This window comes from Microcebus murinus, chromosome 1 (genome assembly GCF_040939455.1).
Source record: "Microcebus murinus isolate Inina chromosome 1, M.murinus_Inina_mat1.0, whole genome shotgun sequence".
In the NCBI taxonomy this organism is placed as follows: Eukaryota; Metazoa; Chordata; class Mammalia; order Primates; family Cheirogaleidae; genus Microcebus; species Microcebus murinus.
In genome coordinates this window covers 106,754,946-106,827,034 of record NC_134104.1, presented here as the reverse complement: position 1 = coordinate 106,827,034, position 72,089 = coordinate 106,754,946, and the positions used below count along the sequence as shown (strand labels likewise).

Genomic DNA, 72,089 nt, shown 5'->3' with positions numbered 1-72,089 from the left:
TTCCATAATTTAAAAAATTTACTAATTTCTCTTCATTTTCACTTCCAACTCTCTAACCAAGTGCTTGTTAGCTTATTACTCTGACCTATTGTGGTAGACTTCTAACCCACCTCACTGCCTTCTCCTTTCTCCCATCCTTCCCCCACCTCTCCACTCCTTTCAATCTACTGTCTATACTGTGCATCTCTGTGCATGTCATCCCCTTCCTTACATTTTTCACTGGATTCCCATTTCACTTATACCACAGTCCATATCCTTACCAGGGTGGAAATATTCTGTCCAGCCTGCCTGCCTTGCCAATGGCATTTTTGGCTTTCACCAAAAATGAAGTGTGCTCCCATGATGCTTCCCTGATTCAGGCTCTTAGAAGAAATCAAACTCCTTTCCATCTAAGGTCTTGGAGTTGCTAAGCCTGAATTTTCTTCCCTTGGCTCTTTGGATATTTTGATCTTTTTCATTCTTCAAGTATCAGCTTAGGTATCACCTCTTACAGAGCTTTTTCTGACCACCCTGTCAGAGTTAATTCCATCCCTTCCAGCCTCATTATTTTCCATCATATCTCCCAATATATTCCCTTCAGGAATTGTTTTGTCTATTTATTTCATTTTCATATGTGTTATCTCTTGTCCTAGAATGAGTAACATAAGAGGACAGGAGCCATGTCAGTATCGTTCGTCATTATATTCCTAGTATCTAGCAATGTGCCTGGCAAGCAATACCTCTTTAATAAGTAGTATTAGAGTGAATGAATGAAGAAGTGAGCAATCTTGAGCAATCCTCAAAATGCTACTAAGCTTCTGGATCTCATCAAAATGAATCTCTTTTGAACTGAAAAATAGACATTTATCCCAGGGGGAAAGGATACTGAGGCAAACATAGTAAACTAAAGTGTGTGTGTGTGTGTGTGTGTGTGTGTGTGTGTGTGTGAAGATGGGGTGGATTGCCTACTAGATGTAACTAATCAATATGTAGATATGGGTGGGTGGGAGTAGAAAGTTGAAAAACTGATCTGGTGGTGGATCAAAGAGACAGGACCCTTGTATTTCTAATTACAGAAATCCAAGAAAGATGGTGGGATGAGGTGCATGTGTCCTTCATGGCTGCAGATGAGAAAGAGGCTATCACTGGAGTGAGCAAACAAGCTCACTTTGGGAGCCGTGATATTCCTGCTTACAGCAGTCAAGGAGCCCAGAACATTGGAAATAATTTCAGCCAGGAGAGGTGAAAGAGGGCTAGGCCGCAATGGAGCCAGGCAGGCATAGTAGCTGAGTGTGTATAACCCAAGATCACTGTTTTAACAAGCCAATTAGGCACTTCCTGCACAGCTCTGCCTTGGGTGTTGACCCTCCGTGTCTTAAAAGAACTGTGTCTGAAAAACAAACTGGTAAACCCTCAGGCAGGAGGTAGGGCATTAATATTGAGAATTCTGACTCATTTTTAAAAACTGAATAAATGTCATAAAAATAAAAACATCAAAAACCATATTCAATAAAAAGTAAATCTTCCTCTCACTCTTTCTCTGTAGACACCATGTCTTTTTCCCAAGAGGAATGACTTGTACTGGATTCATGTTCACTTTAGAGGAGATAATCTATTTTATACACAAATAAGTATATATTCCATAAATAAATATATTACAAGAATAAACGCAATGTTCTGCACCTTTAATTTAATTATTATACTTTCGTAATATGTTTTGGCTTCCGATAAGCTAAATCTTTCAGTACGTTTCTTTTCAACATTTTCCTAGTGAGTTTTCTTTGTTATTTTTGTGTAGGAACTTTAGACTCAGTTTGTTTCTTTTTAAAACATCCTGCTGGGCATTTTTATGGTGTTGAATCTTTCCTCCTGAAGACATAAACTTTCCATTTGTTCTCATTTTCTCTCATGTCCCACAGGAGCAGTTTTAAAAAGTTCCTTCCAGAGAGACCACGCATGCTTCTATTTAATTTTACTACTTCGTGTTTTATATTTTTGCTGTTCTTAAATTGGAGCTATTTTCTAAAATGTACCTTCTAACTTGTTTAAGATGCATCTTTTGATTGTTATCCATTAATTTTATATTCAGTTACTTTACTGAGTTCTCTTGTTACACTTTTCCATTTGATTCTTTTGTTTTTTTAGGAGCACTGGATTTTTGACCAAGATGTATATATGAATCACCTGTGATTTAAAAAAAAATGTAACTGCTTGATTCCTGCTTTTAAGTAAGCCTAGATAAATTCTGAACACCTATATTTTATGTAGTTTCACAGATAATTCTCAGACCTACCCAGCACAAGAACAGTATTTTAAAGTAAGAAAACATGAGATAAAAGTACTAAGTCTTAGCTGGTTGATATTAGAGATGACTGTAAAATAGGGAACCCATGGTTTTCTGAACATTAAATGTGCCTACAAAAATGTAGATTATAAATATAAACAGTTTCCCTTCCTCCTTTTCTCTCTCTCTCCCCTCCCTCCCTCCCTCCCTTCCTTCCTTCCTTCCTTCCTTCCTTCCTTCCTTCCTTCCTTCCTTCCTTCCTTCCTTCCTTCCTTCCTCCCTTCCTTCCTCCCTTCCTTTCTTCTTTCCTTCTTCCTTTTCTCCCTTCTCCCTTCTCTCCTTCCTTCCTTTATAAAAGCAAAACACCAATAATGCAACCTTGAGGTATGGTTATAAACGAAGTCTAAGTGACACACTGTCAACCTTCTCTTCTTCAGTTTGTTTTTCATTAATGTGTTGGTTTTATGTTCTATTTTATGTTGCATTTCTCTATATTAATGATCGTGGTGTGGTTTTTCTATTTGCAAGCAGATTTTATGTGAAAAATAAAGGAAACTCAGGTCATTTAGCTAATTGCTTGGATACAGGTTCTGTCATAGTAGAACTGCTTTTTAAAAAATTGTCCAGCTACACAACTGCAGAAATTCCTGCTTAGCAATAAAAGTTGCAGTATCTGCATCTATATTCCCTAGTCTAAGACCCTTTAAAATGATTATTTTTGCTTTCTAGAGGGAGAGACTGAAAAATAAACATACATTTGCAATTCTGTATGTAAAATGCTATGAGATAATTATGGGGCATTCAGTATTTTTAAACTCATATTAGAGGAAGAGTGGTCAAGAAGGTATTTCTGACCCCATAGACATATCTCTCAAAGAACAAACTATCAAAAACATAGCATGGTAAAACTGAGAGGAATCCATGGAAAAGAAACACATTTGTATTTTGCATCCTTGAGATTCCTCTCCTTTATTGCACTGTCTGTAAATATTAACAAGTCCCTTAAACGTTTTTGTCTCCCATGACATGGATTATCCATTTACACGGTTGTTTTGGAAAATATTATATTTTTATGAGAGTTGAACAATTTTCCCAAAGTTGTGTAGGTCTTTTGTTTATAGAATGAGTGAATTCTTCTTGGAAGTCTGGGGGGAAGTTGAGAGGTGGTTAGATTGCAGGGAGCTGAGTTTAATCTTGATTTTCTAAAGGCATACCGTATTTATAAAGCCACAAAACTCTGATGATTGTTTCTAGACTGTCCTGAATGTATTTTTTCTTCTATTTCTTGATTTTCAACTTCAAGGGCTTCATTAGTCTTCTGTCTGATGTTTGAGATTGGAACATGTAGCTCAGGTACTTTATCTTTAAGGCACATTATCCTCCTTTTGAAGACCTAGAGAGCCTATATGACAAGATGTTCCAAATGTATTGATATAGTGCTCATACATTGTAGTAAATAACTTAAAATTCTTGACATCTTTCTTTAAAACTACCTTTGGTGGCTTTGTCGTTATCTCCGAAGTATCACTTTAAGATACAAGTGACGTTCAACTCTTCATCTAGTTGTGCAGGATTGGGGTCAAATATCACTCCTCATTCACTCCTTTGTTACTTCTCTGTACCCTACACAGTCTCCTTAGTGCTGAAATGTAAGATTATAAACAACCAAAATAAATTTCAGATCGAGCCTTTGTTGTTTTTCATTTTATTTTCTTTTTCAATCGTCTGGTCCAAAATACCAAGCCCTTGGTTATTTTTTTTAATCTTTAAATATTTTAACTTTCTTTTCTGCTAGTAATAATTTATATAATCTGTGTGTAGATCTTTCAAAGATGAGTTAAACTAGTGTAATGGTAGAAAGAATAATATTTTGAATCTTAAAGACAGAATACATGTCTCTAAAATGCTTTGTCCAAGTTCACCAAATAGTGGCACTAAGAATATCAAGAAAGGCTTTGGCTAGGAATGGAAGAGCTTCATTTAAAAATTTCCCCACAAAAAACAGGAGCAGTAACATATGTAAAGCCTATATTTTGGCATTTAGCCTTTACTTAGTAAGCCCTCAATAAATTATGGAATAAAAGAAAGGGCTCCCTGCTGAGTGGTGATTAAGTACAGGCTGAGGGGAAATTATTTGTCCAGTATGGGAGTTCCGTGGTTGATCAACCGAAAATTTTGGAAAAGCCATTACTGACTTTTCTTGGAGCTTGGCTCATAAGCTCTGGAAAGCTGTAAGCAGTTTCTCTGATTTGAATGTCAAACGTCTATTGAAGTTTCCTTAGATTTTCTCCTGGCAGATCATTTTGTTCCAAGGGTATTTATAGACAAACTAAAATTACAGTGGGGGTTCTAAATGGTGTTTTTGATTCCTCCTCCTCATAATGGGATCAAAGAAGACTGAAAGCAGTGGAGTGGGAGGATGAACTACTGCTTCTATTTGCTTTGGGGTTATAGACAGGTGGCTAAAAAAATGAATGTCCCAGGGTGACAAGACAGGTTTGAGGAAATTTCTGGCTTTTGTAGGGGGTGCACATCAGATAATTATGAAATGGAAAGGGTCCATATAAGGCTGCTTCATCTTCAGGCAGGCATGGTTGAGTGTTAGGGGGTGGTGACCAAAGTTTTATTTCCTCATTTGGGTAAAATCATGAGGTGGGTAGAGAGAGCTGCCTCAGATATTTGTTCCAGCTGTAAGAACTTCTCCAGGATAGGGGTTCTCTTCTCTCTGCTTCTTCATGGGGTCTCCCCATGAACATTCTTCTCTCAACTCCAGACCTACTAAGTTTTAACACCCATGATCACCTCATGGGCACTATCTTAACTTTCATTTTCCCCTTAACATTTTAGGTATGAACTTAGGAGTTACATATGCAACTTGTCTGTATGTATGTACATACTATATATACATAAAAACTCTTAACAATGCAAATAACATTTTACTTCATAATTTCCATATGCAACAACTTGTTCTCATAAAGAATACTTTCATAGCATTTACTTGTCAGAGAAGGAGTTAATATAAAGCCTTTCTATTGGGGGGATACTCTAAGGAGTAAGGATTGCTTCTCAAATCCTCTCTGCTACCTGACTAAATAGGAAAGAGCACAGATTATTCTTTTCTATTCAACCACAAATAATCAGCAGATCTATTTGGCAAATATTTATCTACTACCTACCACATGCTAGACACTATCTCCTTTTGTTCTTCACCCCACAAATAATCCCTCTCTCTTTTGTTGTATGAGCATTTTGACTTACAAAATTGGAAGAATGTTTCCTGCTTAAAATCAAATCTTGGATTCCTCAAAGCAAAGCTATGCCCACCTAGATTGCAAATACTTCTTAATACCCACTGATTTTGGATGGATGAAGAGTTAGAGTTACTTTTAGGCAAGGATTTGCATCCCGATTTCAAGCTTAGCTCAGTGTGTTTGGTCTAGAAATTATTCAGGGTATTTTAGTGTTTTGACCATGAAATGGTACACTAGAGACTTCTGTTCCAAGATGAGAAGAGCAGAAATCTAGAAAAACACATCAGCAATAGAAATCAAAACCAAGATTTTTTGAACTTGGAAAATTTATTTTAATTCATTTTTGGACAAAATTAGAAAGTTTTTGTCAGAGAAATATTTCTTTTTGTATTTATATTTCTTTCTATTTGTTTTTACCATCCTTGAGACTAGTTTTAGGCTTTCTGGATGGTTTTTCACAATCTCAGGCTTAAAAGTTTGTTGATCATGGAATTACTCTTTATTTCTTAGGAAAATAAAACAAGTCAAGAATATACCTATGTTAATAGTTAGAATATTTAAAAATATTTATTCTAATAGACACTAGCTATGCAATAATGACATATATTGTAAAACTTTCTTACGAAATTTTTTTGTGTTTCGAATAATCACTTTATTTATTTCTTTATTCCTTAAAAAATAATTTGTTGTCACATTGTCAGATGAGTAAAGTAGGCTACAAATACTGGAACTGAAATCCTCCTGTGTACATAGCCAGTGGTTGAAAGATGTGAAAGAATGATATTGATAAGGAAACAAGGGAAGAAGAAGAAAAGGGAACTAAAAAAATAAATAAATAAATTCAGGACTCAGGAGAAGATTAGTTCCTAACTCCTTTTCTAACTAATGAATATCACAAGGGTAAGAAGAGAGGGCATTTATTTGTATAAAGCAATGTTTTTTTCTTTCTCTAAAGATATAATTCCAAAGTCACCCTGTAGCTCAGCAGATAATACAAAGATAGCATTACTTTTCAAATTCAAGAAATATTTTAACCAGATGAAAAATATAACTTGGATTATTTTGAGAATTATACAATTATTTGTATATAACATTTCCCAAAGAGACATTATTTTATGCTTGCATTTTTTTGAGAAATTTCTCTGATCAGAAAATATTTTATTCTACTTCCCAATTTTTGGTAGTAGTATTGTACAATGTCACTTGCAAGTTATTTGTAGTAGCTTGGGTAAAATTTCCTTTGTATAAGCAGATAACTCTGAAAAAGTTAGTGGTAGTAGTGGTTTTTTAACATATGTTAAGTATTACCATTTATTTCTTTTCTGTTTTTTTCTGCCTTTCAACAAGTAGCCTAGTAAAAATGGTATTGCTTCAACTTTAAAAACAAATGGGAAATAAAAGTTAAAGTCCATTTAGAGACTATATATTAATAATTTTGCATGTAGTTTTGGAATGTGTAGGGGATCAAGACAGGTCTGGAGAACAGGGTCTGAAACTTGCTCTCCCTTTAATGGGAAGGATCTGCCACATCCCACAGATCTAGTGCAAAGGTGGAGTTCGCTAGGTGGGCAGAGGTACAAGTAGGTGAAAAGGCCAGACCTCTAGAAGCCTGATAACAAATAGCATTGACAAAAAAGAAAAACCAAAAGTGAATTGTGTTATATATAACAGACTTATAAATAATTCTATGCTTTGTATGGAACCAGAGAAGACCCCATATAGCAAAAGCAATATTAAACAAAAAGAACAAATTGGGAGGCATCAATTTAGGATACTTCAAGCTATATTACAAGGCTATAGTAATTAAAACAGCATTTGATTGGCACAAGAACAGAGACATAGACCCATGAAACAGGACAGAGAACTCAGATATAAAACCATCCTCATATAGCCATCTAATCTTTGACAAAGCAGACAAAAGCAAATACTGGGAAAAGAATCCTTATTCAATAAATGATGCTGGGAAAATTGGTTAGCCACATGTAGAAGACAGGATCTGCACCTTTCACCTCTCACAAAAATCAATTCACAGTGGTTAACAGACTTAAACATAAGGCATGAAACTATAAGAATTCTAGATGAAAATTTGGAAAACTCTTATAAATATTGGCCTAGGCAAAGAATTTATGAAGAAGACCCCAAAAGCAATCACAGCAACAACAAAAATAAATAAATGGGACCTGATTAAATTAAAAGGCTTTTGCACAGCCAAGGAAGCTATCACGATAGCAAACAGACAACCTATAGAATTGGAGAAAATACTTGCGTGCTCTTGATTTCTTACATAGTCTTTGATATGTGTGGAAAAGTGGTGGTCTTTAGAAGTGGGATTCACTTATTCATTCATTTATTATTCACTTAGTTACCTAGTATTAATTGAACATTCTGTTTAAAAGGCACTTAGGATACCAAGATACATACCAAAATATCTGTTTTTAAGGGACAATATGAGAAGTATGTTTTGTAGATTGCTATTCCAAACTAAATTTTAAAAAGTGAAATAATACACACAGACTCAGAAAATACCAATAATTATACAATGGACACTTAGATGCTTGCCTTTCAAAATGAACAAAAGATAACATTTTATTATATTTGTTTTAGGTTGTTTTGTTTAAATAAATTATTAATTTAGGCCTCTCCCATTTTTCTTCCTCCATACACAGGTTACAACTGTCTTAAAGTTGGTGTATATACCTCTAGTACATGTTTCTATACTTTCATACTTACATGCATGTGCCCATAAAAGATATACAAGTTCTGTTGTTTTGCATTTGTGTTCGCAAGCCATAGAAACATAGTTAACACATTATACATATTTTTTAAAAATATTTTCAATATTTATTAGGCATTATTCTAGATACTGGGAACACTGCAATGAACAAAATAAACAAAAATACCCTTTCCCATAAAATATATACATTTTTCTAACACAGTCATGTCACTTGACGACTGGGATATGCTATGAGAAATGCATCATCCGATGATTTTCTTGTTGTGTGAAAACCATAGAGTGTATTTACACAAAACTGGTGAGGGAGGGCCTCCACGAATAAGGTTGGAAACCGGCCAGGAAGCTCCATTGGGGAAGAGTATTTCTGGCCCAGCACCTGAGCTAGGGGACTTCTTGGAATGATACTAAAGACAGGCAAGCTAGATGGGTGAGAGTGGTGGGAAATGAGGCCAGAGAGGTAAGCAGGGATTAGATCAGGGGCCTTGCAGCACATGATAAAGAAAATATTCCAGCTATTATAAGAAGCTGAGTAGTTTGAGAAGAGGAGTGGCAAGATCAAGCAATGGTTTAGAAGGATCATTCTGACTGCTCTATGGAGAAGTTCTGTGTTGTGGCAAGTTGGAAACACATTATACATATCTTTTTGATATCTCTGTTTTCACTTACTACAGTATATAATTTTGACAAGTAGTGAATCAATTTATTTATGTTCCCTATTATTTAGTGTTCTAATATAGATATATCACACAACTAATTTTTCATTCATTCTCTATTAGACGTTTAGTTCGTTTCCAAATTTTATCTATTGTTAATATGGCCAGTCACATAGATAGCCTGTATATGTCTTCTTATAGAAAAGAGAAAATTTCTAAGATTTATATTGAGAAATGGATTTCCTGGGTCTCAGAGTATATTCAGGGTCAAGAGTACTTGATATTATAAAAAACATTATCTCAGCAGTGGCTGAGAGTTCCCACTTCCCAGATACCTCCTTATTCTTGCTGTTATCACATTTTTAATTTGACCTATTGGTTAAGTTTGAAATAATATCTGGTTATTTTATTTCTCATTTATTTGATTACTGATGACTTTAAAGATATTTTGATATATTTACTGGTCTTTTCCATTTCTTCTGTGAGATAACAAATCCTTTGTCCACGTTTTTCCTCAAATTGTCTTTTTTATAAAATTTTAAGAGTTGTATATGTATTTTGAATACTATTGCTGGCCATATGTATTGCAATAATCTTCTCTCTGTGGTATATCTTTTGATTCTGGATGTAGCATATCAGAGAAGTTTGATAAACCTGAAAACAAATGATCCCAAGGTATTTTGGCCTGAGAAATTATCCATTTGTCAGGGTTGAAAAGAAAGCCTAAGACATCCATCACTCTTGTTCCCTCAACCCACAGACTCCTGAAAACCATCTTCCCGGGGAACAAAGACTAATCCACTAAGACTAATCTTACTATGCCTTTTATAATTGTTTTTGTCAGCCATCACAAGAACGGCCAGATACCAGAGTAACATCTTATTTCCCCAATCCCATGAAGCTCTGTAAATCACCTATTTTTCTCTATTGTCCACCTTCCCAACTTCTAAAACCCTTACACTTTGCTTTTTGGGATTCACTGCTCATGTTAGTAAAATTCCTCACAGGCATAAACTTTCCCAAAACCTCCCCTTCACCTTCCTGATCTGAAGTAAACCTGAGGTCGCTAATTCCTGGGTGCCCTCTGGTGTGGTGGCTGTTGGGCTCCTCTCACTGCCTGGGGTATGTGTCTTTCTTGTTTCTCTCCATACTTTGTGTTTGTCCACGCTTGCTTTTGGTCTCTCAGTAACACTATAAAGTTTTTCTACATATATTTCTTGAATTTATGTCTTGGTATTTTATTATAAATTTTATATTCTAATTAATTCCAATGTCCAAATTTTGTCATGTGACATATAAGGTCTGTGTGTACATTTATTTTATAACCTGACACCTTACTTAATTCTCTTACTTTTTGAAATAGAATTTTAGCTTATTCTGTTGAGTTGAAGTCTCATGAGGATGCAAGTCTAGACTCCCTAGTTGGCCTTTCTCATGTTGGTGGGAGTGGGCCACAGTACATTCCATAGGGTTTGACTGGAATAGAGTGCTAATCGACTACACATTTTATCTTGTTATGCTGTCCCTTTCCTGTCATGTGACTAGAAAGGACACATTTTTGTTTTGTTTGTTTTGTCTGTAGCCTTGATTTTTCTATTAATGTATTACTGGCTTTTTCAGCTTCAAGTCTGGGATATATGAGACAAACAGGAAACTCAAGGAACTCATCACCATGTTGTTGCTTAGGTCCCGAGCTCCCAAGTTGGGCTGCTGTCTTCTTTCCACCTTTCAGAGACTTCTTATGTTTATTTTATATATAATATTGAGGATTTTTATTTATACTTAGTAGGAGAAATAGGGTAAAGTATATCTACTCAATCTTCCTGGAAGTGGAAGTCCATTCCTTTAGTTTTTAAGCTTCTCTGAATCACTTGCTTTAGATCTCTACAGCATATATTTGTGTCTTGTTTTGTAAACCAAATTGAAAATTGTTTTCTTTAATTAAGAGAGTTAAATTCATTCACATTTATCAAAATAACTAATGTACCTCCATTGTCATGCTATTTTGTAATTATGTGTATTTTGTATTTGCTATGTGTCTTTCTCTATAAGACGTATATTCTTTGTGCTAACGCTTGATTGATTATTTGACTCTAGGAAGGTTTATATTTTTGTCTTAGAGGTTACCTTTGTATTTATTCCTTTAAAAAATGCCATTAATCCCTGCTTTCCTATCTAACGTTTTATTGTATGGTTTATACCATTTTTCCATCATCTTTTAATGCTCACCTGTTGCTTAAATAGCAACAAGCTTTTTCTACTTTAGTTGCTTAATTTCTACTTTGTTACAGTCTATAACATTTGTGCCTTAGTTTTCCAGCCTTATTATACAGTTGTTTCAGTCTTATATATGTACATCTATATATTTTAAAATGCTAATCATCAATCAGTTTGATGGAGATTTCCCAGTCATCACTTGGGTGAATAAAGTTCATTCTGTAGCAAATTCCTCAAGAAATGTTTCTGAGTGCAAAAATCTTCTAAGGTCTTATAAGGTGAAAACATTTTTACTGTGCTAGATATTTCAAAGACAGCTTTGTTGGATATAAAATTCTTGTTTCATATTTTCTTCCATTGAGTAATTTTAAACATGATTTTTTTTTTTTAAGAGACAAGATCTCACTGTGTCACCCAGGCTGGAATACAGTGGCAAGATCACCATAACCTCAAACTCCCAGGCTCAAATGATTTTCTTTTCTCAGTTTCCTGAGTAGCTAGGACTATGGGGCTTGTCACTATGCCTGGCTATTTTTAAAAATTTTTTGTAGAGATGGGGTCTTGCTATATTGCCCAGGTTGATCTCAAAATCCTGGCCTCAAAGGTCCTCCCACCTTGGCCTCCCAAAGTGTTGGGATTATAGGCAGGAGCTACTGCACTCAGCCCCATTGAGTATTTTTATAAAAGGGATTCATAGTTGTTTGGTATTTCATTTTGAAAAGTGTGATGTCAGTCTAATTCTGTTGACTTTATAAATTATTTAAGATTTTTGCTTAGAGGTCTTAAGGGTTTTATTTTTATCTTTAAAATACAATAATTTTACGAAGATAATGTCTTAAAGTTCATCACTTGGGTTAATTTTTGCCAGGTATCAGGGGAAACTTTTCAATGTGTAGATTCAGGAGATTTTTTATTTCCTGGAACTTTTTCTTAGATTGTAGTTTTATATATTAGCTCTATTTCATTGTTTTGGTTTTAGTTTTTAAGTGACTCTTCTAATGTGAATATTATTCCTATTTTGCTGTCTTCCATTTTCACTACTTTTTCTCTGATCCTCTTTACTTTTTTTAATACATCATTTCCATTCCCTTTTTTTTCTTGACTTCCTTTAATGTCCCTTATCACATTTTCATTTGAAACTATTCTACCTTGACTATCTTATAATATTTTTTTCATTTCTGACATGGTTTTGTCTTTTTGTTTTCTTTTTTTTTTCCCCTGAGTTTGATCAACTGTTTTTTATTTCTCTCTATTTTTTGTCCATTTCTGTTTTTGGTTTCCATTTCTAACTCAAGGTGGTTTTTCCTATCTTCAAATGTTTATTGAGTATATTTACTTTTGTATGACTATTGTCTTAGAATTTTTTCCCTGTCCTTGAGTTATTGTTTTTTGTTTGTTTCCTTGTTTGTTTTTTGTGTTTTTTTATAAGGCTGGGGTGGGTCAAGGACATTATCCTAAGTTGGCATGTGTGAAAGTTTGTTTCCTGACATTTTGCAATACCTCTTTTACTTTTCTTTTGCTTATTTTTAAGATATTGGAATATTTATACCATGCCTCATTTAATTATGCATTTTTCTCTTAGCACAGCACAGTACTGGTATTTTAGGGGAGCTTTGTTTGTCTACTTAGAGGAATTCAATTAGATAACACATATACATATTTGGGACAGGGCATGGAAAATAGTAGCTACTCAACAAATGTTAGATGCTATTCTTATTAATTTCATGGAGTTTGCAATCTTGTGTTGATTAAGAGAGTCCTTGATCTAATATCATTATCTCTTTCTCTTCAAAGATGCCCCATGTTATAAGGTTATCATGGTCTGAAGGGAGATTACTTATGTGCAGATGAATTGTCTGGCAGTGTGGAAAGAGCACTAGTGAAATCTTAACTTTCCACTTACTTGTAATCTTGATTAAGGAACTTGATTTCTCTGAGCCTCAAATTTCTTACAGATAATCTAGATATACTACCATTTGCCCTAAATATGCCACAGTATTTTTCTGAGGATTATGTGAGCTGTTATATGTGACAATATTGTGCAGACTGCAAAGTTGTACAGAAATATAAAAAAGAAACCCTGGCATAAAGGACTGGGTTACTTTAGGGATATAGGGTTATGGGTGAGTATACAGTTGTCAATGTTATGCACTACACACAGAGGGTACTGTCACATGGATTATGATATAAATGGCAACCTTTGGATTTGGACAATGTGGGTATCTTGGATGTGGCATCACATTTCACCGGATTTGTGTTTTCACCTTGCAAATTGAACAATAAATCATACTGGGTGGAATAGTCTAGCACACTTCACTTTGCAAGAACTTTTGCTACATTATTTTAGAAACACATAAAAAATTAAAAGCAAAGATTAAATCTGTGGGATTGAGTATCTCACACTATACTTGTCTTTTAGACACCCTCAACATCTCTCTGACATTATAGACTCAGGGAGTTTTTCTGACCCTGGATTAAGTCTCTGGTATGATTCTTGACCATGTGCTTTACTGTCAGAATAGCCCTGTGTCTTTATTAAAACCTGGTATCTTCTCCCTTATGTTTAATTCTCAGGAATATGCATGAATACACAGACTATATCTTCAGTTTGGAATTTTTACCTCTTAGTACCACAATTATCAACTTTTTATACGTGAAACCTCCATATCTTTGAAATTTAAAAAAAACCAAAACTATCTTCTTTAATCTAATTTTTTTTTATTCCATACTCCCTAACAATTTATCCAAGAGAGAAATGCAATTGTTTAGGAACCTGCAGTTAATTAATTCTCTTCAGAAAGCGCAGGACATTTATATATGTATGTGTAGGGTACATTTTTTAGTATTAATTCTTCCATTTCTGTAAGAAACAATGGCTCTGTATACATTTTAATCAAAATTATCAGGGAAGTTTAATCTGGTATAGACAAACATGAGAAAATGTAATACGTGGACTATTTCTAAAGTTTATAGCATTATAAAAAAGGAGGTTTTTTTCTATCTGATTTTCTCTCTTTTTGCAAGAATATAGTACATTAATTTGAAAATTTTCTAGAGTGATTTCCATAGACTTTTCTCTATGGTGTCTATTACAAATGACTCAGTTCACCAGTACTTTCCTCTTGAAACACTTTTTTTTCTTGGCTTCTGTGACCCTACCCTCTCCTAACTTCCCTTCCTGTCACTTCCTCTCATCTCCTGTACTGGGTCCTCTTCATCTGAGAATGTCTTGATTTCTCCTTCATATACAAAACTTAGTTTTGCAGGGAATAAGATTCTAGGCTGGGCATTGTTTTGTTTCAGAAGAGTGAGGATGGGGCCCCAGTCTCTCCTTGCTTGTAAAGTCTCAGTAGAGAAGTCTGGTGTTATTCGAATTGGCTTTCCCTTGTATGTTACTTGCTTTTTTCGTCTTATAGCTTTTAGAAGGGACTCTTTAGTTGATATTTTGGTCAGTCTGATGACTGCATGTCGTGACGTCTTCCTGTTTGCATTGAATCTCCCAGGGGTCCTCCGAGCTTCTTCAACTTGTATATCGAGATTTTGAGCAAGGCCTGGGAAATTTTCTTCTATTATATCTTCAAATAGCTTGTCCAACCCTTGAGTGTTGTCTTCTTCCCCTTCAGGTAACACTATGACCCTCACAGTAGGTTTCTTCACATAATCCCACATCTCTTGTAGGCTTTGTTCTTTTCTCTTGTTTCTTTGCTCTATCTCTGTGGCTGATTTATTTAATTGGAAGGTGTTATCTTCAATCTCTGAGATTCTTTCTTCTGTTTGATCTACCCTGTTCTTGAGGCTTTCCACTGAATTTTGTAGTTCCCTGAATTGATTCTTCACTTCCAGTAGTTCAGTTAAACTTTTCTTCATTGTATCAATTTCTTTAGTGAACTTTGTTCTATGTCCTGGAGGCTTTTTGTGGTTTCTTTGTGTTGGTTATTGAGTTGTTCTTATAGGTTGTTGAATTTTCTTATGATACACATTCAGAATTCCTCTTCTGTCATTTTGGTTGCCTGATTTTGGTTGGTGTCTATTTCTAAGGGGCTGGTGCTCCTCTTTGGGAGTGTGGCTTCCGTTTGGTTCTTCATATTTCCAGATATTCTTCACTGATCTCTTCCCATGTCGATCAGCTTCTTTCCATTAGGTTTTCATTTGGGTATTCACACACCTTATTTAGTTTCTGAGCCAGTAGGTGGTGTCTGTGGGTGAGAATCGACCACTCGCTGTATAATGAGTCAGTAGGTGCCATGAAAAAGGCTGTGCAGGATGTCCTCCTTGTCAGTAGGTGGCGCTTGCTTGGAGGAACCAGGCCTCCCCTGGCTGTGATGCCGGCTGGGAGGTTCCTTGCACAGGAACGCCACCTGGGCTGGGTGCATGGCCTCCCTTAGGAGGAGGGTTGCCCTCTAGGAGGCTGATCTACCCCTGAAGGCACACATGCCTCAGTAGGCTGTTCGCATATATCCCTTCTTTGTCCCGGGCAATGTGAGACCTGGGTGCAGGGGATCTGGTCTACAGGTCTGACCTCTGGGTCCCAGAGTTCAAACTGTATCCCTACCAGGGAGAGGAGCGCCAGTCCCAATTCACCCACAGGGAGCCCAAGCTGGGTCAATGTCTCTCAGCCTCAGGGTCTGCCCCATTCTCCTGGGATCACCGGGCCAGCAGCACCTGGGAGGGCTGGCGGGTAGGAGCTCACTGTCTGATTTCCCCTTAGTTAGCTCTAGGGCTCCAAAAGGGAAGGTTCCGTTCCCTGGAGGTGCCTCCGGCTGGTGGCTGTATTGTCTCTCTCGGCAGCCATGGATAGGGTCGGGGGAGGGGAGAAGGAGGCAGTATGGCGCCTGCCACGTGGCTTGGGTTGTGCACAGGAAAGTGCCCTGCAGGAGTTGGGAGCCTGGTGCCACATCTGCTACAGGCTTACCGCTCACTGGCTGTGGCCATCTCTGGGCTGGTGTCTGCAGGTCTTTCCACCCACTGGGGAGCCCACCAGCAGTCTGAGATGCAAGGGAGGGGAGAGTTAATCGCTCTACCTACCCTTGCTGCTGGTCTCCAGGCTGCTCTGGAGGTCTCTGCTTCCAGTTCTCCTCCGAAACCTCCTCCCATGGAGTCTCCCGTGGTCTCAGGTACCCCTCCTTCCGACCCTCATCCAATGTATGCTCGTCTTCTTGCTTCTAATTTCTGCTAGCATCTGTGTTTTCTGCAGAGACACTCTTTTTGGTGGTGTTTCTTGTCCGACATCTTGATTATCTCTCCTACTTATTGTTCTTAACAACAACAACAAAAGTGTTTCTTTGTTTCTTTTCCATTCTTTTATTTTGCGTCACTCTGCTACTTTCTCCTTCCTCCCATATAGTCTAAGTGTTTTGTGTATTCTAAAGCATTCACCCTGACAGTATGCACCTGAAACTTCTTAGTTTCTTTTGAAGTCTGTGTTTTTGCTTCTGTGTTGGCTAAAGAAAAAAGTACAAATGGTACAATAAAACAACAAACAAAGGATAAGTCCTTGGATTGCCAGAGACAGAGCCAAGAGAGAGGAAAAAATACCAAAACAGAAAAAAGATATAACTCCTCCACAGTTGTAAACTTACAGAAAAACAATAATTATGCCTAAAATATGCCCAAAGTCTTGTTTTTAGGGTATTATGAAGTTAATCTTAGTTTTCAGGATGTATTTTTGAATACCTGGCCCTCTGTGTTGATCTTCAGCAGTTCAAAGCTCACATGGTCCTATGTTCAAGTAAAATTGAGAAGAGAAATTTCTTCCCAGTGACTTATGAACCAGTCCTGGGGCTCATTTTGATTGGATTAACTTAAGTCACATGTCACCTTTTAACCAATACTGAGTCTAGAGTGGGTGACAGCAGCCTGGAGTGGAGCCTTATTCGAACCAGCTGGACTGAAAGTGAAGGAGATATAAAAATATCTAAATGAAATTTGAGATGTCATTCCCAGAAGTGGGGAGAAAAGGATAATTATGGGAAGCTGAAACACACACACAGACATAAATATAATAACTTATTGAATGCTTTTCTCTGGGTATCTCTAACCTTCTAATCAATGTAATCATATTTTTGAGGCTACAATATTTCTTAATTTTTTTGTATTTCCTATAAAGTTTAGCATATGTTAAGCTAGACAACTTTATTAATGCTAATCTTAAATAATCATTTCTTCTGAAATGTTCAACTAGACTATTGCAAACTGTGGCTTAAGGAAGGAAGTAAATACTGATCACCTTTCTCTGAACTTTCGAGACCAAAATATTCCATAATTTTTTATCTATATGATCTCATCCATCTACCCATTAAACAAGGTAAGGTGTATCTGTCTAGTGCAGTATTTCTTAAACTTTAATGTATTTATGAATTATCTGAGATCTTCATAAAATGTAGATTCTGATCCATCAGATCTAGAATGGTCTGTAACCTAGATTTCTACAAGTTGGTGCCTACCCTGCTAATTTGAGGACCATACTTTGAGCAATCAAGTCTAGATGTCATATGCGTTAGGCTCTTATAGTGTGATTGAAATGGTTACTTCTATAGTTTATTTAGCTTCAAAATAACACATCTGATATCTTGTACCTATATAATGTTTTCTGTAAAGGAAGTCTTCCTTGAAGGGTGACCTGTGAGCTAAGATGTAAGAATTCCACACAATTCCTTTGTGTCTCCTGATGCTTTCTTGACTTATGCAGATAAGTTTATAGAACCCCAAGTGGGGCCTTGTGTATAGGCTTATCCTTTGGTATTTCCTGAATGGGGGATTTCCAATGGCATTTCTAATGGGCTTGGAAGGCACCAGGACTCCCATTTCAGTCTACCTTTTACTTTCTTCTCACATCAGTCTGTGGTCTCTTCACTTTCTGTCTTCTTGGAAGCCATGGGCCCTATAGACCCTATTTAGTCCTTACAAGTGCTAGATTAAGCGAGTCTTTGAAATATTATCAATATCAAAGTTGGTCAAGGAACTTTAGTGCCTGAATGTCTTCTCTACTCACCGTGAATGAAAAGTGTAACAGTCTTGGACTCAGGCATCCTAGATTAAAATCTGGTGCTTCACCTGTAAGTTTTGCATGTATAATTTTTACATGTAATTAAATTTTATATACAATTCCAGAGATAATCTAACAATGTAAAAGAAGACACTTTCATTATCCTTGTGTCCATAATGGACCATATCACACTTCTAATATGGTGAATTAATATTTTTATAAATCTCCTAATTATTTTGGAAATAGAATAATTATATTATATTATTTTTGTGTTAAATGTAAACATTTAAATATAATTCAATTTTTACAAACTTATCTGAGTATGTCTTCACTTTTCAAAATATTGGCAGACCCACCCCAAAAGAAAGAGGCTGTGTCTCTCTCAAATTCTGAGAGACTTTGCCTAAAATTCCGTTTCTATATATTTATCTTTCATAATATACATTTACCAATGTAGCTAGTAGCGCTTCTACCTTTTTTCTGCTTAAATCCTTGACTGCTTTTTTATTGAGATAAAGAAGATTGAATAATGAAAATTATGGTTTGAGATGAATTTCCGAACTATAAATCAAATTCTTTGTAACTAGGACATGGCAAGTAAAGTGTTGGTTTGAGATAATATAATAATTCTAAGAGGAAAATACAAACTAATAAGAGAGACTTAAATGCTTCTAAATTACCTAATCTCTCTTAAAAGTGGATTCAGTAATTTGATGATGTAAGTGTAAATGAATCAGTAACATTTGGATTTGATCTCACTTAAATTGAATGCAATTGCCTCAAAATGGAATTTTGCCTAGAATAATGCATTTTGGATTTTAGTAATAATATTTGGAGTTATGCCTAAGAATTATGTGTATTCCTTTAATGATCATATTTGTAAAAGAAAGCTTACTTCCTAATGTTTTTGAAATTATAAATATAAGGTCACTTTGAACATAAACCTAAAGAGATTAACTTGGAAAAAATGCCTGCCTATGAATTTATTTATTCAACCGGCAGATCAAAATTATTAATCAAATTTTGTTTTAAAAACTATATCTGTTTTTTAATTTACTAGGTTATTTTTCATGAGTCATCTGTTTCTTAAAAATCAATTTCAAATAAAAGTATTTATATTGAAAAGAAGAAAATATGATCATCAACCATAACTATTGTCAATACTTTGACTTCTTTTATTTTTTCTATATATGTTTATATTATTGAGTTTCTATAAAAGTATTTTTATTAAGATGATTTTCACTTAACTTTTTAACCTAAATATTTTCCATATTACTAAACATTTTTTAATGATGGTTGCTTTGTCAGTGACTTTAAGTTGGCTCCTGTATTGTTTATACAAGGGTTTTTACATAACCCTTATAGTATTTGATATCTTCCTTGCTGTCTGGAAGGATAGGGTGTTCCAGGCTTAACTAGTACATTTCTTGCACTGGAGTCAGCTGCTTTTCAAGAAATTTTGGTTTCTTTCACTTTAAAGTGATATTTCAGGATCACAGTCCAGATACCAGGAAGGTTCACTGTTCATGGGTTAGTTATTGTAGATCATTTGTAGGCTTTTTTAGTTGATAAAGCTAGAAAATTTTATGTGTGTATGCATATACAGTTATATTTAAAGACCAAATATATTATGACTTTATAAGTGCTTTTTTCCTCTAAGAATAGGACAGTTAAGCATGGTTTATTTCCTATGAGTAAGTTTTGCTCAGCTTCTCTGAGCACCCTCTGGCTTCCTGTTTTTATTTGTGCTCCTGAAAGTCCCATATTAAGGTTTTTCTCAGATTTCCAACTAGCCTAATCTGAAAGTATAAAGCCATGAAGACAGATGATTTCAAGAAGTTTTGCCATCTGTATAACAGCAAAAATATTTTTACTTAAATTAGAATTTAAAACATTACAAATTAATATTATAAGTGCTTAGAATCCAAATACTTTGATATAAACTTATTTTATTATTGAATATTTAATTGTTTTGTTCAATGGATTCAAGCTTTTTTCCTATCCTTTTTCTCTTCTTCTGATTTAGGATGTTTTAAAATAGCTATATAATCTTTGAATCTACTTTATAAATGTACAATAGTGCAACATACAAAGAAATTGGATAATATTTTAGGCCACATAGCTTATAGTCTTCTGGTACATGAGTTTTGGTATGTAAAGTTCTTTTGATGAAAGATACTTTGGCCTAGACAAGGCTCAAATATATGAGATGTTTAATCTGGATTTATTTTTCTTTTTTAGAGTTGTGTGTTTATTCAAAAGACGGTTTATGAAATGAAGCCATTTGTTTCCATTTGTGCAAGTAATAGCCTGGTAATTAATAACAGATTTTTTCAAATAAGAAAGAAAATCATTTTGCATTAAAACTTTTTAAGTAGGTCTTTTAATATTTTGGTCCCAATTATAGATTATTTATTAAAACAAGTCACATTAAATGGGATCCTCTGCAGAATAACCATCCTTTCAATGAATCTATGGTCAAGATCACACTCCCTGTTTTTTTCCCCAAGGGATGGAATATTGTTAAGATCTTAAAAGTTACCATTAACAGGTGATGTATGTACCTTAATTTCTGACAAAACCTGGGCTATTTTCAATGATTTGTTGAAACTCCCAGGCACATTTTTGATATTAAAATATACAAGTGTGGCATTGCAGACGGACAGGAGTCTAAATGTATAGGGCATTCCCAACTGCATCAGACAAATTAGTTATATCTCCCTCTCCTCTCTCTCTCTTTTCTTTTTTAACCTCAACATTAACATTATGGGAGAGAGATTTTTAAGAGAAAGTATGGCTAATCCACAAAGTATACCGTCTGCAAACAGTAAGTGTGACACTTCTACTCAAAATTCATTTAACCTTTCTTAAACCTATTTGCCAATTTTTGTTTATTCTACCTCTTATGATTTCAAAGGACACAAGTCTTATGTGATTTGGTGCCTAAGAATTGGACCAAATTTTTTATCTTTCCCTGGATATATTTGAGTAGATCATTAATTCCTTAACTGTCAGCTTGTTTTGCAATGGGCTATTAACTAGATACTTATGTGTAACCTCTGATTTTCACCCTTTTAAAACAGGATGAATGTTTAAAAAATTTGGCCTACATGGCACTTTTTTTTTCTTTCTTTCTTTCTTTTTTAATCTGCCCAATTACAGGGATGTAAGCCTGCTGTATTTGTCTGGTAAGGGAAGTTTCATTTCATCAGGGAACTTAAATGTTTGATCTTTATAGGACAAGGAATTATATTAGACTCCTCCTGTGATAGCCTTTTCTTCTCTATGGTGAGAAGAAAAACCTGGCCCTTGTTCTTAACCATTTTAACCAAGCATATCACTTGCCGCTGAGAAGGGAAAAGAGCAATTTGCATCCTGAAATAATGTAAAAAGAGCCTTTAACTATATGTGCATTGGTATATGTCTAAAAATATACATCAAGATTTTAGAATTATTAAACAAAGGAGGAAGCTTACAGATGATAAAGAAGAGAAAACAAATAATTAAAAGGAAAACTGATCTTCCCATATATAGTCTATATTTACAAAGAAGCACTATATGATTTTATTGTTGAATAACAAAGATTTTTATAATTATCAAAACAATATCACTCAAGTGCTTGTTTTGTGTATGTGTGTGCACTTTGGTCATAGTTTTGAAATAATTTTTAACAAAATTTCAAGTCTGAAAGGGCTACAGTTCTTAATATTTATTACTCACTGCTGTTTATTTTCAGTTTAAATCAAGATTATAATCATTTCTTACAAAATTTATCCTTAAAAAATCTTGTGACTTATATATTTTTTTTGAGTGATAAATTCAGCCCTCTAAACTAGAATAGTAAAAGCTATTAATGTGTCTTTTACACCCAGAAGGCTACTAGGCAACATCAATGATTTGCCCTTTCAATTCGTAAAAGAAGGGATGAGAAAAATAATTGTATATGTATATATGATCATGCCATAATTTTTTATCTATGGCCCTAACCAGCAGGAAATGGCATAATTTTTATTAGCTTAACACTATTGTCAAAACTATTGTTTGCAAAGCCCAAGATATAAGAAGGGCTGACAAATCAAAAAGAGAAGAGCATCTTTCCTGAGGTAATTATATACAAAATGAATATGTTTTAGCAAATTTGTACTTTTCAGGATGAATGGCAGCAAAGTAATGTGCAAAGACTGACACAGTAACTATATAAATTTATTAGAAAGGAAGTTAGTTTCTAAGTTTTAAATAGCTTGTCTATAGTGACAATCATAAAAAACATTTTATAAGATAAATTAAAAGACCTTACGGACTCCTCAGTGACATTGTTAATAATATGTTCTTAGTTTTAGGGTTATAATTTATTAAATTCTTAGGAAATTAATTTATCTGAAACTTCAGGAGGGAACTTCACTGTTCTCCATTCTGACTTTGTTCATTGCTCTGAAATCACGAGAGTCTTTCAGGCCTATAAGTAAAAAGTGGCTTCTGCTTTTCCTTCATAATTACTTAAACTCCTCTGCTACAAGCTTTGGATCAAAAGAATGATGACTTCAGTAAAGGACTTTTACCCTTTACTCCTAACTAGTGGTGCTGTACAAAATAGCCTCAGGCATACAGGGTTCTTTGTCACTTTCTACAAACATAGGCATTTAATGCCACAAATTTCTGTCAACTATTACTTTACTTAAAATAAAGATATTATTAGGTGCATACAAAATTCTAATATTATTTGTTCTTATTGAATGACTATTTTAAAATTATTAAATATCTCTCTTTAATTTTTGTAATATTTCTTTTCTGAAAGACCACTTTGTCTTTTTATAATAAAGCCATGCTAATTGGTTTGTGTGCAAAATCCTGTTTGCATGTTTACTTTGAACCTATAGGCATTGACTTAATTAATATTATTCTTTAAGCTGTATATAGTTGTATTTATTTATTCTTTTTAAATTTTTTTTGTTTAAATGGATTTGATGGTACAGGTGGGGTTTTTTGTTGTTGTTGTTGTTACATGCATGAATTGCATAATGGAGAAGTCTAGGCTTTTAATTTGCCTATTGCCTGAATAGTATACATTGTACCCAATAGGTAATGTTTCAGCCTACACCCTCCTTCTGAGTCTCCAACGTCCATTAAGTCACTCTGTGGGACCATGCATACCCGTTGCTTAGCTCCCACTTATAAGTAAGAACATGCGGTAAGAATATTTGTTTTTTTGTTCAGACTGAATAACATTGATGAGAAAATTTAGCTGTGGTTGATGTTTTATTTTTTAATAAAAATTTAAGAACACCCCCCTTTTTTTTCTTGATCTATCAATTTTAACAGACTATACTTTAAAAAAACTGGAAAAAACTCTTTACATCTCTTTCAACTGACCCCTTAGAATTCAAAAGACCTAAAAAATACCTTAATATACAAAATAAATGAATAAAGCATTGGAAAAATTTAAGAAAGATGATTTTGTAAAACTCCAAGGCATATTATTGGTGCTGTTGGCAAAACTGCTCAGAACAATAGTTAAATATTAGTCAAAATCCCTGCTATGTGTCCTGCTTCCTTTTATTACAATATTATTATTTGCATAGTTTCAATAGAAATCTTTCTTCTTTTCAGGATATAATGGGACAAGTCAAATTTGTAACCATGAATGTGCCAGAAATGCTATAGGTAAAGATAAATTTTATTTAATGAGGCATGATGACTCCACTATTGAGGGCAAGGAGTATTTTTCTTGATGCTACAGTGTACTCACTGGTGCCTGCTCTATGATTTACAGATGCCCAGACTTAGCAGGTCAGAAAGAATGCCACTTTCTGGTGGAACAGGAACATTGACACATTAAGAGAAAGAGAAATATCTCTATATTTATAAGTACTTCAGGCAAAACTTAATAGGCGCACATTGATGTTTTTTGGATCCTAGACTTGGAATACACAAGCTTATAAAAGCAATGAAAGTACTTCTGGCAAATAAACTATGGCCCTGGGAGCTTCATAAATCCTCCAGAGAGAAATAAAATGTCAAACTATAATTTCAAATGGATCTAGGTTTGTTAGCCATTACCAACTAGGACATTTTAATAAATAAAATAAAACCAGCCAAGTAAAGATAACGTCAAATTATTGATACTGAGTTAGAAAATAGCTAAACAAATTTATGTAGTTGAGTCTTCACTTTGGAGATGAAGTTGACCAGAAGCAGAGACTGAGGGATCAAGTTGAATGTTGCCCTGCTGCTATTTTGACTAAGCACCTCACATAACAATTGGGAAAAAGACATTTTGTTCCTGAGATTAGCTTTAAACAGCCAAAACATTCTGTAGAGAACTAGTTCCTAAATAAGTGAAGCCTTGAACCTTTTCTCTAGGTTTCCCTCACATTTGAAATACTGATGACTAGTGATATATGATGACCTTTCACCCTTGCAGATATGAAAATCAAGTTAACAAATTGTTATTTTCACAACTTGAACAGTCGCTTTGGTAACATTTTTTGTTTTTTCTATTTTTATTTTTACTTTAAATGCCTTCTGCATTTTTCTTTTTGATAACCAGTTATTTTGAAATTTGGACCGTTTTACCAAACATTGCAAATGAAAATTATTTGTTTTTTTAAAATGCATGTGTCCTGAGTTTTCCTTTCACAGAGACCACACACTGGGTGGCCAGTTAGGGACTAGAATCACCTACAGATGGGGCAGGAACCAAAAAAAAAATTCTCTCTATAGGTTCAACAAAAATGTTTTACTGTGAGTTTGCTATTGTTTAGTTTTACAAACCTGTCTTATACTTTCACAGTGGATCATTTGATTCTTGTTTCTGGATTTTTCTACTGAATTTGTTTCAGTAAAACTACTACTAAAAATAAATGCTTGGTGCACATAAGATTCATAATAAATGGATTCCTTGATCTTGTTGTGCAACCATTTTTTCTTAACATTATAGATTTTAATTTTCTAGGATGGGTTTCTAAAATGGCTAGCTTTCTGGTTGCATAGAAATAGAGCCAGTAAGAAGAATAATATATGGCAGACAATTTTCTCATCCCTTATGTACACTAAAATCTTTGAAGTAATATTAATATGTTTTGAATTTAAAGTTTGCCTGTCTTTTCATGAGATAAAAGAGTAATTTTTGTGACTACACTGCCTCTCAGTGGCTCATTTAATATTTATTTCAATTACACAATGTTTTATAAAATGAAAGAAACTAAAATTTGCTGTAATAGATTTCTCAGAGTTTCTAACTTCAGTGATTTTCTAAGAGTGACAATAATGTGAAATATCTTTTTTTAATTTCGGCATATTATGGGGGTACAGATTTTAAGGTTTCAATAAATGCCCATTCCCCCCTCCCCCCACAAGTCTGAGTCTCCAGCATGACCATCCCCCAGATGATGCACATCTCACTCATTATGTATGTATATACCCGCCCCCTCCCCCCTCCCACCTGCCAAATACCCTATTACTGTAGTACCTATGTGTCCACTTAGGTGCTACTCAGTTAATACCAGTTTGCTGGTGAGTATATGTGGTGCTTGTTTTTCCATTCTTGGGAAACTTCACTTGATAGTATGGGTTCCAGCTCTAACCAGGAAAATATAAGATGTGTTATATCACCATTGTTTCTTAGAGCTGAATAGTACTCCATGGTATACATATACCACATTTTATTAATCCATTCTTGGATTGATGGGCACTTGGGTTGTTTCCACATCTTTGCAATTGTGAATTGTGCTGCTATAAACATTTGAGTGCAGGTGTCTTTTTTTGTAGAGTGTCACTGTATCTTTTGGGTAGATGTCCAGCAATGGGATTGCTGGATCAAATAGTAGATTCACTCGTATCGCTTTAAAGTATCTCCATATTGCTTTCCACAGAGGTTGAACTAGTTTGCAGTCCCACCATCAGTGTAGGAGTGTTCCTCTCTCTCCGCAACCACGCCAGCATTTATTGTTTGGAGATTTTTTGATAAAGGCCATTCTCACTGGGGTTAAGTGATATCTCATTGTGGTTTTGATTTGCATTTCCCTGATGATTAGAGATGTTGAGCATTTCTTCATATGTTTCTTGGCCATTCTTCTGTCTTCTTTAGAAAAGTTTCTGTTCAAGTCCTTTGCCCACTTTTTAATGGGGTTATTTGATGTTTTCTTCCTAATTTTCGTGAGTTCTAAGTATATTCTAGTTATCAGTACCTTATCGGATGCATAGGATGCAAAAATTTTCTCCCATTCTGTAGGTTGTCTGTTTACTTTCATGACTATTTCTTTGGCTGTGCAGAAGCTTTGAAGTTTGATCATGTCCCATTTATTTATTTTTGTTGCTGCTGTGATTGCCTTTGGGGACTTTTTCATAAACTCTTTGCCCAGGCCGATGTCTAGGAGAGTGTTTCCAACTTTTACCTCTAGAGTTCTAATAGTTTCATACCTTAGGTTTAAGTCTGTTATCCAGCGTGAGTTGGTTTTTGTGAGAGGTGAAAGGTGTGGGTCCTGTTTTAGCCTTCTACAGGAGGCTATCCAGTTTTCCCAGCACCATTTATTGAAAAGGGATTCTTTTCCCCAGCATATGTTTTTGTCTGCCTTTTCAAAGATTAGATGGCTATATGAGGATGGTTTTATATCAGGATTCTCAGAGCTGTTCCACTGGTCAATATTCCTATTTTTGTGCCAATACCATATTGATTAATTACTATAGCTTTGTAGTATAGTTTGATATCTGGCATATTAATGCCTCCCATTTTGTTTTTGTTGCCTAGAATTGCTTTTGATATTCGGGGTCTTCTTTGGTTCCATATGAAGCATAAAATTATTTTTTCTATAACTGAAGAATGCTGATGGGATTTTAATAGGTATTGCATTGAATCTGTAGATCAGTTTGGGTAGTATAGACATTTTGATGATATTGAGTCTGCCAATCCAGGAGCATGTTATAGATTTCCATCTGTTTACATCCTCCGCTATTTCCTTCCTCAGTGTTTCATAGTTCTCCCTGTAGAGGTCTTTTATGTCCTTGGTTAAGTATATTCCTAGGTACTTTAATTTCTGTGTTGCTATTGTGAAGGGAATTGAGGCTTTAATTTGGTTCTAAATTAGATTGTTGTTGGCGTATATGAATGCCTCTGATTTCTGTGTATTGATTTTGTATCCTGAGACTTTACTAAATTCATTGATCACTTCCAGGAGTTTCTTGGTTGAATCTTTGGGGTTTTCTGGATATAATATCATATCATCAGCAAACAGTGAAAGTTTGATCTCTTCTGCCCCTATTTGGATACCTTTAATTCCATTTTCCTGTCTGATTGCTGTAGCCAGGACTTCCAGCCCTATGTTGAATAGAAGTGGAGATAGTGGGCAGCCTTGTCTGGTTCCAGTTCTAAGTGGAAATGCTTTCAATTTTTCCACATTCAGTATGATGTTGGCTATGGGTCTGTCATATATGGCTTGTATCATTTTTAGGTATGTCCCTTCTATGCCTATTTTCTTAAGTGTTTGTATCATGAAAGGGTGTTGAATTTTGTCAAAAGCTTTTTCTGCATCTATTGAAAGAATCATGTGGTCTTTGTTTTTGCTTCTGTTGATGTGGTGAATTGCATTTATAGATTTACGTATGTTGAACCATCCCTGCATCCCTGGGATGAAGCCCACTTGGTCGTGATGGATTATTTCTTTGATAAGTGTCTCGATTCGGTTAGTTAAGATTTTGTTGAAAATTTTTGCATCTATATTCATTAGGGATATTGGTCTGTAGTTTTCTTTTTTTGTTGCATCCTTTTCTGGTTTTGGTATCAGAGTAATATTCGCTTCATAAAAGGTGTCGGGGAGGTTTCCGTCTTCTCGACGTTGTGGAATAGTTTCTGCAAGATAGGTACTATTTCTTCTTTGTAAGTGTGGTAATATTCGGGTTGAAACCATCTGGACCGGGACTTTTCTTTTTAGGGAGATTTTTAATTGCTGTTTCTATTTCAGCTATTGAGATTGGTCTGTTCAGGGAATCTATTTCTTCCTGGTTGAGCCTAGGGAGGCTGTGTGTTTCTAGAAATTTGTCCATTTCCTCCACATTTTCCAGTTTGTGTGCATAAAGATTTTTGTAGTATTCATAAATTGTATCTTGTATCTCTTTGGGATCAGTTGTGATATCTCCTTTTTTGTTCCTGATGGAGCTTATTAGAGATTTCTCTTTTATGCTTTTCATTAGCTTAGCCAGTGGCATGTCAATTTTGTTTATTTTTTCAAAGAACCAACTTTTTGTTTTATTAATCTCCTGAATAGCTTCCCTGTTTTCAATTTCGTTTAGTTCTGATTTGATCTTCTTGATTTCACTTCTTCTGCTGGGTTTGGGGTTGGTCTGTTCTTCTTTTTCCAGCTCTTTGAGTCATTTTTTTAGATTATCTATTTGTGATCTTTTTGACTTTTGGTTATAGGCATTTATGGAGATAAACTTTCCTCTCAGAACTGCTTTAGCTGTGTCCCAGAGGAGTTGATAACTTGTCTCTCCATTGTCGTTTTCTTCATAGAATTTTTTTATTTCCATCTTGATTTCTTCATTTATGAAGTAGTCATTTATTAGGAGGTTGTTTAATTTCCACGTTTTTGTGTGGAAATGTGAGTTTCTGTTAGGGTTGATTTCTACTTTTATTCCACTGTGATCTGAGAAGGTACATAGTAAGATTTCTATTTTTTTAAATTTCTTGAGATTTATTTTGTGTCCTAGGATATAGTCAATCTTAGAGAATGTCCTGTGAGCTGATGAGAAGAACGTATATTCAGTGGATTTTGGGTAGAATGTTCTGTAAATGTCAGTCAGACCCAATTGTTCCAGAGTTTTGTTTAAGTCCATTATTTCTTCATTAATTTTCTGTTTGGAGAATCTGTCTCGTGCCGTCAGTGGGGTGTTGAAATCTCCAGCGATTATGGAGTTGCTATTAATCAATTTGCTTAGATCCAGTAAGGTTTGCTTTGTGAAACTGGGTGCATGTAAGTTAGGTGCATATATATTTAAAATTGTTATCTCTTTTTGTTGAACTGTGCCCTTCATCATTATATAATGACCCTCTTTGTCTTTCACTACTTTTGTTGGTTTAAAAACTAAATCGTCTGAAATTAGAACTGCCACGCCAGCCTTCTTTTGGCTTCCACTTGCCTGGAATACTGATCTCTACCCTTTTACTTTTAGTCTATATGCATCCTTGCAGGATAGATGTGTTTTCTGAAGACAGCATATACTTGGCATGTGTTTTCTTATCCATTCAGCCAGCCTATGTCTCTTGAGTGGAGAGTTTAAGCCATTCACATTTATTGAGAGAACTTATAGGTAAGGTAGATTATTGTTCATTGTGTTGTTTGGATGTTGTTGCTATGATTTCTCTCTTGTGCCATTGTATTATCTGGCCTTTAATCCTTGTGTTTTAGTTGTTTTTATATTCGTGAGTTTTTATTTTGGTGTTCCATGCATAACACTGTTTTGAGTACTTCTTGTAAGGCTGGTCTTGTCTTGGTGAATTCTCTGAGACTTCGCTTGTCTGGGAATGTCTTTATTTATCCTTCATATACGAAGCTTAGTTTTGCAGGGAATAAGATTCTAGGCTGGGCATTGTTTTGTTTCAAAAGAGTTAGAATGGGGCCCCTGTCTCTCCTTGCTTGTATAGTCTCATTAAAGAAGTCTAGTGTTATTCAAATTGGCTTTCCCTTGTATGTTACTTGCTTCTTTTGCCCTACAGCTCTTAGAAGGGCCTCTTTAGTTGATATTTTGGTCAGTCCGAGGACTGCATGTCGTGACGTCTTCCTGTTTGCATTGAATCTCCCAGGGGTCCTCTGAGCTTTTTGAAGTTGCATATCGAGATTTTGAGCAAGGCCTGGGAAATTTTCCTCTATTATATCTTTAAATAGCTTGTCCAACCCTTGAGTGTTGTCTTCTTCCCCTCTGGTAACCCTATGACCCTCACATTAGGTTTCTTCACATAATCCCACATCTCTTGTAAGCTTTGCTCTTTTCTCTTGTTTCTCTGCTCCATCTCTGTGACTGTTTTATTTAGTTGGAAGGTGTTATCTTCAATCTCTGAGATTCTTTCTTCTGTTTGATCTACCCTGTTCTTGAGGCTTTCCACTGAATTTTGTAGTTCCCTGAATTGATTCTTCATTTCCAGGAGTTCGGTTAAACTTTTCTTCATTGTGTCTATTTCTTTAGTGAACTTTTTTCTAGGTCCTGGAGGCTTTTTGTCGTTTTCTTGTGTTGGTTATTGAGTTGTTGTTGCAGGTCGGTGAGTGTTCTTATGATCCACATATGAAATTCCTCTTCTGTCATTTTGGTTGCCTGATTTTGGTTGGTGTCCGTTTCTAGTGGGCTGGTGCTCCTCTTTGGGGGTGTGTTTTTCGTTTGGTTCTTCATATTTCCAGAGTTCCTTTTCTGATTTATTCCCATGTCAATCAGTTGTTTCTTTTCTTTAGGTTTTTGTTTGGGTATTCACATGCCTTGTTTAGTTTCTGAGCTGGAAGGTGGTGTCTGTGGGTGATATTCAACCACTCCCTGTATAATGAGTCAGTAGGTGCTGTGAAATGGCTGTGCAGGATTTCCTCCCTGTCAGTAGATGACGCTTGCTTGGAGGTACAGGCTACGCTGTTGTTTTTGTGTCCTGTTATCAGCTCTTTTTCCTGTATGGAGGCAGTCCAGTGCCTCAGTTGGTTGGTGGTGCCCTGGGACTTCCAGGTGTGTCCTTTTCTCCCCCTCAGTGAGGGCTGGTCTAGGAGAGAGTCTGGGCAGAGCTGGGTTGGGTAATCCTGCCCTCAGGCACCACCAATGCCATTAGTAGGGGTCAAAGTTCTGTTCTCTGCTTCTAGGGAAAGTTGTCAGGGAGGGGCTGGAATGGCCCCGCTCAGTCAGAGAGTCTGTGTGTGGGGGTGGGGCTGTCTGAGACCTGCAGTCTGGAGCGTACCGGGTTTTTTTCCACCATCCCCAACTCCGCGGCTACTCCTTATCCTCTGCCAGCAGGCCAGACCACATGCCACCAGGCCTCCCTTACTGTGATGCTGGCGGGGAGGTTCCCTGCACAGAAACGCTGCCTGGGCTGGTCACACGGCCTCCTTTTGGGAGGAAGGTTGCCCTTTGGGATGCTTATCTGCCCCTGAAGACACACACACCTCAGTAGGCTGTTCACGTATATCCCTTCTGTGCCCTGGGCAGTGGGAAACCTCAGTGCAAAGGATCTTGTCTGCAGGTCTGACCTCTGGGTCCCAGAGTTCAAACTATATCCCCACCAGGGAGAGGAGTGCCAGTCCCAATTCACTCACAGGGAGTCCAAGCTGGGTCTATGTCTCTCAGCCTCAGGGCCTGCCCGTTCTCCTGCATCACCGTGCCAGCAGCACCTGGGTGGGCTGGCAGGCAGGGAGCTCCCCGTCTGAGTTCCCCTTAGTCAGCTGTAGGGTCCCAAAAGGGAAGGTCCTGTTCCCTGGAGATGCCTCTGGCTTGTGGCTATATTGTCTCTCTGGGCAGCTGCGGGTAGGGTCTGGGGAGGGGAGAAGGAGGCAATATGGCGCCTGCCACCCGGCTCGTGTCTGTGCACTGGGAGGTGCCCCGAGGGATTTGGGAGCCTGGTGCGGCCTCCACTACAGGCTCACCGCTAGCTGGCGGCGGCCATCTCTGGGCTGGTGTCCGCAGGTCTCTCCACCCACTGGGGAGCCCACCAGCAGTCCCAGATGCAGGGGAGAGGAAAGGTGACTGATCCACCTACCCTTCTTGCTGGTCTCCGGGCTGCTCCAGCGGTCTCAGCCTCCAGTTCTCCTCCACAGCCTCCTCCCGTGGAGTCTCCCGTGGTCTCAGGTACCCCTCCTTCCAGCCCTCGTCTGCTGTATGCTCGTCTTCTTGCTTCTTTTTTCTAATTTCTGCTAGAATCTGTCTTTTCTGCAGAGATACTCTGTCTGGAGGTGTTTCTCGTCTGCCATCTTGATCCACTCCCGTGAAATATCTTATGTTACATGTTTGTATATGCTCACTTATTGGACACCAGAGGCCATGGGGTATTATAAAGAGCTTTAAAGTCTGCTTTTCCTGAAGAAGTAATGAATGAGTTTATATGCAATGATAGATCAGTGTGTAGAGCATCTCTGAGGACAAAGAGCTAGATGACCTCATACAGAAAGCTCTACGTAGAAGAGAAGTGAATAGAAGACAAGAAATGAATAGAAGACACAATCCTGGGGCTCCTATCATGTATGGTACAGAGAAGGAACAGAGAGTTGGAAGAGAACTAGGAGAGTGGGCATCTATGTAAACAGGGGCAGGGAACACATGGACCTTCTAGGGTACCAGCAATGCTTTATCCTTTCGTCCTGGGTCATGAGTACATAGTGTTGCTTTGATATGTATAATTCTTTAATGAATACACATTTTACACAACCTTCTGAATGTTAGTTATGTTTCATGATAAAATGGAAAAAAAACTGCAAAATGGTAGAAGTGTTAGTAAAAAATTAAGTTTTCTAAAAAATTTTTTAAAAGCATTGTAGCAGCAGTAGCTCATTGAGGAGGCAGGTTATCTTAAGAAGTAACTTTACTGGGATATAATTCACAAGGAAATGCATCCAGTTTAAGTGTACTGTTCTGTGGCTTTGGCAAATGTACCTAACAGTGTAACCACCACCATATTCAATAGAACATTTCTATTACTTCAAAATATTTTCTTGTGCCCCTCTCCAGCTAATTCTTGCCCCTCTTCTTTGGCTATAGGCAATTACTAATATGCTATCTGTCACTGTAGAAGTTGTCTAGAATTTTATAAAAATAGTATCATGCAATTAGCACTCTTTTGTGTTTAGCCTCTTGGGCACAGCATACTGTTTTTTGGGATCAATTCATGTGGTTGTGTGTAGTACAGGTTCATTCTTCTTATTGTTGAATAGTACCTTATATGGCAGCCCTGGGGATGTGCCACTCAGACCTTCTTAACAGAACTGGCCACAGCAGTTGCCCCTCTGAATCTACCATCATATTTATGTTATGGTCACACTTCTCCAGGGTTACACCCAGCAAAGGACTAAGCACAGTGGAAGACGACTGTCACTTTATTTCTGCAGAATGCAGGATTCCTCTACAGAGAAATTTGGCTCAGAGAATCCCTATTTGTCACATCAGAGAGAGAGAGAAAGGAAGGAAGAAACGATAAGAGAAAGGGGAAAAAAAGGAAAGGAGACAGAAGCACAGACCAAGTACAGAGAAAAAAATTTTAGACAACAGTACCAAAGTCAGAGGTCAGAAGAGTTGCAAGGTTAAAAACTACAGGAATTACTAGAACAACACATTTATTCACGCCTCTAAGATTTTGTACAAAGCAGTCAGCCAGCTTTATCAAATTTAGTTTCTTCTTTATTGGAACTATGAGTATTATAGGATGAGTGCCCTTTATAAATTGTCCCCTTTAAAAAAATTCTTTTATAACTGGCTTTATCCATTTTAATTGAGCTCCAAAATGATGCCTGGATTTGTTTCAGCTCAGGGTGCTCGTCTAGCATGCTGAGTTTGCCACTCCCCGCCATACCCCTTTTTTTCAGAAGGCACATAGTCATCAAATCAGTGACTTTTTTCCCCCATAGAGCTCCACAGACATGGTATCTGAAGGTACAGAATATAGCAGTTCTGAAGTTGCACAGCAGGTTTCTCCCCAGTGGAGACAGGAGATCAGCAAGAAGTAAGAAACATACTTTCAGTCAGACAACCTATCTGTATGGGACTGTGGAGGAATAGGAACAAGGCAGATCCCAAATACCAACATCCTGTATTTAATCTGTCACCAAATGGAAGTGAGAAATTCTCAGGGAAATTGCACAAAAAGCAGCACCAGTTTCTACTTCCAAATTTCCCTAAGCTTGTCTACTTTAAGCTCTTTGTCAATTATTCTTTCTAGCCTCTGGACGTTCTCGTTTCCTGTTTTCCTAAAATTCCTGCATATTCCAGAGTTTCTTTCTACAATCCCTCTTCTGACATGTTGGCTTCCTGCAATAATGACATATTGTTTCTCATCTGCCTTTCTTCCCTTTATAATTTTTCCAGAGTAGGGATTATTTCCTTTAGCCAAGTGTTCTAACTGAGCACCTAACATAGCAGTTCTTAATTTATTCTCTTCTCTAGATTGTTCCCCCAACTAAGTAGCCACTATTAAAATATGAGTAATAGTCTATTTTTGCCATCCTACCACCTTTTCCCTAACTTGTGCTTGGAAAATAAGCCAGACACAAGTGATTAAGATCAGAGAGTGATTTTGATCTGCTCTTGAATCTATGCCAATTATTTCTGAGAAAATCTCAAGAAACCACTGATGGAAATCAATGGTGATTCACCCTTCTTCTGTTTAGATACAGTGTAGCAACTTCTCCCACCTTACCTTTAGCCCACAGACTAAAGGTATGGTCCTCAGCAATCTCTTTTGATGGTTATCTAATGCCCTCAGATCTTCCATTGTTGTGAGAGGGTGGTAGAGAGCCAGCTTCCCTTGGCCACTTTTCTCCTTGATATGGTGATCTCAATACTGTCAACTTAAGTAACAGAGAGGGAGACTCTCTAAGAGAAAATGATATTTATTTGGTAGTAGGCATTGTTAATGGGAATGTGCATACCATAGTAAACTGTGTGTGTCTTCAGGGAGGTAAAGGAAGACACAAATTTACAAAAAAATGAGAAGGATTACATAATTGTTTTGCTGAGAATCTCTGTATGTGTGTTAGGTTTTGTCTTCAGTTCTGAAGGCAGGCAATTTATAACTCTGCACTAGCTATCACTTCTTGCTTTTGCAGAGCTTTTAAGTCAACCAGAGGTTAGAGTGTATGGCCTTCTCAGATCTTTCCAAGGCACTTTCATGCACATGGCCTTTTAGATTCCCTGTATTATATCAGAATTTTCAAAGCTTATGTATCGGCATCTTATTCTCTAGCTTTTCTTTTTAATTTTTTTTTTGTCAGCTTGCTTTTTACCTTACTATGGCCACCTCAAGCACTGTGATATTAAACAATTGGTGTGGATTTTGTAAAATCAGAATTACTTGGGAAAAGTCTCTTGGCATTGGGTGAGTTGTAAGTCAGGTCAAGTAAAGACAAATCCCAAGAGTCAGGTTCAAGAGAGGTCAAATGGTAATTAACTGAGAATGGGACTTTGAAGGCACTTCAATCCCTTTTGCCTTCTCCAGTGGCTTTTAGACTACTGATTGTCATCCTCCTAGAGGAGCTATTGGTTCTCAAGGATACTGTAGAGCTGGGGAAAAGGAGATGGCAATAGAACAAGTAAAAATAATAAGAAATTTTGTTTTTTATAAAAATTTTACTGTTTTTTTCTGAATAAATATACTTCAGATTGTTGTAAGCTTTTGATTAATTTCCAGAGTTCTGAGAAAGTTGATTTAGACAATTTTTGCCAATTTTTTATTGTTTTGATGGAAGACTATATTTTTGGAAGTCTTTTGAAGTCTGCCATTCTTGCTGATACCACTGTACAATTAATTTTTATATACTGACTTTGTATCTTGTGATTTTTCTAAATTTGCTTATTAATTATAATAGCTTTTCTGAAGATGCTTTAGAATTTTCTGCACACACTATTATGTCATCTGTGATTATGATATATTATGTGATTATATTACTTCTTTCATTCCAAATTGTATACCTTTACTTTTTAACAAAATAATGCAGGGGTCCTCAGACTTTTTAAACAGGGGGCCAGTTCACTGTCCCTCAGATGGTTGAAGAGTGTGCACTGTGGGCCCGGGACGAGTCAGCTGCTAAGCAGGATAGGCAGCTGCGGCAAAAACACCCGGCAGGCCAGATAAATATCCTAGGCAGGCGGCATGTGGCCCATGGGCCGTAGTTTGAGGACGCCTGAAGTAATGTGATTAATTTAGTTTGCAGTTTTTTTTTTTCTAGGCTCATCTCTGATGTTTCTGAAAGTCTTCTCTTATTATAGTACATGTAAGTCATAAATGTTAAGGGATGGGGAAAAGATCATATTTATGAAATATTAAGGGATAAAGCTTACTGTTTCTGGATGCTTAGGCAACACTAATCAGAGTTATGACAATTTCCCAGGTCAGTATGAAAGAATGAATTCACCTTTCCTCACATTTGTCCTGTTCAGGCCCTCAGTGGATTGGATTATACCCACCTACACTGGGGAGAGCAATCTTCTTTACTCAGTCTACCAATTCAAGTGCTAATCTTTTCCAGAAACACTTTGAAAGACATATCCAGAAATAATGTTTTAGCGGCTCTCTGGACATCCCTTGGCCTGGTTAAATTGACTTAGAAAGTTAACCATCACACAACGTAATCCTCTAAAAAACAGAATGTACTGTACTTATAATAAGTTTCCTGGTCCTTCAGTCTACTAAAAAGTTTTAGCTTCATAAATGATAGAATTTGGACAAGTCCCCACATCCCTTATTTTTTAAGCCAAAGCTTGGTCCACCACAAGCAGGGTTTGTTAACATGGTTAATGATCCATGATAATGGTATTATCTGGATTTTGACTAAATATCAGCTAAATTTAAAAAAAAGAAACCTCTTCTTAAAAAATATTGCAGTCACCCAACCACAAAAATTTACTTCATGGCTTATTCAGTGCTTATGTTTAGGCTCTGGTTTATGTCTCAATGATAAAGTTATTTCAGGCTTATAACAGTTTCACAGGATGAAGAAATACTGTAGGAGTTTTAAGTTGCATGCTGGTAATACATGTGAAATCTGATGAACTATGACATCTGTTTCAGAGTCTCTGTGTTTGTGAAACATGTTACTACTGAGTCTGTAGTGTTTGGATTGCAAATTAGCTTCATGTAGTTAAGATGATCATTTCACCTGAGAGAGTTCCCCGTCTACATCTGCTTTAACCTTAGTACTGAAGAAGCTGGAAAAAAGGATATTATGGGGTTCAAAGCTCTCTGTTTGGGGCTGTTGTTTGTTCTTTTTGTTTCTTACATTTATAAACCCATACCAGAAAATGTTGAAGAAAGTTGGAAAGTATTGGCTTTGGATGTACCTCTTAAAATTTTATCATTGATGGTAAGATTGACATTTATTTTCTGCTGAAAATTGGGATGCTATATTGACTTAAAATGAGCGCTTATGAACTGTTTTATTAGTACTAATATCATCATTTTGAAAGAACTCTTGCTTATTTGTTAGAGTAAATAACATTAAGTAAAATAAAATTTACTGCGTCTGTGCAGAACAGAGTGAAAAAGAAATTTTGTTTCCAAGAGTTTATGTATAAATGTAAAGACTCTATTTATTGTGATGTGCATAAAAGAAATGGTATTGTTGAAGCAAAGGCTTTGAGGCTTATTTAATAATTTGACAAATTTGAATTTCAAGGGCAACCTAGTCTCATAATTATCTTTTAGTTGTTCAGGTATACATTATTAGTGTATATACCTGTGTGATGTTAACTTAGGGCTTGTATTATTCAATGGATTTCAGTGTCTTTCATCAATTCTAAATTTTTGGACTTCAGGGATTGTCTGACTTGCAATATGTAGAGTGGATTATGAGCTCTTGCAAAAATGACTCCTGTGTAAGGGGAAGATATGATTAAACACTAACATTTTTAAGCTCTTAAAATGTACAGGCTTTTTATAATACATATCTCCACTCATTCTCTACTCTCTTGCAATTATTTTTCTCAGTTTATGGAGAAGGAAAAAGAGATTCAAAAAAACACATGCAGGTAGAAATGAACAACTCCAGAACTATAAGAATTGTCTCATTTCAAAGTCTGTACTCTTTCTGCCAAACCAGGTAGCCTCGTGAAAAGTTCTGCTGTGGTAGTAACAACAGGAGACCAAAAGGAGAAAGCAAGAACAGTAGTAGATAATCAGAAAAGAGAAAGCAATCCATCTGTATAGGAGGGAGAGGCTGTCCCATGGTGCTTTGTACAGCAAACAACAAATCTGTGAAACCACAATCAATGCCTACTGGTGTCATCTAAGTCTTTATATTTTTTTCTCTAATCACTTTTAGAGGCTCGCCTTCTTTATAACTGTCTCTTTTTCCAATGCTCTCGCTCCTCACTTTAGTCTAATATGAAGGAATATGTGGATATCCACAGAAAAACTGCTATATTATCTTCCTTGATTATCTCATATATATTTAACACTCAACTGATATGGATATCATCAAAATTACAACATTATCAGAACATCCAACTTAAAAGTTCTACTTTTATTTTCTTAGCTTCAAATTTTTCTCACCATTCTCCATCTATAATACAATTATGCAATTTATATATTTGATATTATATATGGATTACCCTTTATCTTAAAAAAATTGTAGGAAAAGCAAACACACAATTACTTTAAAGATTGCTCTAATAAATTTAACAATTTTTGGCTGTTATAGGGAAAACAATTTTAGGACTGAATTTTGTAACTCAAAATTGTTTTTTTTGTTTTTTTTTTTTTGAGACAGAGTCTCACTTTGTTGCCCAGGCTAGTCAAAATTGTTATAGTAGCAAGAATAATAATTTATTTAACATATGAAAGGGAAGTGAAAAATCAATTTTTTGATAAAATGGCCTTGAAAGATAAATGTATTGCTTTGCAATCATATGTTGAATTGGAAGGTAGAGTTTGGTAGAATAAAGCACATACATCCTTGAAAAATCTCCTTTACCCTTCATTACATATTTTTTACCTATAAAATGGGGTTCTTAATAATAAAAACTTTGCAGAATTGCTCTCCTAATTAAAGATCATGTATGCAATAAGAGACAAAAATAATCTCTAAAGTGGTAGCTTTTGTTATGGTTCAAAAATATTTAAGTGTCTAATCAAAAACAGAAAATCTGAGAAAATGAGAAACAAGGCAATATGCCCCAAATCTAATTTTTAAAAGCCAACTTGCCAAATGAAAAATTAACTGAATTTACTCATTTACCAAAAACTTGCTATAAAGGATATTCTATTTGGTTATATTCAATTAGCAGGAAAATGCTCAATAATTCTTATTAGTGAATAATATTTAAATAACAAGAAAAGATTTATTGAATATGTACATAGGACAGATGCTCTTCTAATGTGTTGAAAGTACTAATATATTTAAATGCTACTACAGCTCATTGAGGAATTTATTACTATTACCATTATATAGACAAGGAAATTGAGATACAGAGAGGAATTTGCTTAATGTCACTCAGCTAGTAAGTGGTAGTATAAGAATCTGGCTTAGAAAAATGGATACAGACTTGGCCTTGATGTTTATTGGCTACAACTTAGAGCTTATGCATACTTCCCCATCATTAAAGTAGAGGGATTAGATGTTCTCTAATGCCCTGTAAATACTTTAAATTCTTTGGAATAATTATAATAATAAAGGCTGTTCAATGTATTATTATCCATGTAATTTTTAAGGTTTTTCCTTTGAGCAAACTGTCTAATAATATGTCAGAAAGGTCCTAGAAAAACTAGTCAGAAATGCCAAGGAGAAATTTTTTCAATGACATCAGATATGGGATTTAAGAGGTGGGAGAACAAAGGGCACCAATCTATTTGGAATTGAAAACCAGGGAATTTGGATCATTAACAGTGTGGTCATGATGATATTCAAAACTCTAGATAAAATTAACAATAAAAAAAGGAAAATATGACAGCATACCTACAAAAAAAAGAAGAGTGGTTATAAGACCTGGACATTTTTCAGATATGAATTATAAATAAGAAATGATTATAGCAAGCATACAAAACTGCCAATAAATTGATGGGTTTTGAATGAGAGAGTTCTTAATGTAAAATACAGAATACTTGAGATTTTCGAAGGCAACAAGTAATAAAATCTTTACAGTATTATTTGGAAATAATGTTTAGAAACTTTCTATTATTTTTGTTTACTTTGCTTATATTTTCTTCCTTTTTAAAACTTTCTCTTTATATGCATTGGTGTTATTTAAAGATGCAAATGTTTAGTTTTGTTTATTTTGTTTTGTTCTTACAGGCCATATATTTTGAAAAGTTGGGGATTATAAATTATGCAGAGTTTATATCTATAATAGCCAAACTGGATTATACTCAACCACATTCAGATGAATACCTCACAGTGACTGATATGGCATTTGCTGACATTCCAGTACGCTTGTACTTGCCAAAGAGAAAGTCAGAAATCCCAAGACGAGCTGTAATCTATGTTCATGGTGGTGCTTTTTGTTTCGGAAGTTTTAGTAAGTCCATTTTATAAGGGATAAGTATGACTGGCTCTATGTTTTTCATATAAAAACTATTTTATATAAATATATATACTTATGTATATCTATATGTGTATACTTCTATGGATAGGTATAAGTATACATATAAACATTATATATCTAATAGAGAGATAGGCATGGACATACTTATGGCAATAATATGGGGATTTTGTTTTATTTATTTATTTTTTTTTTGTTTTTTTTTTTAATTATTTTTTTTTTATTTTGGCATATTATGGGGGTACAGATTTTAAGGTTTCAATAAATGCCCATTTCCCCCCCTCCCCCCAAAAGTCTGAGTCTCCATCATGACCATCCCCCAGATGGTGCACATCTCACTCACTATGTATGTATATACCCGCCCCCCTCCCCCCTCCCACCTGCCCAATACCCTATTACTGTAGCACCTATGTGTCCACTTAGGTGCTACTCAGTTAATACCAGTTTGCTGGAGAATATAGACTTCACTTAGTAGTATGGGTTCCAGCTCTAACCAGGAAAATATAAGGTGTGCTATATCACCATTGTTTCTTAGAGCTGAATAGTACTCCATGGTGTACATATACCACATTTTATTAATCCATTCTTTGATTGATGGGCACTTGGGCTGTTTCCACAGCCTTGCAATTATGAATTGTGCTGCTATAAACATTCGAGTGCAGGTGTCTTTTTTGTAGAGTGTCATTGGATCATTTGGGTAGATGCCCAGCAATGGGATTGCTGGATCAAATGGTAGATTCACTTGTATCGCTTTAAGGTATCTCCATATTGCTTTCCACAGAGGTTGAACTAGTTTGCAGTCCCACCATCAGTGTAGGAGTGTTCCTCTCTCTCCGCAACCACGCCAGCATTTATTGTTTGGAGATTTTTTGATAAAGGCCATTCTCACTGGGGTTAAGTGATATCTCATTGTGGTCTTGATTTGCATTTCCCTGATGATTAGAGATGTTGAGCATTTCTTCATATGTTTGTTGGCCATTCTTCTGTCTTCTTTAGAAAAATTTCTGTTCAAGTCCTTTGCCCACTTTTTAATGGGGTTATTTGATTTTTTCTTCCTAATTTTTGTGAGTTCTAAGTATATTCTAGTTATCAGTCCCTTATCGGATGCATAGGATGCAAAAATTTTCTCCCATTCTGTAGGTTGTCTGTTTACTTTCATGACTATTTCTTTGGCTGTGCAGAAGCTTTGTAGTTTGATCATATCCCATTTATTTATTTTTGTTGCTGCTGTGATTGCCTTTGGGGACTTCTTCATAAACTCTTTGCCCAGGCCGATGTCTAGGAGAGTGTTTCCAACTTTTTCCTCTAGAGTTCTAATAGTTTCATATCTTAGGTTTAAGTCTGTTATCCAGCATGAGTTGGTTTTTGTGAGAGGTGAAAGGTGTGGGTCCTGTTTTAGCCTTCTACAGGTGGCTATCCAGTTTTCCCAGCACCATTTATTGAAGAGGGATTCTTTTCCCCAGCGTATGTTTTTGTCTGCTTTGTCAAAGATGAGATGGCTATATGAGGATGGTTTTATATCAGGATTCTCACATCTGTTCCACTGGTCAATATTCCTGTTTTTGTGCCAATACCATATTGTTTTAATTACTACAGCTTTGTAGTATAGTTTGATATCTGGCATATTAATGCCTCCCATTTGGTTTTTGTTGCCTAGAATTGCTCTTGATATTCGGGGTCTTCTTTGATTCCATATGAAGCGTAAAATTATTTTTTCTATATCTGTGAAGAATGCTGATGGGATTTTAATAGGTATTGCATTGAATCTGTAGATCAGTTTGGGTAGTATAGACATTTTGATGATATTGAGTCTGCCGATCCATGAGCATGGTATGGATTTCCATCTGTTTACATCCTCTGCTATTTCCTTCCTCAGTGTTTCATAGTTCTCCCTGTAGAGGTCTTTTACCTCTTTGGTTAAATATATTCCTAGGTACTTTAATTTCTTTGTTGCTATTGTGAAGGGAATTGAGTCTTTGATTTGGTTCTCAATTAGATTGTTGTTGGCGTATATGAATGCCTCTGATTTCTGTGTATTAATTTTGTATCCTGAGACTTTACTAAATTCATTGATCAGTTCCAGGAGTTTCTTGGTTGAATCCTTGGGGTTTTCTAGATACAATATCATATCATCAGCAAACAGTGAAAGTTTGATCTCTTCTGCCCCTATTTGGATACCTTTGATTCCATTTTCCTGTCTGATTGCTGTAGCCAAGACTTCCAGCACTATGTTGAACAGAAGTGGAGATAGTGGGCAGCCTTGTCTGGTTCCAGTTCTAAGTGGGAATGATTTCAATCTTTCCCCATTCAGTATGATGTTGGCTATGGGTCTGTCATATATGGCTTGTATCATTTTTAGGTATGTCCCTTCTATGCCTATTTTCTTCAGTGTTCGTATCATGAAAGGGTGTTGAATTTTGTCAAAAGCTTTTTCTGCATCTATTGAAAGAATCATGTGGTCTTTGTTTTTGCTTCTGTTTATGTGGTGAATTGCATTTATAGATTTCCGTATGTTGAACCATCCCTGCATCCCTGGGATGAAGCCCACTTGGTCGTGGTGGATTATTTTTTTGATAAGTGTCTGGATTCGGTTAGCTAAGATTTTGTTGAAAATTTTTGCATCTATATTCATTAGGGATATTGGTCTGTAGTTTTCTTTTTTTGTTGCATCCTTTCCTGGTTTTGGTATCAGAGTAATATTCGCTTCATAAAAGGTGTCGGGGAGGTTTCCGTTCTTCTCGGTGTTGTGGAATAGTTTCTGCAAGATAGGTACTAGTTCTTCTTTATAGGTATGGTAAAATTCAGGTGTGAAGCCATCTGGACCGGGACTTTTCTTTTTAGGGAGATTTTTAATTGCTGTTTCTATTTCAGCTATTGAGATTGGTCTGTTCAGGGAATCTATTTCTTCCTGGTTGAGCCTAGGGAGGCTGTGTGTTTCTAGAAATTTGTCCATTTCCTCCACATTTTCCAGTTTGTGTGCATAAAGATTTTTGTAGTATTCATAAATTGTATCTTGTATCTCTTTGGGATCAGTTGTGATATCTCCTTTTTTGTTCCTGATGGAGCTTATTAGAGATTTCTCTTTTCTGCTTTTCGTTAGCTTAGCCAATGGCGCGTCAATCTTGTTTATTTTTTCAAAGAACCAACTTTTTGTTTTATTAATCTCCTGAATAGCTTCCCTGTTTTCAATTTCGTTTAGTTCTGATTTGATCTTGTTGATTTCGCTTCTTCTGCTGGGTTTGGGGTTGGTCTTTTCTTCTTTTTCCAGCTCTTTGAGTCGTTTCATTAGATTGTCTATTTGTGATCTTCTTGCCTTTTGGTTATAGGCATTTATGGAGATAAACTTTCCTCTCAGAACTGCTTTAGCTGTGTCCCAGAGGAGTTGATAACTTGTCTCTCCATTGTCGTTTTCTTCATAGAAGTTTTTTATTTCCGTCTTGATTTCTTCATTTACGAAGTAATCATTTAGTAGGAGGTTGTTTAATTTCCACGTTTTTGTGTAGAAATGTGAGTTTCTGTTAGGGTTGATTTCTAGTTTTATTCCACTGTGATCTGAGAAGGTACATGGTATGATTTCTATTTTTTTAAATGTCTTGAGATTTTCTTTGTGTCCTAGGATATGGTCAATCTTAGAGAATGTCCCGTGAGCTGATGAGAAGAACGTATATTCAGTGGATTTTGGGTAGAATGTTCTGTAGATGTCTGTCAGACCCAATTGTTCTAGAGTTTTGTTTAAGTCCATTATTTCTTTATTAATTTTCTGTTTGGAGGATCTGTCTCGTGCCGTCAGTGGGGTGTTGAAATCCCCGGCTATTATGGAGTTGCTATTAATCCATTTGCTTAGCTCCAGTAAGGTTTGCTTTATGAATCTGGGTGCACCTAAGTTGGGTGCATATATATTTAAAATTGTTATCTCTTCTTGTTGGACTGTGCCCTTCACCATTATATAATGACCCTCTTTGTCTTTTACTACTTTTGTTGGTTTAAAAACTAAATCGTCTGAAATTAGAACTGCCACATCAGCCTTCTTTTGGCTTCTATTTGCCTGGAATATTGATCTCCACCTTTTATTTTTAGTCTATGTGCATCCTTGCAGGTTAAATGTGTTTCCTGAAGACAGCATATACTTGGCCTGTATTTTCTTATCCATTCAGCCAGCCTATGTCTCTTGAGTGGAGAGTTTAAGCCATTCACATTTATTGAGAGAACTGATAGGTAAGGTAGATTACTGATCATTCTGTTGGGTTGGATGTTGTTGCTATGATTTCTGTCTTGAGCCATTGTAATATCTGGCCTTTAATATCTTTGGGTTTTGGTTGTTTTTATATCCGTGGGTTATTATTATGATGTTCCGTGCATAACGCTGTTTTAAGTACTTCTTGTAGGGCTGGTCTTGTCTTGGTGAATTCTCTGAGCCTTTGCTTGTCTGAGAATGTTTTTATTTCTCCTTCATATATGAAGCTTAGTTTTGCAGGGAATAATATTCTAGGCTGGGCATTGTTTTGTTTCAAAAGAGTGAGAATGGGGCCCCAGTCTCTCCTTGCTTGTAAAGTCTCATTAGAGAAGTCTGATGTTATTCAAATTGGCTTTCCCTTGTATGTCACTTGCTTCCTTTGTCTTACAGCTCTTAGAAGGGCCTCTTTAGTTGATACTTTGGTCAGTCTAATGACTGCATGACGTGACGTCTTCCTGTTTGCATTGAATCTCCCAAGGGTCCTCTGGGCTTCTTGAACTTGTATATCGAGCTTTTGAGCAAGGCCTGGGAAATTTTCCTCTACTATATCTTCAAACAGCTTGTCCAACCCTTGAGTGTTGTCTTCTTCCCCTTCTTGTAACCCTATGACCCTCACATTAGGTTTCTTCACATAATCCCACAGCTCTTGTAGGCTTTGCTCTTTTCTCTTGTTTTTCTGCTCTCTTTCTGTGACTGATTTATTTAATTGGAGGGTGTTATCTTCAAGCTCTGAGATTCTTTCTTCTGTTTCATCTACCCTGTTCTTGAGACTTTCCACTGTATTTTGTAGTTCCTTGAATTGATTCTTCATTTCCAGGAGTTCGGCTACACTTTTCTTCAATGTGTCTATTTCTTTTCTCATATCCTGGAGATTTTTTGTGGTTTCTTGGTGTTGGTTATTGAGTTGTTGTTGCAGCTGGGTGAGTGTTCTTATGTTCCACATACGAAATTCCTCTTCTGTCATATTGGTTGCCTGATTTTGGTCAGTGTCCGTTTCTAGGGGGCTGGTGCTCCTCTTTGGGGGGTGTTTTCCGTTTGGTTCTTCATATTTTCTGAGTTCTTTCTCTGATTTCTTCCCATGTCGATCAGTTGTTGTTTCTTTCCTTAGGTTATTGTTTGGGTATTCACACACCTTGTTTAGTTTCTGAGGCGTTAGGTGGTGCCTGTGGGTGAAATTGGACCACTCCCTGTATATTGAGTCAGTGGGTGCCGTGGAAAGGCTGTGCAAGATGCTGTCCCTGTCAGTAGGTGGCATTTGCTTGGAGGAACAGGCTATGGTGTTGATTTTGAGTCCTGTTATCAGCTCTTGTTCTGGGCGGAGCTGGGTTGGGTAAGCCTGGCCTCAGGCCATTAGCAGGGGTCAAAGTTCTGTTCTCTGCTTCCAGGGAGAGCTGTCAGGGCGGGGATGGAATGATCCTGCTCAGCCAGAAAGTCTGGGTGTGGGGGTGGGGCTGTCTGAGACCCGCAGTCTGCAGCAGGCCTCGCTTCTTTCCACCCTCCCCAACTCTGCAGCTACTCCTGGGCCTCTGCCAGCAGGACAGACCACAAGCCACCAGGCCTCCCCGGACTGTGATGCCAGCGGGGAGATTCCCTGCACAGGAACGCCACCTGGGTTGGGCGCACGGCCTCCTCCTGGGAGGAGGGTTGCCCTCTAGGACCCGATCTGCCCCTGGAGGCACACAGACCTCAGTAGGCTGTTCACATATAACCCTTCTGTGCCCTTGGTAATGCTAGCCCTCGGTGCAGGGGATCTGGTCTGCAGGTCCGACCTCTGGGTCCCAGAGTTCAAACTGTATTCCCACCAGGGAGAGGATTTCCGGTCCTAATTCACCCACAGGGAGCCCAAGCTTGGTCTATGTCTCTCAGCCTCTGAGTCGGCACTGTTTTCCTGGGAACACGGTGCCAGCAGCACCTGGGAGGGCGGGCGGGGTCCCAAACGGGAAGGTCCCGTTCCCTGGAGGTGCCTCCGGCTGGTGGCTGTATTGTCTCTCTGGGCAGCCACGGGTAGGGTCGGTGGAGGGGAGGAGGAGGCAATATGGCGCCTGCCGCGCGGCTCGGGTCCGTGCACACGGAGGTGCCCGGAGGAAGTTGGGAACCTGGTGCCACGTCTGCTACAGGCTCACCGTTGGCAGGCGGCGGCAGTCTCTGGGCTGATGTCCGCAGGTCTCTCCACCCGCTGGGGAGCCCACCAGCAGTCCCGAATGCAGGGGAGGGGAAACAGCAGATCCACCTACCCTTGCCGCTGGTCTCCGGGCTGCTCCGGTGGTCTCAGCCTCCAGCTCTCCTCCGCAGCCTCCTCCCGTGGAGTCTCCCGGGGTCTCAGGTACCCCTCCTTCCGGCCCTTGTCCGCTGTATGCTCGTCTTCTTGCTTCTTTCCTCTAGTTTCTGCTAGAATCGGTCTTTTCTGCAGAGACCCTCTGTCTGGCGGTGTTATTCGTCCGCCATCTTTTGTATATGGGGATTTTGAATTCAGTTTTGGTTTTGTTTTGTGTTTGTAAACATTTTATTTTCCTTGGCTTTCATATTGCATGTACACATATCAATTGAAAACAGGGCATAAATAAGTCAATTACTAAATCTTTTTTCCTTGAGGATCTGAATATATTCAGGAGCAGAAACATTGAAGTGATACAGATGTTTTATGTAGAAAATCAGAAAGATGTGCTATTGATTGCTACAAGATCAAATTTGTGATTATTGATAATAATAATATTAATAGTGGTAATGCTTAGAGTGAACTTGCTAGTCTTGACTCTAAAAAGAAAACACAAAATAGAACTATATAATAATAAACTCTTCCCATTAAGTCCAAGTTCCCTACTTGTCTCTGGTGATGATTCTAAGTAGCATATATACCAGATTCAAAACAAGAACAAGAATAAATTTACCTTTATTAAAACTTTAGAAAGCTCCATTATAGAATGGTGCTGGTGTATGGAGAGTCACTGTTCTATTTAAATAAAGTAATAAATTAAGCAAATGAATAGAATTGACAAAAGTTCCACAAACAATAAATGAATCTTTCTTTTCCACTATGTCTTTCTCTAAACCTCATTGGTTCTAAATAGTTTGAGAAACTTTTAAAGGTATATGCAATATAGTGAGCAAATATTATTTATGAGGATTAGGCAAACAGAATATAAGCATGGAAATTTAATGAGGAACAAATACTGCCATTAATAGACAAAATGATAAAATGGTGAGACTGCAATTTTGGCTTTCTAGTTTTCTGACAACTAACATGGAAAAAATATTATCAGTTACAAATTTCACAGTGACTTGTTAAAAGAAAACTATTTATGTGACTTAGAGATTGAAGAATCTATTCAGTTGACTAGCCTCAGGAGGCATTTGAAGAGCACAGTGGCTCCTCAATTGAAGAAATGTTATGAGCATTTTTCTTTTAAAGGATGGAAAACAACGAGTAATTGATTTTGCAAGTTTAAATTGGGCAGCAATATTTAACCTTAATGAAAACTCATGTTTGGGGGTGAGCCTCACTTGGTTTGGTTGGTACAAGCCTAAAAACCATCAGATCAGTATTGTTCTTGCAAGCCATATGTTTTATCAGCTACTCAAATTTCACAGAATAGGGAAGGTAGGTAGCAAGACCAGAAAAATTGCAGGGCAAAAGTAGAAAGCTAGGGGGAAATAGGGATGCTCTATCATGTTTTTAAAATTCTTGTTACAGTCTATAAAGTAAAAAAAAAAAAAATACAAAACTAGATAATTTCCTGTCCTGAGATAAGAAATTCGGCTCTTTGCTCATAGAAAAAGACTTTCCATTATGTGATGAACATCTTAAAACTCATTCTCACAATTAGCTATTGATTTTTATGGTATAAATAACTAATAAGTATAGGCTGATAGAGCAACATAATTAGTAAAAGCAATTCTAGGAGTAGGTAATACAAGGCAGTAAAGTTAAAGATTTTCTTTGGGGAATGTGATTTAGAGGTGATTTCGAGGTGAATCTTAAAATTTCCAGCGAAGCAGATGTTATGTATATCTTTCAGGAAATCTTCATAAAGATTGTTTTCCTCACAAAATATTTTGAAAGAACCTGAGAAAATGAATTCTAGAGCATACCCTACTACAAGGAAAAAAGTAGATTTCTACTGCCAGTAGGTCATTAAATATGAAATGTCCGATTTCAAATCAAAACTTTAGTTTATTGTATCTCAAACAAGAAGATGTTCAATTAATCAAAGTATATGCCCAAACTATTGACACAGTGTTGCCATGTTAACCATAGCTTGCTTATGCCAGCAGCTATGAAGCCTGGAGAGTGAGTGGTGATGAAATCACGAAAGGCATTTTCCACGGCTTGTTGAGAATTGAATATTTTTCCTTTCAAGAAGTGGTTCAAAGCCTGGAAGAAGTGGTATTCAGCTGGTGCAAGGTCTGGTGAATACGGTGGATGACAGAGAGTTTCCAAGTCCAGCTGCTGTAGTTTGAGCAGCCTTGTTTTTTTGTGACATGTGGTCTTGCAAGAAGATTGGCCTGTCTTTATTGACCAATCTCTGCTGCTTAATTGCAAGGATCCTCATTATTTTGTCCAATTGGTTGCGTAGACATTGCTGTAATTGACTGACCAGATTTCATGAAGATGTAGTGGATAATACCAGCACTGGACTACCAAACAGACACCATTAGCTTTTTTTTGATGAATATTCGGTTTAGCCTATGTTTCAACACTTCATCTTTATGTAACCATTGTGTCAAACACTTGCTATTGTCAAAAAGAATACATTTTCATCACACATAACAATATGGTATAGAAATGGTTCACCTTTATGTCATGACAGCAAAGAAGGCAAGCTTCGAGACTATTTCTCTTGTGTTGCTCATTTAATTTATGTGGTACCCATCTATCCAGCTTCTTTACCTTGCTGATTTGTTTCAAATGATCCAATATTGTTGGAATAGTTATGTAAAACCATGTTGCTAATTCATGCACAGGTTGAGATGGATTCAACTCCAATACAACTTTCAGCTCATCATTATCCACCTTGGTCTCAGGTCACCCACATGGCTCATTTCAAGATTAAAATCACCAGAATGGAACTTTTCAAACCATTGACATACTGTGCATTCATTAGCCATATCCTTCCCAAACACTTCATTGGTATTTTAAGCTGTCTGTACTGCATTGGTTCCATGATGGAACTCATATGCAAAAATAATACAAATTTTTGACTTCTCTATTGTTTCACAAAAATTGCTCTAAAAAGAAATTTAAAAGATAATCACAAGACAAACATGCATTTGAAAAAAAATAAGGATGTACCTTCACAAAAAACAAAACAAAACAAAAAAAAACAAGAAGAGTCAAAGTAAAATGTCAGAGATACCAACTTTCAAACTTAGTACTTAAAGAAATTGGACATTCTATACTTAATAAACTAATAAAAAGCTGTAAGACAGTGTTTCTCAAATTATAGAGGCTCAAATCATCTAGAGGGCTTGTTAAACAGTTTGTTAGTCCTGCCTGCAAAAGTTTTGATTCAATAAGTCAATGGCAGGACCTGAGAATTTGCACTTCAAATTAGTTTCCAGTTGTTGCTGATGCTACTGGTCAGGGTACCACCATACTTTAGATTGCTTCTGGTAATCAGTGCCTCTGTTGGGGCTCGAAAATCTCATTAACATATATCTAGCCGCCTTTGCTTCTCGTTCCTGTCAAGAACTAGTTTGAATCTGCATCAGTCTAGGCCTCCTAGCCTCTCCCAGTCAGCTAGAGATTAAGTTTATTACTATTGCAGAGGAAATAGAGGATATGAGGGATTGTGTGCCCTCAAAATTTTGAGTCTTTCATCCTTCCCTTGATCCTTCCCTCCTATAAATTTGTTATTGCTCATACCAATCCATAGCTCACTTCCTTCTAATACTCTGAGAGGAAGAAACATCTTCTCTTTTGACAGAATCAGTCTTTCTACCTTTGCTTGATATGATATGGCTCTTAACCAGTTACCTGAATTTATTAGTAAATCTCCATCAATTCTCTGTTTTAAAGTTTGTTTGTTTGTTTTAATTTTAAAATGATTCCTCCTAAACATTTTATGGTCACAGTCATCATGAAAAAAATTCTCCACTTGTCCCTGAATTCCTTTTTTTTGATTAGTCACTTATTTTCCTTTCCTTCTTAGACTATTTTCTATACACCTCAGTAGGCTCTCGTCCTTTCCTATTCCTTTCCTATTTCCTATTTGTTTCCCAACTTGAATGAATTGCTCAAGCTCTGTAATGATAAAGTCCACCTTTTTCTATTCCTTGACATTTACAGCTCCTCCCTTTGTTTTCTATAATAAAATATCTTCTAAACTTTCTTATGCCATACACTGTTTTCTGAATGTCTCTCTCTCTTATCTCTCATCTCCCATTTAAATATAAAACAAGCAAACAAATAACATATTCTCTAGCATATTGTTCTTCATAATTTCATAAATATTCTGTCCTCCAGAATTCCCTCCTTGACCTTCTGGCTTTGAGTACATTTTCTCTTTCCCAATCCCTTATCTTTTCCAATTACCCACATGCTACTGATATCCAATTATGTATCTCCTTCTCTATTAGAAATATACATCTGGACAAATCACAGATCACTACAACCCAATATGTCTAAACACAATTCTTCTTATGTCCAAACAGCCTCAGGAAACAAACAAACAAATAAAACCTACAGTCCATTCAATCCAACAGCTCAACCTCCTAAATGCTCTAAGTGAATAGCAAGTATTTACTGTTCTTTACTGTTTCTCAGCCCCCACATTCAATTATCATGTCCTGTTCATTCCACTTCTCAACATCTTGACCTTATTGACACAATTTAGTACTTCATGGTCTTTCATAGATATTCTTTTCAGATATTCTTTTCTGCCTCTTTCCTATTCAACTGTATATTCTCTTCTACATTGGTGCTCTAGGTCTTTCTAACACACTAATCTGGTCATATTATTTCTTTATTATAAATTCTTCAGTGACACCCACCATTTAATGAAATAAATCTAATTCCTTAGAATAGCATTCAGATTTCCTGACCTCTACACTTATTAACTTTCTTGTTTCTGCCATTTTTCCCCTCTGTAATTTTGCTTCAACCATACTGAACTGCTTTTAGTTCCCTGAATACCTCATACATTTTCATTTCTCTCTACATCTATGCCTTTCCTCATCTATGCCTATACCTCAAGAAAACTACTCACACTTTTATTTATGTTCAGGTAAAATATCAGTGTGTATATGTGTGTGTGTGTGCACATGTGTAGTCTTCTAAACTGTAAGTTTAGCAACGGGCTCAAAAGACTTTAGCAATGTTTCTGTGTGTACCTTACAACTTGTATCTACCTGATGCTCACAATCCTTGTTTTGTTTCATAATTATGTTGTATATTTGTTTCAGCATCACCCCAATAAGTGGTATCACCTTTGTAAACACTTCTCATACATTGAATATTCAACAATGTTTTTTTCTTTTTTTGGAAAAATTTTAAAAAAAGAATGACCGAAAGGGACTTCTGATAATTTCTAAAAGGATTATTATTCAAAATTTTCTAGTACTTTTTAAAATGTATTTTCACCTTCTTAATATTTTCAGTAAATTAGATTTCCTCTATAATTCAATTTCTATCAAGTATTAGTATGATCAGAATAATGTGCTTCCTTGATAAGATGAATTAAATACCAAATTGTCCTCATTTCTCTCCAAAGAGATGTATTAATTCCATTAAGGTTTTTATATGGTTTGTGAACTATCCAAGTGTTCATATACATACCACCAAGGATTTCAGCAAGCACAAGAAAAATGCCCACAGATGGGAAGATATCAGTTTACTTGAAAAATACTAGGAAGTATTCCTTATTGTTAGATTGACATCCTTTTTACTGACGTGCAATAATTGTGATCTATACTCCCTAAAAATGTGAGAATTATATTTAGGAGACAACATTCCAACATTCTGCTCAGTTGAAGTCCAGATATGTCTTTTTTCTGTATCTTGATTTTATATTTGCATGTTATTTGCTTTAGATTTCCCAAACTTATATAAAGTAGAAAGAACTTTTAGATACTTTCTATTTTTTGACCAATAAGAAATAAGTATTATAACTATCTTACAGTATTTGCAAATTACAATTTTCTTTTTTTGTTTTCCTGGGCTTTCTCTTTTTCTCTTCTCTAAAACAAGCCAAAGTTGCTTCAAGAACTGATAATATAGAGAAATGTTGCTATACTAGATTTTTTATATACTTGTGTGGTCCTTGTTTTTCAAAATGTATCCTAATATCTTCTTGCTTCTACCTGGGTTCTACAAATTCTACAAATTCAATAAATGGGCAGGATAGAGAATACCACGAGTAGACAAATTAAATCAGCAAATATTTTATGTGTAGAGACAGTTTGAGATAAGAATGGGAGACAAAAACTTAATTTGACTTTGGTTATAAAATAAGTAGAAAAGTATTGGGAGATAATGAAAACACAGTTTTGAAAAATATCATTGAGGGGCTTTAAAGGTGAATGTCAGAGGGTTCTTACATCTTGTGCATTTTGTTCTTTATCTATGTATGGTGCATTGCCTTTTCTTGCAAATTATCAACTCAGTCTTTAACCATTATTTTTACTACCTAAAAGATTAGGTGATTTACTTCTCTGTTTTCCAGATTATTATACATTCAGTATTTTAAATGTTTTTTTTTTTTTACTTTCAGATCATCAATTCTATTAGTAAAAATGGGCATCTAAGAAAATTTAGATTTACATTTCCCTGATGATTAGAGATGTTGAGCATTTTTTCACATGATTGTTGGCCATTATTCTGTCTTCTTTTGAAAAATTTCTGTTCATATCATTTGCCCACTTTTTGATAGAGTTGTTTGATTTTTTCCTTGCTGATTTTCCTGAGTTCTAAATAAAGTCTAGTTATCAGCCCTTTATCGGATGTGTAGCTTGTGAAAATTTTCTCCCATTATGTAGGTTGTCTGCTCTCGTGACAGTTTCTTTGGCTGTGCAGAAGCTTTTTAATTTGATCAGGTCCCATTTATTTATTTTTGTTGATAGTATGATTGCCTTTGGGGTCTTCTTCATAAATTATTTGCCTAGACCAATGTCTAGAAGAGTATTTGCAACATTTTCCTCTAGAATTCTAATAGTTTCACACCTTAGGTTTAAGTCTATTACCCAGCATGAGAAGTGAAAGGTGTGGATCCTGTTTCAGTCTCCTACATGTGGCTATCCAGTTTTTCCAGCACCATTTATTGAATAAGGATTCTTTTCCCCAGTGTATGTTTTTGTCTGCCTCATCAAAGATTAGATGGCTATATAGGGATAGTTTTATATCGAGGTTCTCAGTTCTGCTCCATTGGTCCGTGTCTCTGTTCTTGTGCCAGTATCAAGATATTTTAATTACTATAGCCTTGTAATATAATTTGAAGTCTGATAAATTGATGCCTCCCAATTTGTCCTTTTGCTTAAGGTTGCTTTTGCTATATGGAGTTTTCTCTGGTTCCAAAGTGTAGAATTATTATTTCTAAATCTGTGAAAAATGATGTTGGTATTTTAATAGGGATTGCACTAAATCTGTAGATCACTTTGGGTGGTATAGACAATGTTGATTCTGCCGACCAATGAACATGGTATGGTTTTTCAACTGTTTATATCTTTGCTATTTCCGTCCTTAGTGTTTCATAGTTCTCCCTGTAGAGGTCTTTTACCTCCTTAGTTAAATATATTCCTAGGTACTTTATTTACTTTGTTGCTATTGTGAAGGGTATTGAGTCTTTGATTTGGTTCTCAGTTTTACTGTTGTTGGTGTATAGGAATGCTACTGATTTCAATACATTGACCTGAGACGTTGTAACCTGAGACGTTGCTGAATTTGTTTATCAATTTCAGTAGTCTCATAGCAGAATCTCTGGGGTTGTCTAGATATAATATCATATCATCAGCAAAGAGAGATGGTTTGACATTTTCTACCCCCATTTGGATGCCCTTGATTTGCTTCTCTTGTCTGATTGATCTGACTAGAACTTCCAGCAATATCTTGAACAGAAGCAATGATAGAGGGCAACCTTGTCTGGTTCCAGTTCTAAGTGGGAATGTTTTCAATTTTTCCCCATTCAGTACGATGTTGGTTGTGGGTTTGTCATACCTGGCTTGTATTGTTTTCAGGTAAGTCTTGTCTATGCCTAATTTGTTAGGCATTCTTATCATACAAGGGTATTGAAGGTTGTTAAATGCTTTTTCTGCATCTATTGAGAGGATCATATAGTCTTTGATTTTGCTTCTATTTATGTGGTGAATTACCATTTATAGATTTGTGTGTGTTGAACCATCCTTGCATCTCTCGGATAAAGCCCACTTGGTCATGATGGATTATTTTATGATAAGCACCTGAATTCAGTTTGCTAGAATTTTGTTGAGAATTTTTGCATCTATATTCATAAGGGATATTGATCTGTAGTTTTCTTTTCTTGTAGTGTCCTTTCCTGGTTTTGGTATCAGGGTTATGTTGGCTTCCTAAAATGTATTGGAGAGGTTTCCTTCCTTCTTCATTTTGTGGAACAATTTCTGCAGGATAGACACCAGTTCTTCTTTGTAGGTCTGATAAAATTCTGTGTGAGACCGTCTGGTCCAGGACTTTTCTTTTTAGGAAGGTTTTTTATTGCTGTTTCAATTTCAGTACTTGATATTGGTCTAGTCAAGAATTCTATATCTTCCTGATTGAACCTAGGGAGGCTGTGTGTTTCTAAGAATTTGTTCATTTCCTCCACATTTTCCAGTTTATGTGATAAAGGTTTTTATAGTATTCATAGATGATATTTTGTATCTCCATAGCATCAGTTGTAATTTCTCCTTTTTCATTCTTGATAAAGCTTATTATAATTCTTTCTTTTCTGCTTTTCATTAATCTAGCCAGAGGTGTGTCCATTTTGTTTATTTTTTCAAGAACCAACTTTTTATTTTATTAATCTTCCATATTGTTTTTTCTTGTCAATTTTATTTAGTTATGCTTTAATCTTATTTATTTTACTTCTTCTTCTGGGTTGGTCTTTTCATCCTTTTCCAGTTCCTTGAGACAATTCATTAGATTGTTTATTTGTGATATTTCTCTCTTTTGGATGTAGGCATTTATGGGAATAAATTTTCCTCACAAGACTGCTTTAGGTGTGTCCCACAGATTTTGATAACTTTTGTCTCCTTTGTTATTTAATTCAAAGAATCTTTTGATTTCCTCATTTATGAAATAATCACTCTGTAGAACATTATTTAGTTTCTATGACTGTGTAGAGGTAAGAGTTTCTGTTGGAGTTGATTTCTGATTTTATTCCACTGTGGTCTGAGAAGATGCATGGTATAATTTCTATTTTATAACATTTTTTGAGAGATGTTTTGTGACCTAGGATATGGTCAATCTTAGAGAATGTCCTGTGAGCTGATGAAGAAAGTGTATATTCAGTGGCTTTGGGGTAGAATGTTCTGTAAATGTTAGTCAATGGCATTTGTTCTAGAGTTCCATTTAAGGCCATTGTTTCTCTGTTTGTTTTCTGTTTGGAAGATCTGTCCTGTGCTGTCGGAGGGGTGATGAAGTCTCCAGCTACTGTGGTGTTGCTGTTTATCATTTTGTTTAGTTCAAGTAGAGTTTGCTTTATGAATCTGGGTGCATCTAAGTTGGGTGCATACATATATAGAATTGTTATGTCTTCTTGTTGAACCCTTTACCATTATATAGTAACCCTCTTTGTCTTTCATTACTTTTGTTGATTTAAAGACTAAGTTATCTGAAATCAAACCCACCATGCCAGCCTTCTTTTTGCTTTTGTTTGCTTGAAATATTGTTTTCCACCCCTTCACCTTGAGTCTGAATGCATCCTTGCAAGTTAGATGTGTTTCCTGAAGACAGCAGATACTTGGCTTTTGTGTATTTCTCCATTCAGCCAGCCTATGTCTTTTTAATGGGCTGTTTAAACCATTCACATTTATTGAGAGAAATGATAGGTGGGGCAAATTTCTGTTTATCCTGTTGAGTTAAACTTTGTTGTTTTGTTTTCTCTTTTGAGCCATTGTGGTATCTGGCCTTTGACTTTTAGCTTTTGAGTGATTTTACATAGGTGAGTGTTTATTGTGCTGATCCATGTGTAACACTGTTTTAAGTAGTTCTTGGGGGACTGGTCTTGTCTTGGTGAATTCCATCAGTCTTTGCTGATCGGAGAATGTCTTTATTTCTGTTTTGTACACAAAACTTAGTTTTGCAGGGTACAAGATCTAGGCTGGGCAATATTCTGTTTTAGAAGAGTGAGAATGTGGCCCCAGTCTCTCCTTGCTTATAACGTTTCAGTTTAGAAGTGTGGTGTTATTCAGATGGGCTTTCCTATGTATGTTGCCTGCTTCCTTTGCCTTATAGCTCATAGGAGGGCCTCTTTAGTGGATATTTTTGCCATTCTGATGACCGCGTGTCATGGTGTCTTCCTGTTTGCAATGAATCTCACAGGACTCCTTTGAGCTTCTTATACCTGGATATCTAGATTTTTAGCAAGGCCTGGGAAATTTTCCTCTATTATATCTTCAAATAGCTTATCCAACTCTTGTGTATTTTCTTCTTCACTCCCATTGATGCTCATAACTCTCATGTTAGGCTTCTTCACATAATCCCACATTTCTTATAGTCTTTGCTCTTTTATTTCTCTGCTCTACCTCTGTGACTGACTTATTTAACTGGAAGGTGTTATCTTTAATACCTGACATTCTTTCTTCTGTTTCATGTACCATGTTCTTGAGGCTTTCCACTGTGTTTTTTGGTTCTTTGAATAAATTCTTCATTTCCCGGAGCTCGGTTTGAATGTTCTTTAATATTTCGATTTCTTTAGTGAATTTTTCTTTCAAATCCTGGATTTTTTTTTTTTTGTGGTTTCTTTGTGCTGGTTATCCATTTTTTTCTTGCATATCATTGAATTTTCTTACAATCCAAGTTTGAAATTCTTCTGTCATTTTAGTGTTCTGATTTGAACCGTTGTTCCCCTTTGGGGGTGTGCTTTCTGTTTGATTTTTCATACTTCCAGAGTTCTTTCACTGACTCTTTCCCATCTGGATCAGCTGTTTTTTCCACTTTTCAGTTTTCATTTGGAAAATAATATGCCCTATTTAGGCTCTGCTCCAGTAGGTGCTATTTAGGAGCAAGTCAGATCACAGCTGCTACCTACCAGCCTGGATATGTTTGTGTTTCTATGTTTGCTTGATCTGCCACTAGGGGGAGCCACAACTATGTTGTTCAGGGCTCTTCCAACACAGTTGAGAGGCTACTCCTGATGGGAGGATTTATTTGGTGAGCAATTGTGGCCTCTTGGCAGAATTTTTCTTCCCTGACCACGGACCCCACTGTTGGCAGTTAACCAAACACAGAAATCCAGTTACAGAATCATAATCCTACTGGATGACCTAAATCTGTCTGATGAGCAAAGTCAATGGGCTGTCAACTATTGATCTGTGCCAAGGCCCCATGGATTCTCACTAGTTGCAGAGGGAAAGTGGCTTTTCTTGTATCTCCCTACCTCCAGGGGTGGAGCCTGCCGCTTTTGGTGAGAAAGTTGCTGGCTAAGAGAAGGTGGTGATTCCCCGGTCTGTCCAGCACCCCAGCACCTGTAAATCCCACAGGTGTTAGCCTCCCATGACTGGGAAAGTATTCAAAATTCACCCATCAAAATGTGCCTGGCTAGTTGAATATAGATCGTGGAATGGCAGAGCTTGTCATGTGAATCCCTGGGCTGGGGGAAGGAAGCTGCCCGACACCATAGTGTACTGCAGCATCTGGATTGTGGACCCCCAAAATTGTGACCACCAGCCCACAGAGCACTAGCACTGGGAGCAACTCTTCAGGAGTTGGAAGGTGCTGGATTGGAGAGCTGAGTCATCAGGATGCCCTGTTGTCTCTTTCGTATCACCCTCCTGCAATCTCATACCTGTTCAGCAGGAGCTCTTGCTCTTTCTGACCCACCCTGAGTGGACCTATTCACCTGCAGCAGTTTCCAGGTTAGAGTCCCCTTCTTAGTGTCCACCTTTGTTTTTCTGGACTCGCTGACTGCCAGAGGCAAGGTGTCTGTCTCTTAACTCCCTCCAGTGGTAGCTCAGACCAGTCCCTCCTCCACCCAGTGCAATCTTGGCACAGAGTTCCAGGGAGTTCAAGATGCTTCCCACTATCATCTTCTCCACAGAGCCCTATGTCTCCTGCCATGATTTTGCACTGACTTCAGGCATATCCCTGTCTGAGTGGTTGTGGAGGTCAGTGGGGAAGCAGGACGTTCTCCTGTGGGTCAGATTACACTGTACTTGCTGACCAGGTGGGCACAGCCTTCTCACACTCTATTCTCTATTGTTTGTCTTGCACTCTCCAGATTTCACAATCCTATCTCCTGTTCACCTTTTTCCTGTTTTGCGTGTCCTACGCTGTTTCTCTGCCAATTCTCAACACTGTTCCACTTGTGTGTAGCAAACTGAGATCTACACCTCTTTCTCTGGGAGGAGGAATCCAGGAGCTCACCTTTACTCCACCATTTTTATTCACCTTCAAATAATTTTTATTTTAAATTTTGTTAATGTGTAAGAGAAGGCTTAGAAATGTCTTGAATTTGACCACAATTCTAGAATTCTCTGAATTTCTAGGATCTTTTGGTAAATAAAGCAGTAGCAAATGTTACGGAAGTTGCCAAGGTGTTTTGGTCAGACCACTGGTATATCTCATTTGTGGACACTTGGGAAAAGATGTGGGATGTATGTGTATGTATATGTATGTTTATTGGGGAAGAGTCTATGAATTGTGTGCCAAACATGTCAAAATTCACATGTACACATCTAAGTTTGAACACTCACTTGCTAGAGGCTGTCAGAAAATCTCTTACTGCTCCTTAGACTCTGTCTTAATGCTAGTATAATTGGACCATTTCATGATGTAGCATATTCAAAGAAAACAATGATTTTGAGGGACCACATTATTATACTAAGCATTGTTTTAGAGTCAATACATACTATTACTTTCTTTCTCTCCTGACTTCTGAACCAATTAAAAAATTATACACAGAATTCAAGTAAATGAAAGTCAAAATATTACCCTTATTTTAATGAAGGCTTTGGTGAATGCATATTTAGGTATTGTTTCTCTGTCACTCTTGAGTTAGATTAGCCCAGTCATAGTGGGTGACCCTACTGACTAATCACATACCTCCTCCTTGCCACCTGGAGGAGCAGAGCAGAGTAGAATGCACCAGGACACAAAAGGACCTTGGAAGGATCATTGTGTACAGACAGGAGATGGCAAGAAAAAATTAGAATGGACTGAACCTACTTTCTCTTTCCCAAAATACCAATTGGCAAAGTCATCTTTCTGCCTCTGGAGAGAATGACTCAAGAGACTGGGATGGCCAGAGTGTGTCATGTGGATTCAGGACCCTATGCAAGGAAACAGGGTGTGGGAAATAACAGTTCCTGTGTAACATTAACAAACCACAGTTCTTTCACATTTGTAGCTATAACAGTTTTTGTTGCTTTTAAATTATGAGGATTATCTTGATATTTATTTCTTCATTTCAGAGATGAGAATTTATGACTCCATGAACAGATGGACTGCAAACAAACTTGATGCTGTTGTTGTAAGCGTGGAGTAAGAGAGTGATTTTCTTTGACTACGATAATTTTTGCCTTTATTATGCAGATATTTGGCTTCCAAATCAAGTCAGCTATGCTTCAAATATAATTTTAAAAATTAATATATTTTACTTGTCACCATTGCAACAGAGACTGCTCCTCAAAGGGGTTTAGTGTTCCATTACTTTCCTGTTATTGTAGGAATCTCTGAGTTACAGGCCAGGATGAGAATTGTTTGAAACACTGTTGCTCTAGACACATAAAACTCAGACCTTATAAGGCCTTACGTGTGTCCCAAGTAACATAGCTAGACAAAGAAGTAAACTAACCATTATACATTTGGGATATTGGGTTGCATTTGAACAGGTAAGAAAAGTTTAATTTCAGAATAATATTTGTTTTGAGTGATGTAGGCAGTAAAGGTTGGAACCAGTTGAGAATTTTAAGCCACTCTCAGGAAAAGTGATCGTACACTCTGGATTTTGCCAAAACATACCAGAATGTCTTAGATGTGATCAGTATTTTCTGACTCATATTGGTATGCAATACTCTGAATTTCTGAAATCCAGGATACATTCTGAAATTCATCAACAATAGGGGGAAATATTTTTTCTTCCACTTTTCCCCTAGTCCATAGTAACAAGAATAGTTAGAGACTTGTAATTCAATAATCCCTACAGGACTTGACATAGCTTTTGTTTGTTTGTGTTTTTACCTAGGAAGCTTTATAAGTTTAGAGAGAAAAGTAAAGATCTGATCATCTAGGGAGAGTATTTGCTATCATAGTCATTATGCTTACTTATCTCAAAGAACTTCCTGTATTGGGGGATATTTCTAATATATAATATTAGGGTGTTCTTTTTATCGCCATAGCTTTTGAAGTAATGTAAATCTTATTATTTTAAATCTGTTTTAATATAATGGTATAAACTTGTGCCTGGTTTATATAATCTATCTAATCCTTAGAATTTGTGTTGTTTCTTTTCCCAAAAAAGTATAAATCTTCTCATTCTAAGTAAAGATATCAACATCTTTTTGATATATGCCTATTATTTACAATTTTCTAGATAGTTTATAATAAAATTATAAGCACCAACATTTAATATTAAGTATAGATTTTTGTAAATTTTATCATTTGGAAGATCAAAAAGAAAAAGTCTGAGAACAGCTTACTGGAGGTATTTTTCTGTTTTACTGGTCCACATGTATTGGGGAAAAATCCATTTACAACCATTAAAACAATGTGTGATGATTTTCCTTACAAATGAATTTACCAGAAATAGACAAGCTCTGTAGCATGTTTACATTTTATTTATATTTCAAAATTTTTATCTAGAATCAACTGCTGGGCATTATCCCTGATGAAGCATATGCATTACCAGCTTGCAGAATTTTGATCTAGACCTTGAAAAAAATAGGACACTTGTCTAGAATATGCTTTTAGATCTGCTGCCTTCAAAAAGTTATGGTGCTTTTTAAACAAGAGTGTTTAAAAATGTTTATATCACCAATTACATTGAGAATATGATGTAAGCTATAGAGCATCTCCAATTTAAAATACAGATGAGCTAAAAACTTTGCTTCCAATCCTGAGAGAGTTCATCACACTTCCCTGACTCCTCAAACACAATGCCATGGACCTTAGGTACAAGATTGGAAAAAAAAAAAACGTAATACTAATTTTCATTTTAATCAAGAGTTAATAGAAAACTCAGGCTTGATTTTTTGAAGATTGAACAATAGGCCTGGTGTTAAGTTGCATCTATTTGGTATTTGAGAGCTGGTTGGACAGATACAACCATAAATGCTTTATTGTTCTTTCTTAAAGCTATGGACTAGCTCCTAAACACAAGTTTCCTGTTGCGTTTGAAGATGTCCTTACTGCAGTCAAGTTTTTTCTTCAGGATAAAATTCTTACAAAATATGGAGTGGATCCCACCCGAATTGGTGTTGCAGGAGACAGTTCTGGCTGTGCTTTATTAGCAGCAGTGACTCAACAGGTACGTTATATATGTCTTTATGGTGGGAGGTAGAAGTGGAGGCTTATTTTTCCCCATAGATATTCAGTTCTTCCAGCATCATTTATTGAGAAAACCATTCTTTTCCATTGAATTCCAGTGGCACTTGAGTAAATAATCATTTGACCTTAATGTTACTATTTCTGTATTCTTTTGTTCCATTGACGTATATACCTATAATTGGGTCAAATACGACACTGACTTCGACTTTATTCTTCCTTTTAAAGAATTGTTTCTAGTATTCCATATCTTTACCATTAAAATATTAGAATATCTTGTCATTTTTTTAAAAGAATGGTTAATTGGTTAATTGAATCTATAGATGTGGGGAGGATTGACATCTTAATAATATTGAGACATCCAATTAGTATATGTGGCATATCTCATATTTTATTAGGTCTTCTCAAGTTTCTCAGCAATATGCTCCTATTTTCAGTGTAGAAATCATGCACATCTTTTCTCAAATTTATTCCTGAGTTATTTTGTAAGAATTTCACGTAAAATAATATTTTTCAAATGTTTATTGATATATGTAGAAATACAATTGTTTTTTTTTTGTTCTTTATTTTATTTTATTTTTTGTACTTTTTAAAAAATTTTAGTTATTATAGGTACATATGGTTGTATATCATTAAAGGGTACATGTGATATTTTGATACAGACATACAATGTGAATTAATCAAATCAGGGTAATTGGAGTGTCCATCACCTCAGGCATTTATCATTTCTTTGTGTTAGGAACATCCCAGTTACATTCTTTTAGATATTTTAAAGTTCACCCTAACTTATTGTTGATTCCAATCACTTTGTTGTGCTATCAAATATTATTCATTCTATATAACTAGCTAACAATATTTTGCATCCATTTACCACCCCTACTTTATCCTCCCCTCTCCACTACTCCCACAGCCTCTGGAAACCATCATTCTACTCTTGGTCTCCATGAGACCAATTGTTTCTACAGTCTCCCATCCAAGTACTAACCAGGCTCCACCCTGCTTAACTTCCGAGATCAGACAAGATTGGGTAGATAATTGTTTTTAACATTTAACTCCCACATACAAGTAAGTACACCTGAGATTTGTCTTTCTGTACTTGGCATATTTCACTGAACATAATGTTTTCCAGTTCCATCCATGTTGTTGCAAATTTATATTGGCCTTTTACTATTACATCCTCAATAAATTCACTTATAATTTTAGTGTTTTTTTTTTTTTTAAGTTTCCCAGGATTTTTCTAAACAAGTGTATCTTCAACAACTAGAAACAGTTTTAATTCTTCCTTTCTAATCCTATGCCTTTTTCCCCCTTTTCTTTATTAGTGCACTGGCTAGAGCCACCAGTACAATGTTGAGTATAACTCTCCAGCTTTGGATCTGAGGAGAAAATTATTCAGTTTTCATCAACACATCTGATGTTAATTGGATGATTGTCATAGGTAGCTTTTGTCAGATTGAAGAAGTAATTTCTATTCCTAGTTTTCTGATAGTTTTTATATAAATGAGTACTGAATTTGCCAAATGTATCTTAAAGCATCTATTCAGATGATCATGTCATTTTTCTCCCTTATTCTTTTAATGTGATAAATTATGCCAATAAACTTTCAAATGTTAAATTATTCTTACATTCTAGGCATAAGCCTCACTTGGTCATGATGAATTAACATTTTTATATATTTCAGGTTTTGATTTGTTAGTTTATTATAAATTGTGTATTTTTGAGAGATTGATCTGTTTTTTAAAAGTCTGTCAAGTTTTTTTTTTTTTTTTGAGACAGAGTCTCACTCTTTTGCCCAGACTATAGTGCCGTGGCATCAGCTTAGCTCGCGGCAATCTCAAACCCCTGGGCTCAAGTGATCCTCCTGCCTCAGCCTCCCAAGTATCTGGGACTACAGGCATGCGCCACCATGTCTGGCTAATTTTTTCTATATATTTTTAGTTAGCCAATTAATTTCTTTCTATTTTTAGTAGAGACAGGGTTTCACTCTTGCTCAGGCTGGTTTCAAACTCCTAACCTTGAGTGATCCTCCCGCCTCAGCCTCCTAGAGTGCTAGGATTACAGGCGTGAGCCACTGCGCCCGGACCAAAACTCTATCAAGTTTTGATAGAAGGGTTATACTAGCCTCATTAAATAATTTGAGAAACTTTCAAAGTCCTCCATTTTCTTTTTAAAAATTTTATTGAGGTATAATTGAGAAATAAAAAATTATATTAATATAATTATATTAATATTAATTGTACATATTATATTTAATATGTACAACATGATGGTTTGGGATACATATACATTGTGAAATGATTATCACAAAGAAGCTACTTAACATATCCATCACCTTGCATAGATACCATTATATTGTGTATGGTGAAAACTCTTAAGATCTACACTCTTAGCAAATTTCAAGTATACAATACAGTATATTAACTCTAATCACCATGCTATACATTAGATGTCCAGAACTTATTCATCCTGCTTAGTTGAAACTTTGTACCCTTTGACCAACATCTCCCCATTTTCCCCACCCACCCCCATCACCTTGCAACTATACCCCTAACCCCTGACAACCACCATTCTACTCTTTGCTTCTATGAGTTTGACTTTCTCGGATTCCACAAATAAGTGAGATTACCCAGTATTGGTCATTTTGTGCCTGACTTATTTCACTTAGCATAATGACCTCCAGATTTGTCAAATGTTGTCATACAAATGACAGGATATCCTTCTTTTTAGAGACTCTTTTTAAAGACTCCATAATATTTCATTGTGTGTGTGGCATGTATGCATATAGATGTACATACATACCACATTTTCTTTATCCATTTGTCCACTGACAGGCACTTAGGTCTATATCTTGGCTATTGTGAATAATGCTGCAATGAACATCCATATACAGTTATCTCTTCACATTACTGATTTTGTTGTTTTTGGATATCTACCTAGAAGTGGTATTACTGGATCATATGGCAGTTCAGTTTTTTTTAATCTTTGAGGAAACTCAGAAAATACTGTTTTCCACAATGGCTGTATCAATTTACATTCCCACCAACGGTGCATAAAGGTCCCTTTTCTCGGCATTCTTATCAACTTTTGTTATTATTTGTATTTTTTGATATTCTGACAGATCTGTGAGGTGAAATCTCTGTTGAGCACTTTTTCATGTACCGTTGACCAGTTGTATGTCTTCTATTGAGAAATGTCAACTGAGGTCCATTGCCCATTTTTAATTGAGTTATTTATTTTCTTGCTATTGAGTTTTTTATACATTTTGGATATTAACTGCTTATTAGATGCCTGGTTGGTAAATATTTTCTCTTCAGTATATTTGTTGATTTTTTCCTTTTCTGTGCAGCAGCTTTTCAGTTTGATGCAATCTCATTTGCCTATTTTTGTTGCCTGTACTTTTGAGGTCATACCCAAAAAATATCATTGCCAAATCTAATATCAAGACATTTTCCCCTAAGTTTTCTTCCAGTAGCTTTACAGTTTTCTTTAAGTTTTAAATCTCTGATCCATCATTTTGAGTTGATTTTTGTATATGGAATAAGATGAGGATCCAATTTCATCCTTTTGCATGTGGATATGCAGTTTTCCCAGCACCATTTATTGAAGAGATTATTTTTTCTCTTTGTGTCTTCTTGGCACATTTGTCAAAGTTCAATTGACCACAGTTATGGTTTGCTTTGTCTCTGACAAAACTCATATTGAAATTTGTTCCTCAATGTGACAGTGTTGGGAGGTGGGGCCTAGTAAGAGGTATTTGGGTCATGAGGATGAATTTTTCATGAATATATTAATGTCTTCCAGAAGGAAGGAGTGAATGAAAATGTTGTTTCACTCAAGGGGGTGGATTAGTTCCTGAGCTAGGAACACAAGCAAGGAATAAAAAAAATTCAAACATTACCACTATAGAAAAACCACCAAACCACAATGGTAAAAAATAACAAAGAAAGGAACAAAAGATATAGAAAACAACCATAAAATAAACAATAAAATGACAGGAATAAGACTCCACATAGCAATAATAATCTTGGATGTAAACAGATTAAACTTCCACTTAAAAAATATAGACTGGCTTAATGGATGAAAAAAAAACATGATTCATCTATATGTTGCCTACAAGGAACTCATCTTACCTGTCTTCACCCAACATATAGGCTGAAAGTAGAGGGATGGAAAAAGATATCCCATGCAAACAGAAACAAAAAGTTATCAGCAGTAGCTATACTTATATTGGATAAAATAGACTTTAAGCCAAAAACAGTTAAAAGTGACAAAGAAAGTCATCAAGTGATGATAAAGGGGATCATTTCAGAAAGAGGATGTAAAAAATCTGTAATAAAATTCACCAAACAGCACAGCACCTAGACATATAAAGCAAAATATTACCAGATCTAAATAGAGAGACTGTAATACAGTAATAGTTGGAGACTTTAACAACCTACTCTCAGCATTAAACAGATCACTTAGACAGAAAATTAACAAAAAAGAAATTGGATTTAAACTGCACATTAGACCAAATGGACCTATAGTTGTTTACAGAACATTTCATCCAACAGCTATAGAATACACATTACTCTGATCAGCACATGGAACATTCTCCAGGATAACCTATGTGTTAGGCTATAAACAAGTTACGACAAATCTTAGAAAATTAAAATCATATCAAATATTTTCTCAAATGACAGTGGAATAAAACTAGAAGTCAATAACAATAGAAACTGTGGAAACTGTACAAATCCATGGAAATTAAAAAACATGCTTCTGAATAACCACTGGGTCAAGGAAGAAATTAAGGAGGAAAGAAAAAAAATCTTGAAACAAATGAAGATTGAAACACAATACACCAAAACCCAGGGGATATAGTAAAAGCAGTGCTAAGAGGGAAGGTTATAGGAATAAGCAACTACATCAAAAAATAGAAAGGTTTCAAATAAACAATCTAACGATGCACCTTAAGGGACTAGGAAAGCAAGAACAAACTAAATTAAAAATTAGTAGATGAAAAGAAATATAAACATCAGAGTAGAACTTAACAAAATAGAGACAAAAATACAAAAGATCAATGAAATGAAAAGTTGGTTTTTGAAAAAGATAAGCAAAATCACTACACCACTTGCTAGATTAACCAAGAAAAAAAGGGAGAAAACCCAAATAAAAAAATCAGAAATGAAAAAGGGAATAATATTTCTGAAATAACGTGAAATAAAATAAAAAAGAATGAAAACTCTTACATACTGTTGGTGGGAAGGTAAATTAGTACAGCACTATGGAAAACAGCATGGAACTGTCTCAAAAACTAAAAATAGAACCACTGCACAATGGACAAATTTTTGCAATGGATATTTTTGCAAAGAGAAATAAATCAGTATAACAAAGGGATACCTGTACTTACAGGTTTATTGCAGCACTATTCACAGTGTTCAACCTAAATGTTCAACCATGGATGAAAAGATAAAGAAAATGTGGTACATATACACAATAAAATATAATCGGCCATAATAAAGAATGAAATCATGTCATTTGGTGCAACATGAATGGAACTGGAGGTCATAATGTTAAGTGAAATAAGCCAGGCACAAAAAGACAAATATCACATGTTCTCACTCATATATGGGAGCTAAAAAGTTGATCTCATGGAGAATAGAATGATAGATACCAGAGGCCTGGAAGGGTGTTTGAGTGGGGAAGGGGAAAAAGGTTGGTTAATGGGTACAAACATACAGTTAGATAGAAGATATAACTTTTAAGGTGCTATAGCAGAGCTAGGTGACTATAGCAGAGCAAGGTGACTATAATTGTATATTTCAAAGTAGCTAGAAGAGAGAACTTAAAATAGTCCCAACATACAGAAATGATACTCAAGGGGATGGATACTCAAAATACTCTGATTTGATTATTACACATTCTATGCATGTAATAAATGCTCACATGCACCCCATAAATATGTAAAATATTACGTATCAATTTTTTTAAAATTATAAATCAGACAATATTAATTTATCTGATATTTTTCATCATTTTCATACTATATTAAATATTTTACCATCTTAGGTCCAGTAGGGAAATAAATGTTAACTTAGACATCATGTCAATGTTTGTAGAATTCAAAATGAAATAGAAGGATCCATTATGAATATTTTATATGTTAAGGGGAAAGTGATAATTAGCCTAAAAGAGATTTGTGCATGTGATCTCTGTCTTTTTCCTAGATTGGTGAGATTGAGAGTGGGATGACTGAGTGTAGGATATCAATGATAATCTTCTTTGGTTAGTATATCATTTACCTAGGGGCACTGGGGAGAGATTTGGGATCAGGAACTTTGTTTCATTTAATTTCCATTCTACAGTTGTTAAATCTCTAGCATCTTGGGAGTCCATTGTAGAGGTGGTAGGATGCCATTTCCTTTTCTGAAGTGCCTCTTGGGTTTCAATTTAGTTTCTCCTTTGAGCCCAGCCAGCCGCTGTGATGAGAGGTTGACTTAGAGACACATAATCTGGTACTGAGATTTTTACTTGTGCAGCATCAGGTGTTTCCATTTGTTCAGATGCCATTGTTGCAGATGGCAGACTCTAGCTGAGACAATTATTCCTGGCAGATTAATTCAAGGTTCTCTCCTCTAATCTACAGGGTCACAGACTTCAAAATGCCCTTTCACTTTGGAAAGGAAAGGAACCTTTCTATCAAATATTCAATAATTTTCCCTTGCATGTCGAACTTTGTGAACATCAATAAGTTTTTGCATAATTTTCTACTCTTTGTTTCCTAAACACTGCACCATTCTCTCATAAGATGCTTATCAACTGGCTTTTTTTTTTTTCAATTTGGTCCATATACTTTTGCATTGGATAATGTTTCTTAAAATTATGGTATGATTGAGAATGTTCGCCTAGCAGTCAAAAAATTTATTTTAAGATTGTTCTAAATTTTTAAAAATCTAAAAAAATTTTAAATATCTTTTAAAATTTTTAAATAAATTGATATTATTTAATAGTTATATTTATTCCATTCACCTTTGTTACTTTAGTCAAGTGGAATTTTTACAAACATATCTACTGTCAGTTTCCCCCAGAAATATCATATTTAGGATTTGGTTATTTCCATTGTTGACTTTTGACAAAAAAAATCATTATATGTATCCTTCTCCTCTTGTGACTTTCTGTCTCTATTTATCTCTCCCTTCCCTGCTCTCATTCTTTCTCTTTTTTTCCTAACACACACAACCAATATTTTGAAAACTTCAATGTTGAAATGGGCTTGATATTTTTGAGCTATTGATAGATATTACAAATATTTTGAAAATAATTATGATATATCACATCAATGTATGTAGACTTGTTTATATCATGATTGCTTAAGCGATTAAAAATAAATTTCATTCTTCTGGTATTTTGGAAATTTTTGCCTGACAGAATAACATTATATTTTTTTCAGATACAGAATGATCCTGAAATAAAACATAAAATCAAAGCACAAGTTTTCATTTACCCAGTCTTACAGATAATTGATAGCTTTCTACCATCTTACCGAGAATATGAGCATGGTATATTTCTGACAAGGGACAGAGCCGTAAAACTTGTGAGTTTATATGTATTCGGGAATGATGAAGCATTTTACCAGGCCATAAAGAGAAACCAATACATGCCTCTGGAGTCAAAACATCTGTTTAAGTTTGTTAACTGGAGTATTCTTCTGCCTGAGAAATATAGAAAGAACCATGTTTATACTGAACCAATTCTTGGAAGACCAGGCTATTCATTTCCAGCACTTATGGATAACAGAGCATCACCCTTGTTGGCCAATGATTCCCAGTTAAAGAATTTGCCACTCACCTATATTCTTACTTGTGAATATGATATCTTAAGAGATGATGGACTCATGTTTGTTTCAAGACTTCGAAATGTTGGAGTTCCAGTTACTCATGATCATGTTGAGAATGGATTTCATGCAGCTTTGTTATTCATGATGCCACCATTTTATTTACGTCTAGGTTTTAGGATAAGAGATATGTATAATAGTTGGCTGGATAAGAATTTATAAATATGTAATGTATATGTGTGTCCCCTTACATAGTGAGTTGTAATTTGTGGAATTTTATAGTTGTTGTGCAAAGAACAATGTCATTTGTGCTGTCTAAATCTAGATTTGAATCAGTTGTAACAGTTACTGCATGTCCTTGAACACTTAGACAGGGCTGAGAAAGAATTTAATTTTCAAGGACATATTTACTACAAATATATAATAAATACTTTTGAGAAAATTCACTCAGGAATTCAGAAGAAGCAGAAACTTGCTTATAAAAATAATTTTTGGTTGTGTCTCTTTTCTCCTAATTTAAAATAAATAAATGACCAAAAGAATTTCTGACTTGCAGACCCTGCATATGTAAAATGTGGTAATTCCGCCTATTTTCCCCTTACTTATAATTTATTATAATTATGTTGATCCTAATAGGGACCAACATTTATTGAAGCTTAGAAATAAAAATGATTATTGGCAAGTTATGGAATATAGTTCTCAGATAGGCACAGAAATTGTAGTAGTGAGTGAAAAGAGAAAAAAAACAAGGAACAAAATTGCTGCTAAAAATGTATGGAAATCATTGACCCAGATAAACTCTAGGGTGCCCTGTTTTATTTTCCTATGGCTGTTGTAACAAATTACCACATATTTGGTTGCTTAAAACAACACCAGTGTATTCTCTTACAGTTCTGGGGGCCTAAAGTCCAAAATTAGTATAACTGGGCCAAAACCAAAGCATTGGCAAGAGCCACATTCCCTCTGACCCTCAGGAGGGTCCATCTGGGAAATTATTCCGGATACTCTCCCATCTCAAAATCCTTAATTAACTACATTTGCAAATACCCTCCCCACTTTCATATGTAAAGTAACATTCGGGGATTAGGATGTAGGTATCTTTTAGGAGATCATTTTTATTTTATTATTATTATTATTATTTTTTGAGAGAGAGTCTTGCTCTGTCACCTGGGCTTGAGTGCTGTAGTGTCAGCCTAGCTCACGGCAACCTCAAACTCCTGGGTTCTAGCAATCCTTCTGCCTCAGCCTCCCTAGTAGCTGGGACTACAGGTGTGCACCACCACCCCCAGCTAATTTTTTCTATATTTAATAGAGATAGGTCTATTAAATATAGATGGGTTGCTCAGGTTGGTCTCAAACTCCTGTCCTCGAGTGATCTTCCTGACTCAGCCACTCAGACTGCTAGGGTTACAGCCTGGGGCACTGTGCCTGGCCAGTAGACCATCTTAAAAAACATTTTTAGTGAAATTTTACTTTATTTAAAAGGTAGCAGGTCATACTATAATTTAAGAATGTATCTAAATATGTATTTGATAAATGAAGCATATCTGAGTATAGAATAGAAAAGCTTTTCCAAAAATCTCAAATATTTCATCTGAAATTACCCAAATAATAAATTACTTCTGCAGGCCTTTTTTGAGTGGAATCATTAACAAAAAACTTGGAAATTTATTGCTGTGAAAACAATAATCAGTTCAATCAAGTTAAGAAGTTGAAAATATGGTAACAAATGTGAGTGTATGTGTTTTGTTTATGTGTGTAAAAATCCATAAACCAGTTGACCGAAGAGCAACTCAGATATCTAACTTGTTTAGTTAATAACAGACTTTATTGTCAAATATCCATTTTTCAAAAGGCATTTAAAAATTACAATTTTGACAGCCTATAAACCAAATAAAATTTTTTATAAACATAGAAATTGACTATGTTTAAAGAGCCATGTTCTTCAGTTCAATTTCAGCATTCGGAGGTTAAAAAAGCATCCATGATTATCAAAATGAAAACAAAATGAGTGTTATTGGAATTAGCTATTTTCCCCACTGAGATATAAAATCTATATGGAAGTTTGATATTATATACTATAAGAAATTATAGCTTT

The 72,089-nt window shown here is 36.0% G+C and overlaps 1 protein-coding gene across 1 annotated transcript; it reads left to right on the top strand.

Annotated features, from left to right (window-relative positions):
- The first annotated feature begins 36,987 nt into the window (after positions 1-36,987).
- Positions 36,988-70,213, top strand: AADACL2 (arylacetamide deacetylase like 2). Its single transcript, XM_012791310.1, has 5 exons — positions 36,988-37,125; positions 40,051-40,273; positions 60,108-60,177; positions 61,990-62,161; positions 69,608-70,213. Exons 1-5 carry the CDS (start codon positions 36,988-36,990, stop codon positions 70,211-70,213), a joined length of 1,209 nt encoding a protein of 402 aa, XP_012646764.1.
- The last annotated feature ends 1,876 nt before the right edge of the window (positions 70,214-72,089 follow it).

Bases quoted from the DNA above. Each gene is read 5' to 3' on its own strand.
- AADACL2 (XM_012791310.1), top strand. From the start codon at position 36,988: ATGGGGTTCAAAGCTCTCTGTTTGGGGCTGTTGTTTGTTCTTTTTGTT. The intron at 37,126-40,050 runs GTAAGATTGACA...TTGTTCTTACAG, and splicing joins TTAAAATTTTATCATTGATG to GCCATATATTTTGAAAAGTT. The intron at 40,274-60,107 runs GTAAGTCCATTT...TCTTCATTTCAG, and splicing joins TTTTTGTTTCGGAAGTTTTA to AGATGAGAATTTATGACTCC.